Below are 69,774 nucleotides of genomic sequence, written 5' to 3'. Positions count from 1 at the left end.
GCTGCCAGGGCACACTGCTGGCTCACGTTCAGTTGGTGTGCGTGGAGATGCCAGGTCCTTTGCAGCAGAGCTGCTCCCCAGCCAGCCAGTCCCCAGCCTGCACCGTCTGCAGGGGGTCCTTCCTGCCCAGCTGCAGGACTTTGCCTTTGTCCTGGTGCAACTTCTCTCACTCGGGAGTCACTTTGCAAAGGTTCAGTGCGTTTCTGCCCAAGGAAGGGGAATTATGGAGGATCACCAGGCAGGGGAGGCCAGTGCGGATTGTCCCCTTCCAACAAGGGAGAGCAAAGGAGATGAGATACGGAGCTGCTCCCTGGGCTTCTCCCAGGATGCTGCACAGCAGGACTGTCTTGTGATCCCCCGTGGACAAATGCTCAGTCTCTTTCCAGAGGAGCATCTTGGCAGGTACTGCAGATGATGTGCAGTTTCCAGTGGCTCCTGAAAGTCTCTCCCCAGCTCTGCTGCAGAGTGTCTGGGTTGGTTAAAGAAGTAGCAGGGTCACTGTATGATGTGGCCAACAGCTCCAGATGGGCAGTGTCCAGGGTGAGTAGCAGGTATTTTTGTGGCCTTGAACTCCTCTCTTCCATCATCCATCAGATGGAGGCGTGTGCTGCTGGTTTTCCAGCTCTCAGGAGCAAGAAGGCTGAGTATGGAAATGAAGGAATTTGAGGAAATGAAGGTTTTGGGGGCCAAAGCGTAGATGTCTGAAAGAGGAGAAAAGCTTCAGCATGTCGATGCTTTATGTCCCTTGCAAATAAATCCACTCCCGTCAGCTCGGCCACATTGAAGATCCTGGCTCGGATGATGGAGGAAGATGAGATCTGTCAGTACTTAACACCGGACTGACCATCCCAGGTGTTCACAACCTGCCATAGGCTGGCGGGATCCAGGAGCAGTGACTGTACATGGAGATGTTGTGAAAAGAATTTGTCTGAGGTTAACACATCACTTCTCTGGAACCGGGAGACAGGGGCAGTGTCAGGGTGCAGTACTCTCCGACCAGGTTCCTTTAGCTATTGCACGCGTAGGGAGAGGGCAATGTTTAAGATCAAAGTTTATTCTGAGGGACTTGGATGTTACATGGCATTTTTGGTTCAGCAGAGTGATTCAGCAATATACTGGAATCACAACTCCAGTGTCTACACTTGACAAACTCTAGCAATTGCAATACACAGTTCAGTCACGATACCAATGTGATTGCCATTACCGGTCTCAAATGTGCTCACCGTCATGATGCTGGGCATCCCCAGTCGCCAGGAAGGAATCACGTGGGTTGATGCCAGCTCAAGCCCGTTGCTCTCTCCAGAATTCCTTAGTTAGTTGTTGAGGTTTTATGCTCTGTGTTGGGCTGAGCCACATACACACTTCCCCCATGCTGGTCTGGCTAATCTCGGGGAGACCTTCCCATTGCTTTGAACAACTGGAGAAACATTCACACCAGGCCCAACTAACGGATATGACTGCTTATCTAACACAAAGGTCACCCTCTGGCCCCCTTTGTGTTGAGATAAAGTCAGTCCTCTGTGCAACAGCAAGGATTAACGAGCCCATCCTACACTGTTGCTGAGCTTCCTGGGGCACCTGGCCCTCTGAGCCTTCTCCCATTGTAGGGGTTGTTGGTCAGTCACACCCCTTCCCACTGAAAGCAACCCTTTTCCTGCACCCCCACACACTCCCCTACCACTTCTGCCTCCCCTCCCTGCACTCATGCAGCCTTCCCAAAACCACCTCCCTCCTGCCTGCCGCAGCCACTCAGGCAGCAAGCTGCCGTGGGCTTGGCAGCTCCTCCGTGTGGGAGAGACACCCAGCAGTGCGCACTCCTCAAACACCTCCTGTATCCCACCAGCACCATCCCCTTTCTCTGCCTTCCAAATCCAGGCCCCCCAAATCAACCACAGCCCCTCCAGCACCAACGGGCGGTCTCCAACAGGAGGTGGCCCAGCTGAGACTTCAGCCAGCCCCTCCAGGCCCTTGTCCGGCTCTGTGCCTCCTCCTTAGCAGAGGAGGGAGGCCAGGGATAAAAGGCTGGCACCTGCCCTGGCTGGTGGCAAAGGCCAGAGAGGCATGCCTGCCTCTGCCTTGGCCAGCACCTGGGCCTTTGAGAGCCTGTGATCCATGCACCCTGGGGACACCATCAGCATAGTCCCTGTTCCTCTCATCTGGGGAGTGAGAAGAGATTCAGGGGAAGGCGTTCTGGAAGGTTGTAAAAGGGCAGGGACGTGCGTCGAGATCTTGGTGTGATGTACGTGCCATTAATGCAGCCTGCTGGAATGTAGGCGGGATGGCCTTTGCCTAAAGGCAGAGGTGGGATTCAGTTGTTTGGGCAGAGGTAGGGAACCTGAGGTGCCCTGGGGCACTTGCCCAGCAACCAGTCCAAAAGCATAAGGCTTTCCTGTAGGTCCCATGCGCTATCTGCTAGAAACATGTGATTCTGCTAAAAATCCCTCGCATCTGACAGGGCCCTGCCAGCCCATTTTTACATCATTAAATCAAGTGTCTGCACTGACTTCCATCAACTCTTTACAGCGTAGGGATCTGCTTGCTCCTCAGCTTCATGATGAGTGGGGCTGCAGCAGCATTAGGCATCTGGTGTCATTCCCGATGGCCAAGGAAATTGCCTACCTGAGCCCCAGACATGGCTCTCTCAGATACTCCATCCGAGCCAGCAGACACTGGCACGTGCCTTGGACCTCCTCTGCCTCTTCAGCTGTTACCAGGTGTTGGTGTGCGACCAACTGACTGCCACCCTCCATCTCTCTTGGTTACAGTGGGAGCGTAGGCAAGGAGCTCGCATGCAGACACCTCTGTTGTGCCCACTTCAGCTTGGGCAAGGGGCATCCCACCTCCGGTGTTTTGGGGGAGCTGGTGGGAGAGAGCTGAATCCCACCCCACCCCAGGGGCTTCTAAAGTGCCCTGCAATGCCCAGATTGACTCATGTGAAGCCAAACCTGAACCACAGAATCACAGAATCACAGAATCGTTTAGGTTGGAAGGGACCTCTGGAGATCATCTAGTCCAACCTCCCTGCTCAAGCAGGGTCACCTAGAGCACATTGCCCAGGATCACATCCAGACGGCTTTTGAATATCTCCAGCGAAGGAGACTCCACCACCTCTCTGGGCAACCCGTTCCAATGCTCTGTCACCCTCACAGTCAAGAAGTTTTTTCTCAGGTTCAGATGGAACTTCCTGTGGTTCAGTTTCTGCCCATTGCCTCTTGTCCTGTTGCTGGGCACCATGGAGAAGAGGCTGGCCTCATCCTCTTGACACTCCCCCTTCAGATACTTGTACACGTTGATGAGATCCCCTCTCAATCTTCTCTTCTCCAGGCTGAACAGGCCCAGATCTCTCAGACTTTCTTCCTAGGAGAGGTACTCCAGCCCTCTAATCATCTTGGTAGCCCTCCGCTGGACTCTCTCCAGGAGTGCCATGTCTCTCTTGTACCGGGGAGCCCAGAACTGGACACAGTCCTCCAGGTGAGGCCTCCCCAGGGCTGAGGAGAGGGGCAGGATCACCTCCCTCCACCTGCTGGCAACACTCTGCCTAATGCACCCTAGGATCCCATGGGCCTTCTTGGCCACAAGGGCACACTGCTGGCTCATGTTTAACTTGTTGTCCACCAGCACTCCCAGGTCCTTCTCGGCAGAGCTACTTTCCAACAGGTCAACCCCCAGCCTGTACTGGTGCATGGGATTATTCCTGCCTAGGTGCAGGACCTTGCACTTGCCTTTGTTGAACTTCATGAGGTTCCTCTCTGCCCAGCTCTCCAGCCTGTCCAGGTCCCTCTGAATGGCAGCACAGTCTTCTGGTGTGTTAGCCTCTCCCCACAGTTTAGTATCATCAGCAAACTTGCTGAGGGTGCACTCTGTCCCTTCCTCCAGGTCATTGATGAATATATTGAACAAGACTGGACCCAGGACTGAGCCCTGGGGGACACCACTAGCCACAGGCCTCCAACTTGACGCTGCACCATTCACCACAACCCTCTGAGCTCGGCCATCCAGCCAGTTCTCAATCCACCTCACCGTCCACTCATCTAGCCCACACTTCCTGAGCTTACCTAGGAGGATGTGATGGGAGACAGTGTCAAAAGCCTTGCTGAAGTCCAGGGAGACAACATCCACTGCTCTGCCCTCATCTACCCAGCCAGTCATTCCGTCATAGAAGGCTATCAGATTGGTCAAGCATGATTTCCCTTTGGTGAATCCATGCTGACTACTCCTGATCACCTTCTTGTCCTCCAGATGCTTAGTGATGACCTTCAGGAGGAGCTGTTCCATCACCTTTCCAGGGATGGAGGTGAGGCTGACAGGCCTGTAGTTTCCTGGCTCCTCGTTCTTGCCCTTTTTGAAGACTGGCGTGACATTGGCTTTCTTCCAGTCCTCAGGCACCTCTCCTGATCTCCAGGACCTTTCAAAGATGATGGAGAGTGGCCTAGCGATAACATCCGCCAGCTCCCGCAGCACTCGTGGATGCATCCCATCGGGGCCCATGGATTTGTGGATGTCAAGGTTGGACAAAAGATCTCTAACCTGATCCTCCTCCACCAAGGGAGAGTCTTCCTTTCTCCAGCCTTCCTCTCTTGCCTCCAAGGTCTGGAATTCCTGAGGACTGGCCTTAGCAGTGAAGACGGAAGCAAAGGCAGCATTCAATAACTCTGCCTTCTCTGTATCCTTTGTCACCAGGGCACCCGCCCCATTCAGCAGCGGGCCCACGTTTTCCCTAGTCTTCCTTTTGCTGTTGATGTATTTGAAGAAGGCCTTCTTGTTGTCCTTGACATCCCTTGCCAGATTTAATTCCAACTGGGCCTTAGCCTTCCTTGTCGCATCCCTGCACACTCTGACAACGTCCCTGTATTCCTTCCAAGTGGCCTGTCCCCTTTGCCACATTCTGTACACTTTCTTCTTCTGCTGGAGTTTTGCCAGGAGTTCCTTGCTCATCCATGCAGGTCTCCTGCCCGCTTTGCTGGACTTCTTCCTCAGAGGGATGCACTGATCCTGAGCCTGGAGGAAGTGACGCTTGAATATTAACCAGCTCTCTTGGACCCCTCTTCCTTCTAGGGCCCTACCCCAGGAGATTCCCCTAAGTAGGTCCCTGAAGAGGCCAAAGTCAGCTCTCCTCAAGTCCAGCGTTGCAATCCTACTCATTGCCCTGCTCCCTCCTCGCAGGATCCTGAACTCCACCATCTCATGGTCACTGCAGCCAAGGCTGCCCCCAACCTTCACCTCTCCAACTAGACCTTCTTTGTTTGTTAGTACAAGGTCTAGCATTGCACCTCTCCTTGTTGGCGTCTCCACCACCTGGGTCAAGAAATTATCATCAATGCTTTGCAGGAACCTCTTTGACTGTTTGTGCCTAGCTGTGCTGTCTTCCCAACAGATGTCAGGGTGGTTGAAGTCTCCCAGGAGAACCAGGGACTGTGATCGTGAGGCTTCTTCCAGCTGTCTGTAGAAGGCCTCATCGATGACTTCCTCCTGATCAGGTGGCCTGTAGTAGACCCCCACAACAGTGTCACCCATGTTAGCCTGCCCTTTAATCCTTACCCATAGGCTCTCAACTTGCTCTTCATCCACCCCGAGGCAGAGCTCCATACATTCTAGTTGCTCCCTCACATAAAGAGCAACTCCACCACCTCGCCTTCCTGGCCTGTCTTCCCTAAAAAGCACATAGCCATCCATGACAGCATCCCAGTCATGTGAACTATCCCACCATGTCTCTGTCACTGCAATGAGATCATGGCCCTGCGACCGCACACAGATCTCTAACTCTTCCTGCTTATTCCCCATGCTGCGTGCATTGCTATACAGGCATTTGAGAGAGCCAGTCAAGCATGCAGGCTTCCCAGGAGAGGTGCAAGAGGATCCTCCATAGCCATGTGCCATGCTGTCTCCCCTGGCTGCATGTACCTGCTGGAGGCATCCTGACTTGAGCGGTGTTTTACTGACTCCCCTGCCACTATACCACTCCCCTTCCCCCATCTTGCCTAGTTTAAAGCCCTCCGTACCAGGCTGGCCAATCTGTTGGCAAAGACCCGCGTGCCCCGCTTGGTAAGGTGGATCCCATCTCTCCCCATCAGCTGTTGATCTTCAAACAGGGTCCCATGATCATAGAAACCAAAGCCCTGTTGCCAACACCAGCGGCGCAGCCAGCTGTTAACTTGGAAAATTTGTCTACTCCTCCTCCTGTCCTTTCCCCTCACAGGCAAGATTGAGGAGAAAACCACCTGGGCTCCCAGACCCTTGACCACCATTCCCAGAGCTCTGAAGTCCCGTTTGATGGTTTCCAGTTTGCCTTTCGTGTCATTAGCACCCACATGGAAGATCAGCAGAGGGTAGTAGTCTGATGCATGGACAAGCCTTGGCAGTCTTTCCACGACATCTCTTATTCGAGCCCCTGGCAGGCAGCAAACCTCTCTGGACAAGAGATCAGGTCGGCAGATAGGTGCCTCTGTCCCCTGCAGCAGGGAGTCACCCACAACAATCACTCGCCGCTTCTTCCGGGGGTTCCTGCACTGCACAGGGTCTGCCAGGCCAGTTGCCTCCCCTGGAGCCATGCCCAGCTCCTCCTCGGCTTGGAGGGCGCTCAACTTGTTCTTCAAGGGTAAGTCTTGAGGAGGAGCAAGAGCCTTTCTCCTTCTACGAGAGGTCACCAGCTTCCAGACCTCTTCAACAGCGTTATGATGCACCTTTACACACGGTGCTGAGCCCTCTGACAACTCTGCTGCAGTGGGGGCAGGGGACTCCCGGAGCTGAACAGTCTCCGAGAACACCCTGTCAATCTCCCGCTCATCCTCTCGGATGCTACGCAGCCTACTAACCCCCTCCTGTAGCTCCTTTATCTGGTGACGCAACTGGTCAACCACAGCACACCTCACACAGGAGAGCTGACTGTCAGCCCAGGCCTCGCGGAGAGGCCCCAGGCACTGCCTGCAGCCTGACACCTGCAGAGCTGCATCTGCTGTCTGAGGGTCTGTCTGGGTTGAGGCCTCAGACACAGCCAATGCAGCACCTCCTGCAGCCACTGGGGAACGTGCTCTGCGGCGTGTCATGACCATGCCCCGGGGAAGGACACACCACTGTGCAAAATAGAGAGATGCCTTCTTTGCCTTCTGGCGCCCTTCTGCGCGAACTGCTGCGCAAACTGCTGCGTCTGTTCGCTGCCTCTGTTGGCTGCGCTCAAACCATGGTAAACGAGCTCTCCTCTGGCCCTTTTTCTAGGTGTCCTGTCTAGTTAAGGGATGGGAATGGGGGTCTTCCAGTGTGGGTCGTTTCCATCTCTCATAGATGACTGTCTTCTGATGAAACAAGTGGCAACGCTGAAATCAGTGTCTCTGCGTGGTTTAGAGAGGGACAAGAGGTCATTATTTTTGCCTACCTCAGTGAACATTTCCCAGGAGGAGGGAGCCCAGGGGAGAGAGAACATCAGGCCTTAAGCTGGGCCTCTGCTCCTGAGCGGGGCCAGGCTGCGGGGACCAAGGGAGCTGCTGGCAACCTGGCAGCACGGCCCAGAGACAGCTGTGGGCAGGAGCAGCTCCTCTGCCAAGAGCAGCGGGGCTCCGGGCACTGCCTGCTGCTGCTGACATTGGGTGAGAGGAGAGGGAGAAGTGAGAGTCAGTGTGGAGTGGGAGGACGGCTGAGTGCTCGTAGTGGGGGAAATCTTCACAGCCCTTGACACAGTCAGTCTCTGGCTGCCGGGCAACACTCCTGAGGTTCCTGGAGGGATCTTGTAAACCCATCCCATCCCATGACTAATAGGTGCAGTGGCCTCCGGCACGACAGGCTCATTCTCCCGTCCAGAGGGTGCTGCCATTGGTTAGGGGTGCTCACAGCTCTAGCTCATGCACAGGACATGTCTGAAGCGTCTTTTCAGGGGAAGGTCCAAAAAAAAAAAAAAAGTCTATCTGAAAGGGAGGGAGTTTTCCTTCTAGGAAAAAACTTGTTTGTGCTAATGAGACTAGAAAAAAATAGATGCTAACTGGGAAGGAGATAAAAGGAAAGAGTGTTGTGGTTTGGCCAGGAATTGGGATTCCCAAACCTTCCCTCTCAGAGATCAATAGGTCTGTGAGAAACCTCAGCAAACCCCTTCAACCCCACCTCAGCCTACAGACAGCCCCGGCAGCACCTTGATGGCCTCATATGGGTTTTTCTACCCTGCTCCTTAGCACCTTTCCCCAGTGGTTTCCTGTGGGGCAGAAGTGAGCACACACAGGGTGGGATGGGGTCGTTGAGCACTGGCAGGGAAAAGCCATTGGGAGAGAGAGAGAGAGAGCTCTCAGCAGAGGCTGCTCCAGGCATCAGAGATGGGCAGGGAATGCGAGAGAACTGCTAACAGAAACATCACAGGAGGATGGGTTTGAGTACATCTTAATCAGTCCCTGCAAGGCAGACAGCTTGCTCCGAGCCAGCCCGCCATGTCTCCTCTCCCACCCAGCAGAGCCTCTGCCCTCACAGCCGTGGAGTCCAGGGCATGAGCCACCTGCTCTGCAGGCAGACCTGCAGCAGAGGAGAGGGGCATCTCTCCTGCCATGAGCCTGTTTTGTGCTGCCCAGCAAAGGCAAAGGTTGACTTTATCCCTATGGGAGGCTGAGGGAGCTGCTGTAGGAAGAGTCTGGCCACTCAGGCAAGGGCAGTTCTTAACGCCCTCAACTCAGCACTGCTGTGCTCACACCTGGAATAGTGTGTGCCAGGGTGGGCTGCCCAGGGCTGGAGGAATGGGGAGGAAGCGGAGAGGGTGCAGAGGAGGTCTGCAGAGATGGTGTTTCTAGCCTGAAGCCCAAGGCCTGTATGGAGAGGCTGAGGGACGTGGCCTTCTTCAGCCTGGTGAAGTGTTACAGCTAAGGAGAAAAGAGGAGTAGGCAGTGACTGCTGGAAGGGTGGTTTCAGAGATGATGGCGCCTCTTTTGGTAGAGGGAAAGAGCATGAGAAGAGGAAACAGCCACAAAGTGCAGCTTGAAAGGCACAGACTGGACTTTGGGGAAAAGAAATGCACATTTCCTACCAGCAATCAGGGCCTCCAACTTTCTGCTCTCGTCAGCCCCCTGGGGAGGCTTTGTCGGTAATGGTCCTCAGTGGGACCCATTAACACTCCAAGACACTTTGGTGTTTTCTTCTGGCTGGAGCTTCTTGAGAGCTTTGTTCAGTCTCCTCTCAGCATCTGAGCTTCATGGGATCAGCACCAAATACCCCCAAGGGGTCATTCAAACGCAAAAAGCCCTCAGGAGCCATGGCTCTTGCCATCATTTCCTTCACTTCTTCCAGTCTTGTGGGGCTAAGTGGAAAGCTTGCAGGAGTGTATTGCAATTAGGAAGATTTCTGTGAGCACCTGAACAAGAAAGATGCCCGCTTTTTAAGCTTTCTTTATTCTTTGGTTTTCAGGATAAGGGATACCCACATTCTCCAATTCCTACTGACCCACAGTGTCTCCTAATGAGGTCTGGACATGTAGGAAAAGCAGTGTTTTTGGTAGGAGACATGCATGGGACCACATTCCTCCTCACCTCCCCAGCCCGGCCAGTTCTCCCATCAGCCGCTGGGGCCCTATGCCACTCTTGTTAACATCTAACCTTCTTCCGCTCGCCTCTGCAGCTGAGCGTTACCGCTCCTGTGCCCCAACTCCCACCTGCTTCCCTTAGAGCACTAGCTGCAAATAGACACAGAAGGATTTGTCTCAAGTGCAGGCAAAACCAAAGTAAATGGGAGACAGTTTAATAAAAGATAAAATACTCTCCTCAACTGTATGGCAAGTCCAAGCTGCTGCCAGCGATGTCCACTTTCCCAAGAAACAACCTTCCGTGAAATGTTTTTGACAGTTAGGTGGGAAAGGCTGGATAGAAACACAGCAAAGGAGCTGGCTAAAGAGACAAGGAGGCTCCAGAAAGATGAGGCAAGCTTGAGACTGCCAGAAGCTCCGAGCAGCAGCTGGACAGTTGAGCGGTGGCTGAATGGATAAAGAGCAAGGAGGAAAACTGGGCAACTAGGGCAAGTGCAGACATGCCGACAGTCTGAGGCAAAGTCGACTTCAGAAAGGATCAGTTTAATCAGGACATGTGGAAATATGTGAAACATGAGTGGGGTTAAAACCACAGCATAACAGCCAGAGCAGTGGTAGTGTGATTTAGTGGGCAGATCAACGTTTCTTCTCCTGAGTTTCATACCTTTCCTCAAAATGTCCATTGTTTCATCATGGGAAAACACTGACATTTGTATTCAAGTGAGTCAATCCTTTTGAACGATGAAAGGGTGCTCATATGTTTTGTAACGCTGAAAACCGTTCTTCACCTTTGCAGGCAGAGCTCCGGGGTCGAACCACAAGCAGCCAGTGGCACTTGGAGAGGCACCGATGTATCTCAGGTACCTGCCTGGGGCCAGCAGCTCTCCCAGAGGACCTGCGGGAAACGGGAGCCCCTGGGAGCTGCTGAGGGAGGCCGGGCAGAGGGGACCAGGGCACCTGCAAAGGCACCCCATGTCCACCACCCTGTGACTGCTTCCCGCCCCACTTCTGAAAGTTACTTTTCTTTTCAGATAACCACATAATGCATAATCTCCCCAGAAGACTAGCATGCTAAAACAGAACGTATCAGGAAAGACAGTAAGAACCTAAAACAAGTGAAGGCTGGAAAGTGTAACAAAACATTTCTTTGCTTTAAATCTTCTTCTTGATTTCTTTCTTGTTTCATTTTTAATGTCGGTTTCTAAACATTTCTGTTTTATTCAGGCCCACACCATCCAAAAACATATTTTGGTGTCTCACACAGAGCCCGGTGCTCAGAACACCACCCCCTGCCCACGGCTGTCTGTGCCGCCCCTCACTCTTTGCACAGAGCACGTCACACTCCGAGCCGTCGGGCTCTCTCGACTGAGGAGCAAAGCCAGGTGAGCAGCTTCAAGGAGATGCTCTCTTCTGGGATGACCAAATCTGCACAAATCTCAACATACCTGTGTCACCGTGACGTTTTCAAGGAGTCCCTAGAACATCTAGCCACACTCCCTAGTCATTCCCTGCCCCGTCAATGAAGTGCAACTTCATTGCAGGGCACAACAGGGAGGAGGCTGCTCTCACCCCATGCCAGACGCCATCCGTGCAGATGTCTCTGGCTGACCCAGCTGTCTGGACTTCCCTTTCCAGTCAATGGAAGGACACAGGTGTTCTCCCACCCCTGTAACCAGTCTTCAGGCCAATAGCATCTTGGGAGTGATGTATTTAGCCAAGGGAAGTTTCCCCATCTGAATTCAAGGGGGAGGGTGAAACAAACAGAGCCTCAGCTTGTGTTTAGGAGGCCAGGCCAAGAGCTGTGCCCTGAAAGGGGTCAGGCTCTCCAGGAGGGATTCCTTTCCTGTCCGGCTTTACTTCAAGTGGCAACTCTGCAGGTCCTTCATGTTGAAGGGAAAGCTCAAAGCAATACTTCTGAAGGATGCTTTACCTGGAGTTCACTCAAGACTACTCTTTCCTTTCCAAGGAGCGAAGGAAACTCAGACCTTTGAGCACAGAATCACAGAATGGTTTAGGTTGGAAGGGACCTCTGGAGATCATCTAGTCCTTTGAACCTAGACCTTTGAACACCTCTGACATCTGCCCTGCTTCATGTCCCCCCTTTCCCTGGGCTGCAACCTTCAAAGCACAATGAGATCGAGCCTGCTTCCCTTGCAATTAGCCCAGAGCAGATTAAGCATATGAGCCATGTAGTCTCTCTGGGATATTTGAAATGGGTCCAAATGACATAAATAACCAAAGTCCACCATCAGAAAAGCGGAGAAAAAACAAAAACAAAAACAAAAAACCCAAGAGATTCCAAGGGAAAAACATTTACTGGAAAATGCTGTGACTGTTGGCTTAGGGCTGGTGTTCTTTCAGGAGTGCCTTGGCTCCCTGCTGGTGTTACCCCAAGAGCTTCCCCGTGTGTCTGGGCTGAGGAGCCAAGGGAAGGCAGTGAGCGGAGCACTGCCAGGGGAGGGTGCGAGTGGCAAGTGTCCTGCGTCCATCTCTTCTTGCTGGCGCTTGGTTGCATCCAGCAGAACGGGCAGCTCTGTGGGGCAGAGATGGCGTGTTTGTAGACTAGCTGTCACAGCAGAGCTCTGGCATCAGGTCAACGCCTGGTGCAGCGCTGAGTTGATCTGACAGTGCCAGAAACCCTTTCCAGTGAAGCTGCTCCCTGGGCTGATCCCTTGACCTAAACACTAGGAAGGGCAGCGGCGTCCTGCTGTCCTTTTGTGGGCTCTGTAGAACAAGCACTCACAGCTAGGGCTTGGCGGTAAAACAGGGAAAGCAAGACCAATTGTTCCTTTTTGTGATTTGTCCCCACAGCAACAGAAGGGAGATGTCCCATGATAAGGGGAGAGACTTGCCAGGAGACGGTGGCCGTTGCAGAGGAGTGTCGTGAAGGGAGTGATAAAGTGGCATGAGGTGACATGAGAGCGTCCCAGGTGAGCGCCTCCTCTGTGAAGGGCATCAGAGAAGCCTGCCTCAACGCCTGTGTTTTTGCGCAATATGGACCGGCTGAGAGCTGTTTCGCATGCGTGATGAACTAGTGGATGTTCCCAGCTCCCGCAGTGGCAGATCCGTGGGCAGAGCACCTTCCTGTAGAGAAAAGACTGTGTCCTGCAAGGCTCTTAGGTGTATGCAGAACCCGGAGAGCTCCTGGGGGTGCTCCCCAAAGCAGTGCGTGTGTTCCCCAGCAGAGTGTGGGTTCCCATCTGGTGATGGAGCTGGGACAGGCAGGTGCACGCAGGATTTGTCTCCCAGCAAATCCTTCCTGAAGGGAAAGGCTTTGGGGACTTGTCCTTCCTATGGATTTGGTGTGGTCATCCAAAGAGCAGTGCAGGCAGGAGGACTCGCAGCTGTTTCTACGTGATGACCCATTGTATTTAAGTTATTGTTTATTTGTCCTGCCTTGAGGACGGACCCTGGGAAAGTGCCGGTCCCTCTTTCTGCTGCACAGACCTGTCCCAATGGCTCTGTGTCTGGAGACAGTTTGTTGCTGGCAGCTCGTGGGAGCTGCTCTGCTCCCAGCCTCCTGCTCTCTCCAAAGGGAGGGAGAGGAAGCCAGGGTGACAGGGCTGCAGGTGGGGGAAAGTCTCACTTGTCTGCCACGGGAGCGACCAGCGAGCTGCTCATCTTCCTCAAGGAGGACAAGTGGTGAGAGACGCGCCACCCAGGACACACAGTTATAAGCAGTGGATTTCATAGGCGAGACGGGAGTTGTCCCACTGTTGGCTGTGATGCAGAAATAAAGAGTTTAAGATACACAGTCACACCTGGCCAATTTGGTGTGTCCAAATGCCCTGAGTACCTCATAGGCTGGCTCTTTTACGGTTCCCCTCAAGATAGTGAACATCCGAAAGAATCCCGGTGGCAGCGCCGCCTTGGTGCAACGTCAGAAGTGGGATGTTCCCATATCAAGGGATTGATACCGCTGGACTCCTAGTGTAGCAGCTGGAGCCTGAGTAGACAGGTGCACATCTTGCTGATGGCATTTCGGGGTAAGGTGGCCCCTGGGTGCAGCCGCGCCTCCCATTTGAGAGAAGGCAAGGGTGCCCAGGACCGTCACCTCGGCTCCTCTATTTCTTTATATTTTTTTATACGAGCCATGCGAGCTGGCAAAGTGGGAGAAAGCAGCCGGAGGGAAGCTGAATTCACAGGCTGTGATGGAGCAACTCCTCTGGCGTCTCTTGACAAACTCACCAGAGAGGCTGTTGAGAGGGTTGGAGCCACCTTGGAATCCTTTGGAGCTTCTCAGTTTGAACATCACTTCCACTGTAAATTGTCTGAAATCCAGGAGCTGCCCCTTGAGACGCTTTCTCCAAGACAAGTGCAGCCATCCCGGACACCTCTCTCAAGCCAGGTGACAAAGGAAGTAGAAGCCTCCTCGAGAGCATGCCAGCACTGGACACCAAAAGCCACAAGGCTGCCCGTGTTGCAGCCATGCCACACTGCTGCTGCTGCTGCACCACGCGAGAGTGGCACGCTTGCAAGGGGGAGCATCGCAAATGCAATTTCCCAAGTGCAGCAACTCCACTCAGAGCTACAGGTGTATGCTGCAATGGTTGTCCATGATGTTCTGGCAACGCTGAAGAAGCAGACCAAGTTAAAAGAAATGAAGGCAAAGGCAAGATCCTTGGAGGACGCCCCACCAGAAAGCACTGTGGAGAGCGGGCTGGTGGAGTCACTGTCAGATGGGTGCGGTCAACCTCCGACTGCTGCTGCTTCAGGAGTGAAGTGCGGGAGGCGGGTGGCAGAAGAGCCCAGGCCAAGAGATGGGGATGAGAGCTACCTGGCACAGGACTTTCCAAGGCCAGGAGGAAAGAAAATTCCTGCAAGGAAATTAGAGAAGAGTCACCCAAGAACAAAGCTGCCACCTCTCTGCCTCCCTGGAATGGTGCTGCCTTCAGAGGCAGAAGCAGAGTTTGAAGAGGAGCTCTCGTGTAATCTCCTGCTGTCTGTTGTCCGAGGCTGTGAGCAAGATGCACCGAGCACGCCAGAAGGCCCTCACAAGCCCTTGTATTACCCCTCAGCATCCACATCAAGACCTGCTCCTCCTGAGTTGGGAAGCCTGCCTAAAGCGAGGCCAGGGAGCGTGCAAGACGCCTTGCCATGCATTGGCCAGCACTTCTCCAGGCAGCCCGTCCCTCCATTGGCTCCAAAGCCCCCTTCCCGCCGAGGAGCCTGGCGGAGAGCCACGCGTGTAAAGCTTGTGCTGGGTGAGCTGGAGCAATGGGAGTCAGGAGAGAGGGCGTTAGCTGGGCGGCTGGTGGAGGGTGTCCTAAGGAGGTGTGTGGCTCCAGGCTCCAGTTCTTCTGCTGACACCACTGCTGAGAACTAACAGTCAGGAAGAGATCAGAGGGAAGCGGCTAAGACTCTGGAGCAGTCGGTGGGGAAAAGAAGATGCAGGGAGCACGTGAGAGAGGGCTGTGCTCCACACCACTCCTGCTGCCTTTCCTGGGCAGGAGAAGGCTCAGCACCCTGTGCACTCACTCTCCTGCCCCACTGGCTCTCTCTCCCGCCTCATCGCGTGGCACAGCCCCTCTGGCTGCCTGCCCAAGGGTCTTCCAGCAGAGCTGCTGCCCAGAACCACAGAGTCCCTGCGATACTCCCCCCCACCCTCGCTTTTGAGAATAAAGAGTTTACTTCCAAGCGCTGCTTTTACGTCCTGATATTCTTTTGCTGCTCTTCACAGAATCACAGATTGGGTGAGGTTGGAAGGGACCTCTGGAGATCATCTAGTCCAAGCCCCCTGCTCAAGCAGGGTCGCCTAGAGCACGTTGCCCAGGATTGGGTCCAGGCAGGTTTTGAACATCTCCAGAGAAGGAGACTCCACAACCTCTACCTATCTACCCTCTCCCCTCATCTACCCAGCCAGTCATTCCATCCGAGAAGGCTATCAGATTGGTCAAGCATGATTTCCCTTTGGGGAATCCGTGCTGACTGCTCCTGATCACCTTCTTGTCCTCCACATGCTTAGTGATGCCCTCCAGGAGGAGCTGTTCCATCACCTTTCCAGGGGTGGAGGTGAGGCTGACAGGCCTGGAGTTTCCTGGCTCCTCCTTCTTGCCCTTTTTGAAAGACTGGGGTAACATGGGCTTTCTTCCAGTCCTCAGGCACCTCTCCTGATCTCCAGGACCCTTCCAAGATGATGGAGAGTGGCCTAGCAATAACATCCACCAGCTCCCTCAGCACTCGCAGGCGCATCCCATCAGGGCCCATAGACTTGTGGATGTCAAGTTTGGTTAAATGATCTCTAACCCAATCCTCCTCCACCAAGGGAGAGTCTTCCTTTCTCCAGACTTCCTCCCTTGTCCCCAGGGTCTGGGATTCCTGAGGACTGGCCTTAGCAGTAAAGACTGAAGCAAAGGCGGCATTCAGGATCTCTGCCTTCTCTGTGTCCTCTGTGGCCAGGGCCCCTGCCCCATTCAGCAGCGGGCCCACAAACCTCAATTTCACACTACCCACCTTTATTAACTCTCTAGTTACTCAATTCACCAGTCTGCTGAGTCGTTAACTGGATAATTTCTTAGTATGACATGCCTTTGTGCAAAGTAGTTCCCTAAGCAAGGATGCAAGTGCTCATCCTTCCTCTTCTGTCACTGTGCTGATGTCCCCCGCAAGCATGGGAGCCTCAGCAGTCCAGCAGGCTGTTTGGGTGAGCTGATGTAGTTGTACCTCCCAGCTCAGATGTTTGGTCTAGACCTTCCTTATTGGTTATTTCCACTACTGGGCAGAGATCTACTTAGTGTGATTTAGTGGGCAGATCAACGTTTCTTCTCCTGAGTTTCATACCTTTCCTCAAAATGTCCATTGTTTCATCATGGGAAAACACTGACATTTGTATTCAAGTGAGTCAATCCTTTTGAACGATGAAAAGCCCCGATGGGATGAAAACATGAAAACAGCCCCGAACGATGAAAACATGGGCCCCGATGGGATGCACCCACGAGTGCTGAGGGAGCTGGCGGATGTTATCGCTAGGCCTCTCTCCATCATCTTTGAAAGGTCCTGGAGATCAGGAGAGGTGCCTGAGGACTGGAAGAAAGCCAATGTCACGCCAGTCTTCAAAAAGGGCAAGAAGGAGGAGCCAGGAAACTACAGGCCTGTCAGCCTCACCTTCATCCCTGGAAAGGTGATGGAACAGCTCATCCTGGAGGTCATCACTAAGCATCTGGAGGACAAGAAGGTGATCAGGAGTAGTCAGCATGGATTCACCAAAGGGAAATCATGCTTGACCAATCTGATAGCCTTCTATGACAGAATGACTGGCTGGGTAGATGAGGGCAGAGCAGTGGATGTTGTCTCCCTGGACTTCAGCAAGGCTTTGGACACTGTCTCCCATCACATCCTCCTAGGTAAGCTCAGGAAGTGTGGGCTAGATGAGTGGACGGTGAGGTGGCTTGAGAACTGGCTGGATGGCCGAGCTCAGAGGGTTGTGGTGAATGGCGCAGAGTCAAGTTGGAGGCCTGTGGCTAGTGGTGTCCCCCAGGGGTCAGTCCTGGGCCCAGTCTTGTTCAATATATTCCTCAATGACCTGGAGGAAGGGACAGAGTGCACCCTCAGCAAGTTTGCTGATGATACTAAACTGGGGGGAGAGGCTAACACACCAGAAGACTGTGCTGCCATTCAGAGGGACCTGGACAGGCTGGAGAGGTGGGCAGAGAGGAACCTCATGAAGTTCAACAAGGGCAAGTGCAAGGTCCTGCACCTAGGCAGGAATAATCCCATGCACCAGTACAGGCTGGGGACTGACCTGTTGGAAAGTAGCTCTGCCGAAAAGGACCTGGGAGTGCTGGTGGACAACAAGTTAAACATGAGCCAGCAGTGTGCCCTTGTGGCCAAGAAGGCCAATGGGATCCTAGGGTGCATTAGGCAGAGTGTTGCCAGCAGGTCGAGGGAGGTGATCCTGCCCCTCTACTCAGCCCTGGTGAGGCCTCACCTGGAGTACTGTGTCCAGTTCTGGGCTCCCCAGTACAAGAGAGACATGGCGCTCCTGGAGAGAGTCCAGCGGAGGGCTACCAAGATGATTAGAGGGCTGGAGCATCTCTCCTATGAAGAAAGACTGCAAGAGCTGGGCCTGTTCAGCCTGGAGAAGAGAAGATTGAGAGGGGATCTCATCAACGTGTACAAGTATCTGAAGGGGGAGTGTCAAGAGGATGAGGCCAGCCTCTTCTCCGTGGTGCCCAGCAACAGGACAAGAGGCAATGGGCAGAAACTGAACCACAGGAAGTTCCATCTGAACCTGAGAAAAAACTTCTTCACTGTGAGGGTGACAGAGCATTGGAACAGGTTGCCCAGAGGGGTGGTGGAGTCTCCTTCGCTGGAGATATTCAAAACCCGTCTGGATGTGATCCTGGGCAATATGCTCTAGGTGACCCTGCTTGAGCAGGGAGGTTGGACGAGATGATCTCCAGAGGTCCCTTCCAACCTAAACGATTCTGTGATTCTGTGATTCTGTGAAAGGGTGCTCATATGTTTTGTAACGCTGAAAACCGTTCTTCACCTTTGCAGGCAGAGCTCTGGGGTCGAAGCACAAGCAGCCAGTGGCACTTGGAGAGGCACCGATGTATCTCAGGTACCTGCCTGGGGCCAGCAGCTCTCCCAGAGGACCTGCGGGAGACGGGAGCCCCTGGGAGCTGCTGAGGGAGGCCGGGCAGAGGGGACCAGGGCACCTGCAAAGGCACCCCATGTCCACCACCCTGTGACTGCTTCCCGCCCCACTTCTGAAAGTTACTTTTCTTTTCAGATAACCACATAATGCATAATCTCCCCAGAAGACTAGCATGCTAAAACAGAACGTATCAGGAAAGACAGTAAGAACCTAAAACAAGTGAAGGCTGGAAAGTGTAACAAAACATTTCTTTGCTTTAAATCTTCTTCTTGATTTCTTTCTTGTTTCATTTTTAATGTCGTTTTCTAAACATTTCTGTTTTATTCAGGCCCACACCATCCAAAAACATATTTTGGTGTCTCACACAGAGCCCGGTGCTCAGAACACCACCCCCTGCCCACGGCTGTCTGTGCCGCCCCTCACTCTTTGCACAGAGCACGTCACACTCCGAGGCATCGGGCTCTCTCGACTGAGGAGCAAAGCCAGGTGAGCAGCTTCAAGGAGATGCTCTCTTCTGAGATGACCAAATTTGCACAAATCTCAACATACCTGTGTCTCCGTGACGTTTTCAAGGAGTCCGTAGAACATCTAGCCACACTCCCTAGTCATTCCCTGCCCCGTCAATGAAGTGCAACTTCATTGCAGGGCACAACAGGGAGGAGGCTGCTCTCACCCCATGCCAGACGCCATCCGTGCAGATGTCTCTGGCTGACCCAGCTGTCTGGACTTCCCTTTCCAGTCAATGGAAGGACACAGGTGTTCTCCCACCCCTGTAACCAGTCTTCAGGCCAATAGCATCTTGGGAGTGATGCATTTAGCCAAGGGAAGTTTCCCCATCTGAATTCAAGGGGGAGGGTGAAACAAACAGAGCCTCAGCTTGTGTTTAGGAGGCCAGGCCAAGAGCTGTGCCCTGAAAGGGGTCAGGCTCTCCAGGAGGGATTCCTTTCCTGTCCGGCTTTACTTCAAGTGGCAACTCTGCAGGTCCTTCATGTTGAAGGGAAAGCTCAAAGCAATACTTCTGAAGGATGCTTTACCTGGAGTTCACTCAAGACTACTCTTTCCTTTCCAAGGAGCGAAGGAAACTCAGACCTTTGAGCACAGAATCACAGAATGGTTTAGGTTGGAAGGGACCTCTGGAGATCATCTAGTCCTTTGAACCTAGACCTTTGAACACCTCTGACATCTGCCCTGCTTCATGTCCCCCCTTTCCCTGGGCTGCAACCTTCAAAGCACAATGTGATCGAGCCTGCTTCCCTTGCAATTAGCCCAGAGCAGATTAAGCATATGAGCCATGTAGTCTCTCTGGGATATTTGAAATGGGTCCAAATGACATAAATAACCAAAGTCCACCATCAGAAAAGCGGAGAAAAAACAAAAACAAAAACAAAAAAACCCAAGAGATTCCAAGGGAAAAACATTTACTGGAAAATGCTGTGACTGTTGGCTTAGGGCTGGTGTTCTTTCAGGAGTGCCTTGGCTCCCTGCTGGTGTTACCCCAAGAGCTTCCCCGTGTGTCTGGGCTGAGGAGCCAAGGGAAGGCAGTGAGCAGAGCACTGCCAGGGGAGGGTGCGAGTGGCAAGTGTCCTGCGTCCATCTCTTCTTGCTGGCGCTTGGTTGCATCCAGCAGAACGAGCAGCTCTGTGGGGCAGAGATGGCGTGTTTGTAGACTAGCTGTCACAGCAGAGCTCTGGCATCAGGTCAACGCCTGGTGCAGCGCTGAGTTGATCTGACAGTGCCAGAAACCCTTTCCAGTGAAGCTGCTCCCTGGGCTGATCCCTTGACCTAAACACTAGGAAGGGCAGCGGCGTCCTGCTGTCCTTTTGTGGGCTCTGTAGAACAAGCACTCACAGCTAGGGCTTGGCGGTAAAACAGGGAAAGCAAGACCAATTGTTCCTTTTTGTGATTTGTCCCCACAGCAACAGAAGGGAGATGTCCCATGATAAGGGGAGAGACTTGCCAGGAGACGGTGGCCGTTGCAGAGGAGTGTCGTGAAGGGAGTGATAAAGTGGCATGAGGTGACATGAGAGCGTCCCAGGTGAGCGCCTCCTCTGTGAAGGGCATCAGAGAAGCCTGCCTCAACGCCTGTGTTTTTGCGCAATATGGACCGGCTGAGAGCTGTTTCGCATGCGTGATGAACTAGTGGATGTTCCCAGCTCCCGCAGTGGCAGATCCGTGGGCAGAGCACCTTCCTGTAGAGAAAAGACTGTGTCCTGCAAGGCTCTTAGGTGTATGCAGAACCCGGAGAGCTCCTGGGGGTGCTCCCCAAAGCAGTGCGTGTGTTCCCCAGCAGAGTGTGGGTTCCCATCTGGTGATGGAGCTGGGACAGGCAGGTGCACGCAGGATTTGTCTCCCAGCAAATCCTTCCTGAAGGGAAAGGCTTTGGGGACTTGTCCTTCCTATGGATTTGGTGTGGTGATCCAAAGAGCAGTGCAGGCAGGAGGACTCGCAGCTGTTTCTACGTGATGACCCATTGTATTTAAGTTATTGTTTATTTGTCCTGCCTTGAGGACGGACCCTGGGAAAGTGCCGGTCCCTCTTTCTGCTGCACAGACCTGTCCCAATGGCTCTGTGTCTGGAGACAGTTTGTTGCTGGCAGCTCGTGGGAGCTGCTCTGCTCCCAGCCTCCTGCTCTCTCCAAAGGGAGGGAGAGGAAGCCAGGGTGACAGGGCTGCAGGTGGGGGAAAGTCTCACTTGTCTGCCACGGGAGCGACCAGCGAGCTGCTCATCTTCCTCAAGGAGGACAAGTGGTGAGAGACGCGCCACCCAGGACACACAGTTATAAGCAGTGGATTTCATAGGCGAGACGGGAGTTGTCCCACTGTTGGCTGTGATGCAGAAATAAAGAGTTTAAGATACACAGTCACACTTGGCCAATTTGGTGTGTCCAAATGCCCTGAGTACCTCATAGGCTGGCTCTTTTACGGTTCCCCTCAAGATAGTGAACATCCGAAAGAATCCCGGTGGCAGCCTTGGTGCAACGTCAGAAGTGGGATGTTCCCGTATCAAGGGATTGATACCGCTGGACTCCTAGTGTAGCAGCTGGAGCCTGAGTAGACAGGTGCACATCTTGCTGATGGCATTTCGGGGTAAGGTGGCCCCTGGGTGCAGCCGCGCCTCCCATTTGAGAGAAGGCAAGGGTGCCCAGGACCGTCACCTCGGCTCCTCTATTTCTATCTCCACCTTTTAGATACGGTCCAAACCGACAAGAGGAGGAGGAACTCCCATAGCAACACTGCTTAACCCTTTGCATTGAGAATTACATCATACAGGATCAACCAAACACCTGCGGGCACTAATTTTTGAAAAAATAGCCATTCATACTAGTGACACCGCAAAAGCCCTTACTGCTGAAGTATCAGCAATACAGCAAATAGTCTTGCAAAACTGGATAGCGCTTGATTTCATCCTAGCTGAAAAAGGCAGTTTTGCATCCTGATTGGTAAAAAGTTTTGTACCTTTATACCCAGATTGACAGTGAAGTGTACTGCGATATTCAGGAAATACTTGATGCTGTCAACATATTGCATCAAAGCAACAATTGGTCCTTGTGGACGTGGTTTTCTGGAATATTTGTGCCTGTAGCTGCACATCAGACGCCTCTGAGCCCAGGCTGTGGGCCAGGTGGACGGAGCAGCTCGTAGCTGGACGAGCCACGCGAGCTGGCAAAGTGGGAGAAAGCAGCCGGAGGGAAGCTGAATTCACAGGCTATGACGGAGCAACTCCTCTGGCGTCTCTTGACAAACTCACCAGAGAGGCTGTTGAGAGGGTTGGAGCCACCTTGGAATCCTTTGTAGCTTCTCAGTTTGAACATCACTTCCACTGTAAATTGTCTGAAATCCAGGAGCTGCCCCTTGAGACGCTTTCTCCAAGACAAGTGCAGCCATCCCGGACACCTCTCTCAAGCCAGGTGACAAAGGAAGTAGAAGCCTCCTCGAGAGCATGCCAGCACTGGACACCAAAAGCCACAAGGCTGCCCGTGTTGCAGCCATGCCACACTGCTGCTGCTGCTGCACCACGCGAGAGTGGCACGCTTGCAAGGGGGAGCATCGCAAATGCAATTTCCCAAGTGCAGCAACTCCACTCAGAGCTACAGGTGTATGCTGCAATGGTTGTCCATGATGTTCTGGCAACGCTGAAGAAGCAGACCAAGTTAAAAGAAATGAAGGCAAAGGCAAGATCCTTGGAGGACGCCCCACCAGAAAGCACTGTGGAGAGCGGGCTGGTGGAGTCACTGTCAGATGGGTGCGGTCAACCTCCGACTGCTGCTGCTTCAGGAGTGAAGTGCGGGAGGCGGGTGGCAGAAGAGCCCAGGCCAAGAGATGGGGATGAGAGCTACCTGGCACAGGACTTTCCAAGGCCAGGAGGAAAGAAAATTCCTGCAAGGAAATTAGAGAAGAGTCACCCAAGAACAAAGCTGCCACCTCTCTGCCTCCCTGGAATGGTGCTGCCTTCAGAGGCAGAAGCAGAGTTTGAAGAGGAGCTCTCGTGTAATCTCCTGCTGTCTGTTGTCCGAGGCTCTGAGCTAGGTGCTCAGAGCACACCAGAAGGCCCTCACAAGCCCTTGTATTACCCCTCAGCATCCTCATCAAGACCTGCTCCTCCTGAGTTGGAAAGCCTGCCTAAAGCGAGGCCAGGGAGCGTGCAAGACGCCTTGCCATGCATTGGCCAGCACTTCTCCAGGCAGCCCGTCCCTCCATTGGCTCCAAAGCCCCCTTCCTGCCGAGGAGCCCGGCGGAGAGCCACGCGTGTAAAGCTTGTGCTGGGTGAGCTGGAGCAATGGGAGTCAGGAGAGAGGGCGTTAGCTGGGCGGCTGGTGGAGGGTGTCCTAAGGAGGTGTGTGGCTCCAGGCTCCAGTTCTTCTGCTGACACCACTGCTGAGAACTAACAGTCAGGAAGAGATCAGAGGGAAGCGGCTAAGACTCTGGAGCAGTCGGTGGGGAAAAGAAGATGCAGGGAGCACGTGAGAGAGGGCTGTGCTCCACACCACTCCTGCTGCCTTTCCTGGGCAGGAGAAGGCTCAGCACCCTGTGCACTCACTCTCCTGCCCCACTGGCTCTCTCTCCCGCCTCATCGCGTGGCACAGCCCCTCTGGCTGCCTGCCCAAGGGTCTTCCAGCAGAGCTGCTGCCCAGAACCAGAGAGTCCCCGTGATGCTCCCCCTCGACCCTCGCTTTTGAGAATAAAGAGTTTACTTCCAAGCGCTGCTTTTACGTCCTGATATTCTTTTGCTGCTCTTCACAGAATCACAGATTGGTTGAGGTTGGAAGGGACCTCTGGAGATCATCTAGTCCAAGCCCCCTGCTCAAGCAGGGTCGCCTAGAGCACGTTGCCCAGCATTGGGTCCAGGCAGGTTTTGAACATCTCCAGAGAAGGAGACTCCACAACCTCTACCTATCTACCCTCTCCCCTCCTCTACCCAGCCAGTCATTCCATCCGAGAAGGCTATCAGATTGGTCAAGCATGATTTCCCTTTGGGGAATCCGTGCTGACTGCTCCTGATCACCTTCTTGTCCTCCATATGTTTAGTGATGCCCTCCAGGAGGAGCTGTTCCATCACCTTTCCAGGGGTGGAGGGGAGGCTGACAGGCCTGTAGTTTCCTGGCTCCTCCTTCTTGCCCTTTTCGAAGACTGGCGTGACATTGGCTTTCTTCCAGTCCTCAGGCACCTCTCCTGTTCTCCAGGACCTTTCCAAGAGGATGGAGAGTGGCCTAGCGATAACATCCACCAGCTCCCTCAGCACTCGCAGGCGCATCCCATCAGGGCCCATAGACTTGTGGATGTCAAGTTTGGTTAAATGATCTCTAACCCAATCCTCCTCCACCAAGGGAGAGTCTTCCTTTCTCCAGACTTCCTCCCTGGTCTCCAGGGTCTGGGATTCCTGAGGGCTGGCCTTAGCAGTAAGGATAGAAGCAAAGGTGACATTCAGGATCTCTGCCTTCTCTGTGTCCTCTGTGGCCAGGGCCCCTGCCCCATTCAGCAGCGGGCCCGCAAAACTCAATTTCACGCTACCCACCATTATTAACTCTCTAGTTACTCAATTCACCAGTCTGCTGAGTCGTTAACTGGATAATTTCTTAGTATGACATGCCTTTGTGCAAAGTAGTTCCCTAAGCAAGGATGCAAGTGCTCATCCTTCCTCTTCTGTCACTGTGCTGGCGTCCCCCGAATGTCCCCCGCAAGCATGAGAGCCTCAGCAGTCCAGCAGGCTGTTTGGGTGAGCTGATGTAGTTGTACCTCCCAGCTCAGATGTTTGGTCTAGACCTTCCTTATTGGTTATTTCCACTACTGGGCAGAGATCTACTTAATTCCAAAGAGTTTTGGTCTTAGCAGGTCACCCCCACAGCATGGCTGAAGCTGGAGAGTGAGCCGGGGGCATCCCCAGAGCAGCTCGTGGAACTGGTCTCCAAGCTCCAGCTGGAAAAAGCAGGACTGGTGGCACGAAAGGCAGCGGGGGGTCTGGGGTGGATCTTGCTGACTGCGCTCCACACCCTGGGCGAGGTGTTGCTGATGGAGAACCAGTGAATTGGGCAGTAGGGAAATGCTCCCGAAGCCGCTAAGGAGATTCGCCAGCTGACCCGAGAGGTTGTGATTGCAACCGCAGATGGAGCTGAGAAGCTGCAGCACTGGTGTCCTGTGGCCGCCCACATTGCAAATCATCAGTGCTGACAGGGGTGGTAGTGAGATGTACATCCCCTGGCAGTGTGGACACTGGTGCAAAAAGTGGATTGGGATCTGGAAACTTGGGAGGGCAACATCTGGGACCCCGAGGAGCCACCTGGCAGACACCGAGCATGAGGGGGAGGCGGCTGCCCAGCCGGTGGCAGAGCAGCAGCTTACTGGACCGAATGCAGCCAGTCTGCAAGGGACCACAACGACTCGCATCATACTCCTGGTCTTCTGGGCTGATTAGTTCTGTGTGCAGACATGTCATGATTTACCATATACGTGTTTACTCTAATTTAGGAGCTCGTTGCTCATTAAGCCCATGCCTGAAAGGCAAGTGTGAACCTTGCCTGCACTCTGGTGGCACCAACACCATGTCTCTGTCTGCCGGGGGTGGACAGCACGTAGCGTGAACACCCACGGGAGAGCTGGTGAGGAGCCAGGCGCTGGCAGAGCACGTGATGGCAGCCCCAGAGCTGCTCTGTGCCCGCGGACCCCAACCCGTCGGGGCCGGACATGCATATTCTGTTCTGTCAGCCATGTCCGGGTGCTTCGCAGCCAGCAGCTCCCCAAGCTTCTTCACGCAGCCAAGAGAAGGAAATAGCTCGAGTAGCTCAAAGGGGCCCTGGGGAGACGCAGAGTGAGTCCCGCCTGGGCACCGGACCTGTGTGTCCAGCAGCCTCCCAGCAGCGACCCTCCACGTGGTGCCCAGGACTCACTGCACAGCTTGGGGTGAAAGTCCTTCCTTAAATCTACGCTGTTTGAACCCTCCAAGCATCTCTCTATGCCAGTACCCGACCCTCCCTTGTGGTCACATCCTGCTTAAAGAAACAGAAATCGGAGGCCATGCTTCTAGAGTAATTCTGCCTCTCACTGCCAAAAGTGACGTTCTGAAGTAGCTCCACCTTGCACCGATACTTCCCATATGCTGCTGGAGAGACTTTCTTTATTTCCACATTATGTCCTGGAAAGACAGATTTTGAATTTAGCACTGTGTAGGCTTGAAGGTGAGGAAGAAAAAGCAGCTGTTTCCTCATGGGCTCATTAGCATCATCACGCTTAGCAAAACCCTTCCTAGACACCAACCTCTCCTAGCAGCCCCCTGAGGCCAGACAGAGGGGGAGAGGCAAGAATCAGCTCGTTATGGTTGCTGCGCACTAACGAGCTCCCGGGGGACAGTCAGTGAGTGTGGAGGGCCATGTCAGGAACGCAGCTGCTGGGAGGTCTAATGGGGCCTGCTGAGGGCTGTTAGCGATGGAGCTGTTTCAGGGAATCAAAGTGTCCCTCCCTGGGGGCTGATTAGAGCAGGAAATCAGAGGCAGCGATTTCAGGGTGACAAAGCCAGGAGATAGAGAGGTCTTTGTCACGTCGCCCTTGGACGTGCCCTGTACAGGGCCTCTCAGGCCTCTGTCGTCCCCCATGCTGCCTCCGTTCCTCAGATATCCCTCAGCCTTGGCCGACACTCCCCTGGAGCCTGGCCCCAAAGACGTGGTCCCCAACACCTCCATCTGCAAGCACAGAGTGATTCCCCACCCCACCAGGCCCCAGCACTGTTGGAGCACTGCCTCCTCATCATGAATGGCTCCCAAAGCTCCCTCACACCTGCCCCTGCTCTCTTCCATCCTCCATTTACCAAAGAGCTTTTCTTTCGGCAACCCCCTTTCTGCCAGCCTCTCTCTCTCCCAGAAGGTTTCCTAACATGGACTCATGCTCTACATCCACAGAAAGCATCGATGCAGGTGTATTAGATTAAAAAAAAGCAACTGAGAACCATCCTGTTCTCAGGATGGCCTTCTCACCTGAAGGGATTCTCAATGAAACCATTACCCACACTTTAATGAAGGCATCATGGGTACTGCTGAAGCAAGAGGTGGATTTCTACAGATGCTTTGTGCCTCCATGTTGCCTCCTAAGCTCAGCTGCAGTTAATGATGTCTCTGTGTAGGGATTTTATTCCAGGAGAAGTGGAGATTTTGGAACCTGATTGGAAGAAAAAAGCAAAGGGGAAGGTGACTAGTACCAGGGAGAGGTTCTGCTTGCTCGACGTGGGCAATGGCAGGCAGCACCGGGCATGAGATGGGAAAGCAGCTTGGCTGGAAAAGGTCAAAGATGGAAAAAGAAATGGATGGCCATTCTCCTGTCACAGGGCAACACACCTGGCACCCACTCCGTGAGGTGATCCTGCCTCTCTCCTCAGCCCTGGGGAGGCCTCACCTGGAGGACTGTGTCCAGTTCTGGGCTCCCCAGTACAAGAGAGACATGGCACTCCTGGAGAGAGTCCAGCGGAGGGCTACCAAGATGATTAGAGGGCTGGAGCACCTCTCCTATGAAGAAAGACTGCAAGAGCTGGGCCTGTTCAGCCTGGAGAAGAGAAGACTGAGAGGGGATCTCATCAACGTGTACAAGTATCTGAAGGGGGGAGTGTCAAGAGGATGAGGCCAGCCTCTTCTCCGTGGTGCCCAGCAACAGGACAAGAGGCAATGGGCACAAACTGAAACACAGGAAGTTCCACCTAAACTTGAGAAAAATCTTCTTTCCTGTGAGGGTGACAGAGCATTGGAACAGGTTGCCCAGAGAGGTAGTGGAGTCTCCTTCGCTGGAGATATTCAAAACCCGTCTGGATGTGATCCTGGGAAATGTGCTCTAGAGGAACCTGCTTGAGCAGAGAGGTTGGACTAGATGATCTCCAGAGGTCCCGTCCAACCTAAACGATTCTGTGATTCTGTGTTTCTGACCATCAGACTTGTGCTGGGGATTCAACAGCATGACAAGAGACAGGGGAGGAACCAGCCCCTGGAGCAGGGGACAGCATCATCCTTCCTTCATAGTCTCCAAGGGAGGAGCAGGACATGCAGCCAGGATCTGGGGGGAGGGGCTATCTGGCTTGATGGGGGAAGGTGCTAACCGAATTCCTTTTCCAAAAAAGGCTCTTTTGTTTGTTTGATTGTTTGTTAATTGTTTTTCACCCAAGGCAAAAGGGCTCTGGCTGTGGGGCAAGACCTTCCTGCTTCAAGGGTGGGTGTTAGGTCAGATCACCTCCAAGCCTTTGCCTTGGAGGTTTACTGCACTGGTGGCTTCCCCTTCCAAAGGGCTTTAGGCCTTCAGCAGGTGTGAAAGGTCTCCTCCTCCCTGAAGGCAGGTGGGGGGCCGTTGGGGTGGAGCTCCAATGCAAAGAGGCAGCATGCTGGAGGTGGGAGCAGGGAGTGGTGTCAGGAGAGCCAGAGCTCCTGGTTGAGACTTTTAGAGGGGTTCAAGGACATGCCTGGACAGTAGTGAAAGGCTGAACAAGGCAAGAGTTGACCCCTTGCTGCTCAAGCAAAGAGTTGATGGAAGTCGCCAACATCCTTGTAAGGATCCTCACTGTTGTTCTTGTGCAGGGGTGGAGATGAGGGCAGGCATGCCCAAGGACTGGAGGAAAGTCACATTTGAAGCCCTCTTTAGAAGAGGCCAAACAAATGGTCCAAGGAACAACAGGCTGCTCAGCCTCACTTCAGTGCCTTGGCAAATCACAGCGTGAGGGAGTCCTCTTGAAACACATTTGTGAGCAAACAGATGGGAGTAAATGGAGCAGAACGTGACTGGAAACAGTCAGCACGGGTTTCCCAGCTCTTAATCCTGCCTCACTGACCCTATTACCTTCTAGGACAGACAACTGGATTGGTGGGAGAGGGCAGAGCAGTGGATGTCACGCACCTTGTCTTTAGCAAGGCTTTTGACAGGGTGTCCCAAGTCAGGATGCCATGGTGTGGATGGGTGGACAGCCAGGAGACTGAAGCACTGCTTGGCTGACTGGGCTCACAGAGTGTCTGATGGATCATCCTCTGCCTGGGGGCCATTAACAAGGGAAATCCCTCAGGGATCTACGCTGCTATCTGTCCATCTTTATCAGTCCCCTGGAGGAGGTCTGCAGAGGAGACTAGAGTGGAGGAATACAAGTCACTGTGCTCACAGCTGGGGCAGCCATGCAGAGGGACCTTGAAAGTCTGGAGGAGGACATAGCATGCACTCTCATGAAATGCAGCCAAGACAAATGCCAACTCTTGCCCCTAGGGAGCAAGAACCCCTTGCAACAACACAGGCTGTGGGCAGCTTTCAGGGAGCAGCAAGGGCCGGCTGCTCCCAAAGGGACGGGCAGCTGGGAGACAAACATGATAACAAGGGCAAAAAGGCAGGGGCCTCCCCAGGCAGGGCCAACCCCACCCTACCCAAGCAAAGCGAGTAGGGCACACCTGGAGATGGTAGCTGGGTTCAGCAAAGACTCCAGATCATGAGGAGAGTTCTTGGTGACGAGGCAGGTCCAAGGTCAAGCCAGGAACACAAGTCAGCAAACCAGGATCAGGCCCAATGACAGTAACCAGGGTCAGACAAGGCCCTGTAATTGCAGGGCATGTCCAGAGAGATGAGGTATGTCCAAGGCCAAGCCAGACAGTCAGGCCTCAAGTCAGAGTCTGGATCGTCAAGGTCCATGGTCAGGAATGGGCACAGCTGTAATGCCGTTGCAGACAGGCACACCTGCAGTGTAGGTCGAGATGGGACTTTAGGCCCAGACCTGACCAAGTGGGCTCCAGTGCCATGTGCAGGGGGTTTGTGGAGGCCCCTGGTGTGGCTGATCAGGGCCTTGAAGGCCTGGTTAGTTCCCCCAGGGCCCTGACAACAGACTGGCCAGGAGCAGCTCTGTGGAAAAGGCCCTGAGGGTCCTGGTGCACGGCCAAGTGAACCTGAGCCAGCAGTGTGCACTGGCAGTGAAGAAGGCCAACAACCTCCGGGGATGTGTGTGCAGAAGTACGGCCAGGAGATGGAGGGAAGTGATCTCCCCCCATTACTCAGTGCTCCTTACACCACATGTAGAGCGCCACATCCAGTGCTGGGTCCCCAATTAAGGCAAAACAATGACAAACTGCAGTCAGTTCAGTAGGAGGCCATCAGGAAGCTCAGGCAGCCGCCGCACAAACTTCTGCATCCATGGGACCAGCAGCTCCTGCTCCTCCAGCCAGGGCAGAGGCCGAGGAGATTGCACCTCACGCCATGCCACTCCAACAGCACCAAGAGGAATCATGCCCAGTGGAACCCACTGGTGCCACAACAGGAGCAACACCTCTGGGCCTCTGGGCACCTGCCAGGGAGGAGAGGTGGACACAAACCACAAGGACATATCAAGAGCTCTGCTCTCTTCAGCCCCTGACACACCAGTCGCTCGTGCCTCAGGGAGAGTTTGGGGGCCCTCTCACCTCAGGGGACAGAGCCTGGCACCCAAGAGAGGGACTCACCCATCGCCCAGGGGAAGTCTCCATGGCAGGGAGGAAATGCCTGGGGCTCGAGCTTTCCCTCCCCACTGACCATGGTGGGGAGCTGGAGGGACCAGCTCAGGCCACCAGGGCTCTCTCAACCTGAGCGAGGCAGTGAACAGACAGGTGTCTGCAGGCAGGTGAGGGGAATCCCATTCACAGCATCTCTCCTGACTTTGTGTTGTGAATTTGGAGAAGTCCTGAGGACTTCTCTGCCTCACTTTCCCTTTCAAAGGAGCATGTCCCAGACTTTGAGTGAGCAGAGTTATGGCACAAGCTGTATGCCAGAAGTGTTCACAAAGTTTCCAGCAGCTCAGAGGTTTCAGTCTCCTTGGAGAACCAATTAGGCATTGCTGCCTCTCTGCAGTGCCTGGGGAGAGACCAGCTGCAGCAGGAGCCTTCAGAGACTCCTGAAGTGCTTTCAACCCCAGGACAGTGCAGAGAGCAGGGGGGGGTTCAACTGCTGCTGGACACAACCGCAGGAGGGGCTGAAAGAAGACGGCAAGGGTAGAGCAATGCCTGAGAGCTGGGTTGTGGTTTGCTGAGAGCTCAGGGAAGAGAAGGATGTGGTGGGCAGGAAGCAGAGGGTGAGACCCCGACCTCCATCATCATTGCCCAACACCATCAGTGCAGAGGTCACCACCTCATCCGGAGGCCTGCAGCTTTGTGTTGTGTCTTCTGAGTCAGGTCTGTTCCTTTCTGGCTGGGGAGGCTTTGCACGGTGGCATCTATGGGTGAGGAAAGTGATGGGCAAGTCCTTTGCTGGGTGTCTTCTACTCCAGCTCCCCCTTCCCTCCACACGTTTCTCCTGATGCCCTTGTTAGCAGAGGAGAGTGCTGGGGAGCTTGTTGGTTGGTGCAGAGTTAGTTTGTGCCTTTGCTGCCCCTGAGCCAGCCCAGAGCCCCGCGAGCACAGCTGGCAGTGCTGAGGTCCAGCTGCTGGGCTGTGCCACCAGGCAGCCCCAAGCCCCTCCCAAACCATTGCTTGGAGGGGCACCTACACCAAGGGAATGATCTCCCCTGGCCTCTTCCCTCCTGCCCTGCTCCCAATCCCTCCTCCTCACAATCAGTGATTAGCTCAGCTGTCCATCTTCTCTCAGGTCCAGCTCCCTTTTCTCTCTGAAGGCCACACAAAGCTCTCTCTGAGAGCTCTCTGAGGAAGTCCTGCTGCACAGTGCCGGGGATGTCCACTCCTGAGCCATGCACTGTCGAAGGAAGCACACGCCCTGTCCCTTCCAAATACAACTGCTTTGGAGAGCTGAGGTCAGCCGTTTGGTGCAGGGCCCATGCTCCTGCCCTGAGGAAAAGGGCACCTGGCATGATGTGCTTGCAGAAAGGGGTCTCCTGGCCTGCTAGGAACGGTGGCTGCTATTCAGAACAACTTTGGGTGCCAGAAAGACACTGTCACAGTCGGAGTGAATGCTTTCTCTCCTCTGCCTCTACTCCAAGCAGGAAAGGAGCACCTCCGAGGGGCAGCTCACAGATGCATGGCTTAACTCCCTGGAAACCCCTAGTTCCCTCCTTTCAGTAGTCATGGGGGCCCTAAAGGGAACACCAATGCGGTCAGGAAAGTGCCAGGCTCCGTGTTTTCTCTGACAGCCACTTCCTTCCTGATCCTTCTGCACTAGAAAGAAGGAAAGAAACAGATGTTTTTTCTTGTAGGTTGCCTCGTTGAGAAAGAGGAATGCGGGACCTGTGGCGCTCTGTGGAGAAAGGGGAATGGGAGAATTGCACATCGCCAAAGGAGTTTCTCCTGCTGGGAATGGGGAATGTTGTCTCCTCGCTCCAGGCACCACTCTTCCTCCTCTCACTCATCATCTACTCAGTAACAATGGTCGCAAACATGCTCATTGTTGTGCTGGTGGTGGCAGACCGGCACCTGCACACCCCCATGTACTTCTTCCTGGGCAATCTGTCCTCCTTGGAGACCTGCTACAGCTCCACCATCCTGCCCCGGCTGCTGGCCAGCTTCCTGACTGGAGACAGCATCATCTCTGCTCATGGCTGTATGGCTCAGTTCTATTTCTTTGTTGCCTTTGCAGTTAGTGAGTGTTACCTGCTGGCCATGATGTCCTACGATCGGTACTTGGCCATATGCCAGCCCCTGCTCTATGCAAGCCGCATGACCTGGAAGGTCTCTCTGCAGCTGGCAGCAGCCTCTTGGCTAGTGGGACTCCTTATCTCTACAGTAGTCACTTCTTTCTTGTCCCACTTAAGGTTTTGTGGCCCCAATGTTATTGACCACTTCTTCTGTGATTTCACACCATTGCTGGAGCTCACCTGCAGTGACACCAGGCTGGTCACACTACTAGCTTCCATAATAGCTGTCCTGGATACAGTTTTCCCCTTCGTGTTCACACTGGTCTCCTACGTATGCATCATAGCTGCCATCCTGAGGATCCCGTCCAGTGTGGGCAGGCAGAAGGCCTTCTCCACCTGCTCCTCTCACCTCATCGTTGTCTCTGTTTTCTACGGCACCCTCATCATTGTCTACCTGATGCCCAGAGCCCCCCAGCTGAGGCAGCTCTACAAAGTGTTCTCCTTTTTCTACACCGTCCTCACACCCCTGGTCAACCCCCTCATCTACAGCCTGCACAACAGGGAGGTCAGGGCGGCCCTGAGGAAAGGGCTCAGCAGAGCTTTGGCCAACTCCAAGAGCTCCGAGTATTGCTGTGGCAGGGTGGTAAAACCCCCTCGGGTGCATACGTGACCTGCCAAGGAGACAATGGGGGAAGGTGTGTGCTCCCCACCAGGAACCCCTCAAGGAGCATGTGTTTTGTGAGGTTGAAATGGAAAGGGAGCGAAGAGGTCATAAGAACAAAAACCAAATATTTCTCCAGGTCATCTAATAAAAGTCTGATGAAAAAGATGTGTGTATATGTGTGTTTCTAGATGGTTAAGGTGACTTGAGACAAATCCCACACCTAGAGCTATGACCCTTTAATAAGCCCTGATAGTGAAACCCTTGTCATGTCCTGCAATTTCACATCTTGGCTAATATCCCGCTATTTACTGCCGCTACTATTTCCCAGCCCCTGAGCTTCCTTTCCCATCTCTGCAAGGGCAAGTGGTCTTTTCTCCTTCCTTTAGACAAGATTAACTGACGCAGTGCTGATCTGCCGGAAGGAAGGGGAATGGGAGAGAAGGGTGGGAAGGGACCTCAGGAGGTCTCCAGCCCAACCTCCAGGTCACAGCTGGTGACCTATGAGGTCAGATGAGGTTACTCAGGGGTTTATCCAGCTGGGTCTTGAGGAGCTCCACGGATGGAGACTGCACCACTGGTCTCGGTTGCCTCTGTCTTTCTGTCCTCATTGTAAAAAGTTTCTCCCCCTCTCCAGCCAGAACCTCTTTTGTTTCAGCTTATGCTTGTGGTCTCTCATCCTCACACCGTGCACTGCTCAGAAGAGCCAGAGGTTACCCTCAGGTCCCCCTGAAACCCTCTCTTCCCCAGGATGAACAAGGCCAGCTCCCTCATCCTCCCCTCCCACGACAAGGGCTCCAGCCCCTGAGCCCCTTGGGGGACCTCCACTGAGCTTGCTCGAGTTGGTCTATGTTGTTCCTGAAGTGGGCGGAGGGGGGGCCCAACTCTGGACACAGCCTCTAAATGGAGGTCCAACGAGTGGTGAGCAAAGGCAGATGTTCACTTCCCTTGAGCTACTGGCCGTGCTCCTGCACATACAGGCCAGGGTGCTGTTGGCCTTCCTGGCTGCCAGGGCACACTGCTGGCTCCTGTTCAGCTTTCTCAGAACCAGGACCCTCAGGGCCTTGGCCACAGAGCTGCTCCCGGCCAGTCTGTCTCCTTCGTGGGTCACTGCAAGGGGTTCTTCCCTCCTGGGGCAGGAGTGGGCATTTTTCTCTCTTGAATTCCCTAAGGTTCCTGAGCCCCAGGAGTTCCATGTCTTTCTTGTACTGGGGAGCCCAGAAGTGGACACAATCCTCCAGGTGAGGCCTCCCCAGGGCTGAGGAGAGGGGCAGGATCACCTCCCTCGACCATGCTGGCAACACTTTGCCTAATGCACCCTAGGATCCCATTGGCCTTCTTGGCCACAAGGGCACATTCCTGCCTCAGGCTTAACTTGTTGTCCACTAGGACTCCCAGGTCCTTCTCTGCAGAGCTACTTTCCAGCATCTCAGCCCCCAGCCTGTACTGCTGCCTGGGGTTATTTCTCCCAAGGTGCAGGACCCCGCACTTGCCTTTGTTGAACTTCATGAGGTTCCTCTCCGCCCACCTCTCCAGCCTGTCCAGGTCCCTCTGAATGGCAGCACAGTCTTCTGGTGTCTTCGCCTCTCCCCCCAGTTTAGTAGCATCAGCAAACTTGCTGAGGGTGCACTCTGTCCCTTCCTCCAGGTCATTGAGGAATACATGGAACAAGACTGGACCCAGGACTGACCCCTGGGGGACACCGCTAGCTACCGGCCTCCAACTTGACTCTGCGTCGCTGGTCACAACCCTCTGCGCTCGGCCATCCAGCCAGTTCACAATCCACCTTCATTATCCACTCATCCAAACCACTCTTCCTGAGCTTCCCTAGGAGGATGTGATGGGAGACAGTGTCCAAAGCCTTGCTGAAGTCCAGGCAGACAAATCCCACTGCTCTCCCTTCAACTACCCAGCCAGTCATTCCATCTTAAAGGGCTATCAGATTGGTCAAGCATGAGTTCCCTTTGGTGAATCCATGCTGACTACTCCTGATCACCTTCTTGTCCTCCACATGCTTAGTGATGCCCTCCAGGATCACCTTTGCAGGGGTGGAGGTGAGGCTGAGAGGCCTGTAGATTCCTGGCCTCCTCCCTCTTGCCCTTTTTGGAGACTGGAGTGACATGGGCTTTCTTCCATTCGTCAGGCACCTCTCCTGTTCTCCAGGACCCTTCAAAAATGATGAAGAGTGGCCTAGCAATAACATCCACTTCTCTAAGGGAAGCAGGTGGGACTTGGGGCACAGGAGCTGTAACCCTCAGCTACAGAGGCGAGGGGAAAAGGGTTCGATGTTAACAAGAGCCAAGTAGGTCCCCAGGGGCTGATGGGAGAAGTGGCCGGGCTGGGGAGGGGAGGAGGAAGGTTGTCCACACATGTCCCATACCAGAAATCCTGCCTTTCCTACACATCCAGGTGTCATCAGGAGACCCTCTGAATCAGGAGGAATCCAGGAATGTGGATAACAGGGATTCTCCAAGCTGAAACAAGAAGAAAACTGTGAAAGCCAGCATGTGATTTTTTTTGTTGTTGCTGATGGAAATGTTCCTCTTGTAAGTGCCCTCCTGAGAGCTCTCCACTTAGCCTCACCAGAACTGAGAGCTGACGAAAATGCTGGGGAGTGGCCTGGCTTGTGAGGGCTTCTGGCCTTTGAATCCCTCCTTGAGTGTATGTGGTGCTGAGTCCCTGAACCTCAGACACTGAGAGGGAACTGAGAAGAAACACTCAAGAAGGTCAAGTCGGAATTAAGTCCCAAGTTTTGGGGAGTGTTAATGGGTCCCCCTGAGGACCATTCCCAAGAAAGCCTCCCCAGGGGCGGATGAGAGCAGAAAGGTGGAGGCACTTGTTGCAGGTTGGCAAAGGAAATGTGCAGGTGGCTGTGACACCAAGTCACCCTTGCTGTGTGTTACCCTACAACATGGGCCAGCACTGACACCCAGCCCCTGGGTGGGGTGGTGCTTTCGCTCCGACTTGGCTCAGGGCTCTTTGTGGGGGCAGGGTGAGGGTGGGGGTGTGCAAGGCTGCCTGCAGGATGGGACAGCACCCAACCTGCTCCCCCACTTTATTCTCCCCCAGGCATCTGACCACCCTTACTGATGACTCTTTACCTTCATTGGCTTTTCATCTAAACACAAAACCAGGGGCTCACTACCGACTCCGTCTGGGTGTCCTGTCCAAAAATTCAGTCTGAACTTCTTAAGCTGCATTTATTTTTTAGCTCTTTCTTCTTCCTTTTCTTCCTCTCCATAAAGGCCTTGTGCATCAGGACCCTTCTCCCATCTTGGGAGACCTCCCCTGGACTCTCTCCAGGTCCTCCCCATTCCTCCAGCACTGGGAAGCCCACACGGGGACACACTCTTCCAGATGTGGCCACACCAGTGCTGAGTCAAGGGGGATGAGAGCTGCCCTTGTCTGGGCTGCTAGGGTCTTCCTAATGCAACCCCATATGCAGCTGGCCTCATTATTGCAAGCATGCACTGCTGGCTCCTCTGGCATCCCTCGTCATGTCCAGGCCCTTCTCCTCAGGGTCACTCCTCTGATGGTCAGCTCTCAGCCTGTCCTGAGAAAACCTGCAGGGTTTTTTGCTCCCACAATGCAGGACTGGCCACTTTTCCTTGCACAACTCCATGAGGTTTGTGTTGGACAAAACCCCAAGTTTCTCAAGGCCCCTCTGGACTCGAGCTCCTTTGTGTCAGCTCTTAATATGCGTGTACAGATGGCTCGTCCTGTCTTCCTGTGCCTCTGACAGGATAACAGCATGAGGCATTGCAGGACACTGCGGATAATAAAAGGAGGTGCTAGTTTAACGGAGCTGCTGGCAAATGTAGAAATCACCACAGACACCATCTCAGAGAGGCCCAATGAATGTACAAAGAACGTATAACCAGGGCCAGTGGAGATCGGGAAACAGGTGTGTGCTGACTGCATGGGCGGGGATCAGGATGGTAAAAGAGAAGACCTTGTCAGGTGGAAAAGAGGGCATAATGCAATAAAAGGTGAAGCAAAAGAAAAAAAAAATCAGTGCTCACTGCGGGTACCTGCAAAGCACTCCTGAATGGGAATGACACTAACCAGAGCAGGACAAGAAACATGCTGTTGATCTGCTCCTACTTCTGTCTGACACACTGCCATGGTCACAGGGAAGCTGAAGAGTTTCTCTGATTCCACGTCCACAAAGGAAGATGTGGGGTGGAAGAAAATGCAGAATCCTTCATGCTGGGAGGGGCCTCTGGAGGTCTCTAGCCCAACCTCCTTCCCAAGGCAGGGTCAACTATCAGATCCTACCAGGTTGCTCAGGGCTTCATTCATTTAGGACTTGAAAACCTCTGAGGATGGAGATGGCACAGCGTCTCTGGGCAACCTGCCCCAGTGCTTGGCGTGACTTTACCCAGTCCATGGGTAAAATGTGTTTTCTTATCCCCAGCCTGATCTGCTCTTGTTTCAGCTAGTGCCCATTGGGCCTCTTCCTCCTGTCGTGTACAACAGTGAAGGGCCTGCCTCCATCTTCATGATGACCTCCTGGTGGCTATGGGCAGGCTGTTATTTGATCTCCCCAAAGCCTCCTCTTCTCCAGGATGAACCAACCCAGCTCCCTCGGCCTCCCACAGGGACAAAGTCAACATTACCTATGCCTGCCTCAGATATGTAAGGCTCTTCCAGTCCTTCTGGATTTTACTGCATCCAGTAAGGTCCTTAGGCAAATTAGAGTGCAGTCACCCTCATGCCATGACTTTCTGTATGCGTCACACTCATTGGGCACTGTGTTGTAATGTGCAGGTGTTGTAGACGGTGAGGAGGGCCCATTCTGAACAAGCAGTCACCCACAATAAACCTTGAACTGAGAACCTTCCAGGCCCCAGATTGATTTTTCTCCCTTAAATCCAATTTTAGCTGCACTTGTGGCAGCTTTATTGCTTCTCGTTGTCCTGCCATGACTCTCTGCACATACCAGGTTCTTTATTGGTGGTAAGCTTGAGTTGGGATGCTGCAATGGGTACCCTCAGAAACCTTTCCTTCTCCAGGCTGAACAAGACCTGTTCCCTCAGCCTCTCCTCCCAGGACAAGTGCTCCGGCCCCCAAACACATTGGCCGCCTGACACTGAACTCTGAGTGATCAACAGCGTTCTTCTCTAGGCTGCCTGAAAGGATGATGTATCTAGATGTGCTCGGATGAGTGCTGAGTAGAGGGGCATCATCACTTCCCTCCATCTCCTGGCTGTGCTCCTGGTCATGCAACCCACAATGCTGTGGTCTCCGTTGCAGCCTCACGTCCAGCTCGCTGCCCACAAAGATCGCCACGTCCTTTTGTGCAGAGCTGCTGCCCACCCAGAACTCCCCAGCCCGTGTCACTGCAGGATGTTGGTCTTTCCCAGGTGAAGATAGGGCATTTGTCCTTGTTGCATTTCACAGAGTTCCTGACAGCCCATTCTTCCCACCTGCCAAGCTCCCTCTGAAAGGCAGCCCTCAGGCACATGACTGTTCTGCCCCATTCGCTGTCATCTGCAACTGGGATAAGACAGATGTCCTCCAGGCCGCTGATGAGCCTGTCAGACAGGTCAGGTTGCAGTGTAGACCCCTGCATCCTCCACTTGCCACTGGCTTCTTGGTGAAGCCTGACCCACTCACAAAAACCCTCTGAGCTCCACCATCCAACCAGCTTTTCACCCATCTGAATGTCGACCCAGCCTGCTGTAAGGCCTCCCTTGGATACAAGAATGTTGTGGGAGACAGTGCCAAAAGTCTGGCTAAAACTGTGGTGAATGACATCTCCTACTCTTTCTTCTGCCACAAGTACAGGTCTTTTATCACAGAAGGCAATCATGTTGGTTCGGAATGATTTATGTTCAGTAAATCCGTGCTGACTCTTCCCAGGCACCTTCTTCTCCTTCATGTAGCCAGAGATGTGATCCAAGATGAATAGCTCCAGGACACACTCCTCACTCAAGTCAGGCTGAACGGCCTGCAGCTCCCCGGCTTGTCCTGGTGGCCTCTGTTAAAGATGAGCACAACATATTCCTTTTTTCTGCTCATTCGGACCTGCCATTATCTCCACAACCTTTCCAAGACGATATAGAGTCACTTTGCTTTGATAGTGGCCAGCCCTCTCAGGGTCCTTGGATGCAGCCCATCCAATCTCATAGAGTTGTATGGGTTGAGTTCTTGCAAGTCATCCTTCACTCAACCCTCGGGCAACGTGGGTTGGTATTCTCGTCTGGACTCCTGACTCTACTACGCACACCAGTCCAGGAGACTTTGGGGGTGAAGACTGAAGTCAAGAAGGCAAAGATTTGTCACAGGGAGACCTGCTACCAAGGACCTCGTGCATGCAAAGGCTTGGATTTAGAGCAGAGTCATGCTGTCATAGATAGCAGATGGCAATGTAATGGGGAAATGTGGTTCCCACAATTGACTCCCACCTCCATCTCCAGTGGTTACAATGGCAGCGTAGACAAGGGGCTCGCTTGCAGGCATCCATGCTGTGCACACTCCAGGTTGGGCAAGGGGAATCCCACCTCCTGTGTGTTTGTGGAGCTCATAGGAGAGAGCTGAATCCAATCCCATCCCAGAAGCTTCTCAAACTGTCATGCGATGCCCAGATTGACTCATCGGAATCAATACCTGAACCATGGGAAAATGACCTCCCTCCTTGTCCTAGGTTCCTGCCTAGTTAAGAGATGGGAAGAGGATCTTCCAGAGTGGGACAGGTCCAGCTCTTGCAGATAACCACCCTCTGATGGGACAAATTGCCATGCAGGAAGGGGTGTTTAGAAACTTCAGTGTTCAGAAAGGGACCCTAGGTGATGATTTCAGTCGACTGCAGTGAACATTTCCCAGGAGGAGGGAGCCCAGGGGAGAGAGAACATCAGGCCTTAAGCTGGGCCTCTGCTCCTGAGTGGGGCCAGGCTGCAGGGACCGAGGGAGCTGCTGGCAACGGGGTGCCTCCAGCAGTGAACCCCCTCATCTACAGCCTGAGGAACAAGGAGCTCCAAGATGCCCTGAGGAAAGTGATTGCATGGACATTTTTCAGCAGTGCTAAAATTGCCTTTCCTCTCCACCACTGAATCCCAGTGTATCCCAAACCAGGACTCAGTTTTGGTTGTTCACTTTAATTTTATTATTACTACTGTTACTATGATGATGATGATGATGATGAAGTTCATTTGTTATCATTTTGCTATATAAATGCTTGCAATTCACCCAGGTTTTAATGCAATGTCTCACCTGGTGGCCACACAACATTGTGTCTAACGCTAAGTCAGAGCTGGCTCCCTCACAGTGTCTCAGTAATAAAGGCAGTTCTAGCCAGTGCCGTGTCTGAACCCTGGGTGCTTCTTCCAGAGCTGGTGTCAAATATAGGCCCAAGGAGTGCAGCCCACAAGGGCTTGCTGGGCAGCCTTGTCCATGGGGTCAGGAGCCAAAAGCTCATCATCCTGTTATGATCTCTTAGACACCAAGGGATTTAGGATTGAGGATTCCCCCCTCAGTGTCCAGTGCCAGTGGAGATGAGGGATTGTCACTGTTGTACATAGCCGGGGCTGTCGCACAGGTTCAGGCACAGTGTCAGATGTCCCTCCTTCTGGAGCAGAAGCTGGAGGTGCCAGGAGAGCACAGGGGCTCTCCTGGGACAGCGTGTGCCTGGGGTGGGAAGCAAGTGGAGCCTCCCAAAATGAGAAGTCCTCCAAGGTGGAGTCCCTTAAAGGGAAACCACAAAACGCAGGTATCCACAGGCACAGGAGGACTCTGCAATCACGAGAGAGAGGCAGTGGGGACCCAGCTTCCCAGCTGGCCCGGGGAAGGGAGAGTGGAGAGTGATTCATGCCATCGTTAATGAAATACCATGTGCTGGATCCCTGGAGGGGTTACAGGCCATGATCCCCATTCGGTTGGGTCTGCTTCCCACCCGCACCAGCATGGCCAGTGCAGAGTCACCCCCGTGGCCCTGTGGCCCCACCGTCTGCTCACTCTCCAGAGCAGTACTGCCAGCTCGAGACCCTGCGGGAGAGCAGGGGACGGGGTGCAGGAACAGTTGGTGAGATCAGAGGAGGGGTGGGGACACATCAGAAGGAAGTGGAACTGGGCTTGCAATGGTCTTGGAGAGAAAGATGCTGACATTTAATCCAAGACAATGGTCACACTGTGGCTACACTAAAGTGTGTTCACGCTGCAGAGCCAGAAGTCCTTGCTGTCCTGGCCTCCCACATGGCCTAGGAAGTGACTGAAGAAGGAATAATTCTCCCCAGCTTCCCTGGTCATAGTGTCATCATCACTTCTGACAGGTGACACCAAAAGGGAGGCTGGGACCCTGTGTCAGAGCTTGCGTTGACGGAAGCAGGACCCAGCAGCCAGATCAGTTTGCTGCTGACCCTCAGGCCCTATCTCCAGCCCATGGTCTTGAGACAATCTACCCCAGGCCGCATGCTGGCCTTTACCCCAAAAGTCACCTCCAGACAGGGCTCTGCACCCAGCTGGAGGACTGGGCATCCAGCTGTGACCCCCCACCCCCGGGAGGACGAGCCCTCTGCTGGATTCTCTGCAGGGTTGGCAGGGAGCATGCAGAGGAGGTCCTGGGGCTGTCTACTGGGCTTTCAGACCATCCTCTTGCCCACGGGGGCCCTCAAGCAGGGTGCCTCGGGGCAGAGATCCAGCCCAGCTTGTTGTTGTGTGAACAGAGAGGAGAAACTGCCCCAGGAAACTCCTCACAGACCCCTTGTAGCAGCCATTTCCAGCACTGGGTGTTCCCCACGGTCCTGGTGAGGGGTGATCTCTGGATGTGACGAGCTCCATCTTCCTGTTGGGCTCAGCACCTGTCTGGTGGGATGGCCAACCCTACCTGGCCTCGCTCCAGGCCCAGAGCCCAGGAAGGAGAGAAGGAAGGAGGGGGAGAGGGATGGAAGGAGGGAGGGAGGAAGGAGGGGAGGGAAGGAAGGAGGGAGGGAAGGCAGGAGGGAGAGAGGGACGGAAGGAGGGAGGGAGGGAAGGAGGAGGGAGGCAGGAGGGAGGGAGGCAGGAGGAGGGAGGTCGGGAGGGAGGGAAAACAGGAGGAGGGAGGAAGGAGGAGGGAGGCAGGAGGGAGGGAAGGCAGGAGGAGGGAGGCAGGAGGAGGGAGGCAGGAGGGAGGCAGGAGGGAGGGAGGGAGGAGGCAGGAGGGAGGAGGCAGGAGGGAAGGCAGGAGGGAGGCAGGAGGAGGAAGGAAGCCAGGAGGGAGGGAGGCAGGAGGGAGGGAGGGCAGGAGGAGGGAGGCAGGAGGAGGGAAGGCAGGAGGAGGGAGGCAGGAGGAGGGAGGCAGGAGGGAGGGAAGGCAGGAGGAGGGAGGGCGGGAGGGGAGGCCCAGCCAGGCCGGGGCAGCCCTGGGGGCCCAAGGGCCGCTGTTGCTAGGCAGCACCGGGGTGGGGGGGGCGGGGCAGGAGGAGGCCACGTGACCTGCAGCTGGTGGGGTTGCCGGGCAACGCCGGGCGGGGCTGCAGCGGCCCTGGGGGAGGGGTGCCGGCCCTGAGGCGGGGGGGCGGGGGTGGGGCGGGGGGCGGGGGGAGCCGGGCCCTCCGCAGCCCCCGGCCCCGCTGCCCCGGCCGTCGGGGGGCTGGGGGCCGCCGGGGCCGTGTCCGGGGCCCGCGGCTGCCGGGAGCTGCAGTGCCCGGCGGCGCTGGGGGGTGTCCGTGGCTGGCGGTGGGCGCACGAGGAGGCCGGTCGCCCTCCTGCTCCTGCGGAGCCGCCTGCTGCTGCGGGAGCCGGCGCACCGCTGCGCAGCCCCAGCAGGAGAGCAGCCCGCTCCGGGCTCCAGCCCGCTGCCCCCGGGGTCTCGCCCGGCGCTGCTGCCCCCCGGCGCCGAGGGCCAGAGCCAGCCCCGGCCTCCAGCCAGCCCCGACCCCGACCCCGACCCCGACCCCGGCCCCGGCCCTGCGGCTGTGCCGACCGCGCGAGAGCAGCGCCGCCGCCGGCTCACACGGCCGCACGTATTGATGGGCTGACGCGGGGGTTTAGGAAACACGGACGGGGGGCACTGCCCTCTGCGGAGATCCCTGGCCAGGGGGTCCTGGGAGCGCTCCGGCACTTCTTGGGGGACTTCCTGCAGCGCTGCCAGCTCCTCTCGACCTGCACAGGGCGCTCGTCACGTCTGCGCGGCGGCGGCAGCCCTACGGACGCTGTATCTGGGTATGGTTTGTCCCACGGAGGGTCCCTGCTAGGCCCTTGGAGCCCAAGGGCCCCGGCCTGTCCCCTGCGGCCAAAGACAGGGCCCACCCTTGGACCATGGGGGAAAGGGCCTTCCCTCAGCAGTGCCGCAAGCTGGACTGGCCCTGGAGGAGCTGACGGCTGCGGCAGCTCGCTGGCACTGGAGAGAGGTGGTGGCAGATGCCTGTCCTATGGATGACAGGACGCGCGGAGGAGACTTGCCAAAGGGTCTCTCTGCTTCCTTCCTTTGCAGAGTTGTCTTGGAGGAAGCCGAGGGCCCTCACGCTTCCTGGAGGCAGAGCTGCACTTGTCAGAGACCCGGCCCCTCTCCCGGGTCTCTCTCGAGGTGCTCCCCATGCGCACCGCGGGCAGCCTGGCTCAGGAATGAAGCTCCGGGTGGGCTGAAGAACATGAACATGAGCTGCCCCATGGTTTCCTGCTCTTTTTATTGCCGCTCAGAGAAGCTCTCTTGTCTCCTGGCTCAGGTGGGAGTTGTGCCTTGCCAGCACCCCGTGAACCTGCACTCGGTAAATACAGGTGTACTCGGGGTTGCCCCAGTTGCTCTGCACCTGGAACTTGATATACTGGAAGGGTCTGGGAAGCTGCTTCTGGAAAGGAGACGGGGGGAGCCATCCTCACTCGGCTGCAAAGAGCAGCAGCCCAGCAAGGTGGCTTCCTTGGCCAGCGCTAGCCCTGCTGGGGAACCCGAGGCGGCAGCCCTGGCAGAGGCGGCAGCCATGGTTCCCACGCCAGAGCCACGAGGCGCAGGATGCTTGGGGTCATCCTCCGCCCTCTGTCGCCCAAGGGCTGGCAGGCAAAGCTCCGTTCGTCCCTCCCATCGCGCCCACACGCACTGCCAGTACCTCCAGGCGGAAGGTCTGAACAGCCTCTTTGTCCACGTCAAATAGGAAGAGCCCCAGGGGAGTTTCTGCTGCTGCTTCCTCACCCACGCCCTCCAAGGCAACAGACAGTGGGGGCAGGTCAGGCTCCAGCAGAGCCTAAGGAAAAGCGCCCGCGGCGTCCCAATCGGGGATGCCTGCCTCCTGCCCCGCTCCTCTCGCAGCGGTCTGGAGGAGGTGAGTGTGGCTGTGGGTCAGGCTGTGTTGAGCAAGTGCTCCCAGACCCTTGGGCCAGGAAGCACACAACAAGCCGGAGTGGCACAACGGCACCGTGAGCCCCCACAGACCCCAGGCAGGGACGCGCTGCTCTGCAGCCACCAGCCACCAAGCTGCCAGGAGCAACGAGTCTCCCTTGCAGCTTTCGGCCATGGCCAGATTGCCTCCCCGCCCCCTGCCCCGGAGGTGCAAGGCAGAGAGACTTACAGAGACAGCAAAAGCTTTGGGGGCGCTGCTGACTTGCCCAGAAGGAGAGACTGCCTTGGAGATGTGCTCCACGGTGACAGCCCTTGGCCAGATGTGCTCAGGCAGCCGGATGACCACTTGGCCCTCAGCTCCTTGGAAAGCCCAGCACTGTCCAGGCGAAGTGTGCGGCTGCAAGCAGAAAGCAAACACCTCCAATGGCAAGGCGCTCCAGGAGCCCACAGGACGGGCGGCTTTGCAAGAAGCACAGGCCTGCCTTTGTCTCTCGCCTGCCATTCTGCCTGGAAAGGTGCACAAGTGGCTGGAAGGGACAGGAGGGGGCACTTTCACACTTGTTCTCAGAATACGCAAGTCTTCCTTACGAAACATCTAGGCTCAACTGCCTCTCCAGAATCCTGCTCTGATTTTGCACGGCGTTCAGAGACAGGGCGGCTCTGCCTAGCGCATGTCACCCCATGAGCCTTTGAAGGCTGTGCGGGAGAGACGAGGCCCAGTCCAGCTGCCACACTTCCTCCCACTGGGCAGATCCCGTCAGGCTCGGGGGCCTGCAGGAGGCTCTGTCCTTGCCTCAGGGGCTTGGCAGGTCCCCCCACAGCTTCCCCTCTCTCTGGAAAGCAACCACTGGAGTGGAGGTGGGCAAACGCAGCTGCCAGGAGGACAAAGGTGCTCAGCAAACGGCGACCAAGGGTTGTGGGACGGTTGCTGCCGCTGGGTTCAGCTCCGTTCCCCTCCAGCTGGGAGGGCAGCGCTGTCGGGAAGCACGGGGGATCGTCAGGAAGACAAGGAGCGTGGTAAGGTTGAGCGATACTGCTGCTGTGACGGGAGGCGTTTGGGACTTGCTGCCCCAACTGGAAAGCAAGGAAGGGCCTCAGAAGTCATGCTGTCTCTGCTATTACCTGCAGAATGGTGTCGGGAGGGTTGGCAACTGAGAAGAACCATAGGCCAAGCCAGCGAGCCCCACCGCCTCGCCCACCATAGGTGCTGGATGTTCTCTCTGTGTCGATTGTGGCCCCTGAAAGACACATGGAAAGAGGCCAGGAGAAGCAGCGAGTTAGCAGGTATTTCTCAAGGTTGCAAGCGCAGCTGGGCAGACTTTCTGGGGGGGCCATAGAGCAGCCGAGTGCCAGGAGACTCTCCCTAGGCATACCTGTGGTTTTCAGAGCCCAGTCCACCATCTCAAGGTAGTTTGCTGCTGTCTTCTCCAGTGCTGCCCGGGTCGAGTCAAGAAGGTGCTGGGAAAAACATTGGGAAAGAAGAGAGAGACGGGAGTGAACGTGGAGAATGACACAAACGCCTCAGCGGGCACTCGTGCGTGAGTGCTGAGTGCTTGCCCAGAGCAAAGGGGAGACTCGGGGTCAGTCCCCCACGGGCAAGACTTGTGGGAAAAGGTGCCACACTGGGCAGCAAGAGGACAGAGCTGGCTCTGAGAAGAGCCAGGAGGAAGCGGCAGGAGGGAGCCTCCAAAGGACAGCAAGGTCTCTCCTCCACTCCCAGCCTCTTTACCCCTCTCTTCTCCTCGGCCATCTCGCTCTCCTCCAAGACTTCTTCCACGGAGTGCAGGAGGGCCTCCTTTGCGGCACCCATCTCTGCCTGCAGGCGAGCCACCTGCTCTTCCAGAAGCTCCCGCTCACGGATTTTCTCCCTCAGCAAGGCCAGCGAGCTGCTGAAGACAAAGGGAAAGCATGTGTTGTCCAAGGGCCACCCAGCCCCTGCAGGCAGGCTCCAAACGCAGGCAGGATTCCTGCAGGGTGCCATGTCCTTGCCCCCCTCCTCGTTCCTCCTTCGCCTTCACAAAGGCTCCCCCTTCACCTCCACGTTTAGCAGGTGGGAAAGACTGGAGCCCTGCATGTTTTGCCCATGGTAAGATGGGGCCCATGGTAAGGAAGCGCTCTTACCCGAGAGTCGTGAGCTCTGCTTCCAGCGGCTCCCCTGCCTTCTCCTGGAACACAAAGGCCCTCCGTGAGAGCAAGCACAAGGAGCGCTGTGGGGGCTTCGCAGAGGAGACTTCCCTGGGAGCAGCAGGCAGCAGCTGCTGCTGCTCTCCATCAGTCTGGAGCAAGGCAGAGGGCTGCAGGCCTTTCTGCAGCCACTGTCTCTGGGAAGAGCAAAGCCACCTGCTGCCCCACTTCTCCTTTCTTCAGCCTGCCAGCCTGCAGAGCTCCCTCAGGGACATCTCTGTGTCAAAGCTCATTCAGCAGCTACGGCGGCTGATGGACAGGCACAAGCGTCCCCACCCCCTCCCACGTCTCTGTGAGGATGAGCCCTGGCACTGTGGAGCAGCTTCCCACCTTTGGCAGGGGAGGCAGGAGCTCAGAGCTAGGGCCTCGGCCGCACTTTGCCTTCCCCCAGCAAGAGGCACGTACCTGCAGCGCTTCCTTCTGCCCCTTGCTCTCGCTGAGCAGCAAGCCCCAGCAGTAAAGCCCAGCTGGAAGTCACCACGTCAAGAGACAGTTGTATTAGGAGGCTTTCCCGTGTTCCCTGTAGGCACATTGTGGCCTCCCACCCGTTGGGGGCAAGTGCTTGGCTGGGACAGCTGGAACTGGAGCCAGTGCAGAGAGAGGCTGTGGCTCCAACCCCTGGGGCACCCCCTAGGCCCCGGAGCTTGGACAATAGCTACACCCAACGGCCACAGAGCCACAGGCTAGTGAAGGCATGTGGTCCTGAGCCAAGACAAAATGCACCCGGCCACGCAAGGTTCTGCACAGACATTCAAAGCCCAAAGCTCTGAAGCAGGGAGGGACCTCTCGCCAAAACGATCCTATGCGCTCCGCTCCCTAACACTGCCTGAGCCCAGGGAAGGCGGGAGGCAGGCCGCAGGCCACCTGTGCAGACCATCTCTGGCCTTCACTCTCACAGAGATGTGAAGCTGGAAGGTGGGATCTACTGCCTCTCCCTCCCGCTGACAGCTGGCATCCAGTAGGCCTGGGCTGCCCCGCAAGGTGTTTGGGCAGCACTGCTCACCAGCAAAGATTGGGGCCAGCAGGAAAAGGCCCCTCAGGAACCTGCTGCCATTCTGCCAGGCGATGCTTCGTCTACAAGAGAGGGAACACTGTTGTTATCCGAGCCTACAGCTTGGGCTTTGATCTTGTGGTGATGCATTTAGGGGCTACCTTGCCACCAGGTTGCTCAGCTCAGCAGAGCGGAGAAGCGCAGGGCCCAGGGGTGTTTAGGAAGCTCTGCGCTGGAGCCCACCACCCTGGGGGCACTAAGGCAGTTGAAGACGTCTGGCCTGACACACGGGCAGCAGCCTGGTGCCCCTGGGCTCTCCCAAGGAGAAAGGGCAGGGTCTTGCCCACCACAAGGCTCTGCTGGGCTGCCTGGCTCGCCAGGCTGGAGGGTAGTGCTGCATGCATCCCCGGTGCTCTGGGGCTGCCTGTCCGTGCCAAGGAAGCTGGGCGGCACACAGGGCTCCTTGCCTTTCCCCTCCCTGCTCTTTGGGCCCTGTTGCACCCACCTGCCCAGCTCGGTTGGCATCTTGCCTAGTCCAGCCCAGTCTCCAGCAAGAGGGAAAAGGTCGCAGTGCTGCAACTACCCAAACGCCTCTTGCCAAAGCGCCCGCTGGCTCCTGCAAGCCTTCCTGTTTGCAGAGCTGCCCATCTGGGCCGGCGGGGCTTTTATGTAGGGCAGCTGTTTATGACGTCACAAGAGCCAACTGCCCTAGAGGCAAGGTGCTGCCCATGATGACCTCAGTAGGGGGGGTTGGGGGTTTCCCAGGAGGGGGTTGTCGTACAGCCTGGGAGAGAGAACCCCTGTGGCTTAGCCCCCACCCCAAGCCTGAACCCTCCCAGCACACCCGCGCAGGAGCACTGGTGAGCCCAGAGAGCCAGCTCACTTGGTCACCCGGGCAAGCTGCTGTGGCGTTACCCACCTCCTCCTCTACCAGGCTCTTGCATGTCGTGTCGCAGCCTTGGAGCTTGTCACTCGGGCCAGTGTGCACACAGCTGGTGGTGCCTCTGCCCAGTGCAGGTCTTGCCAGCTCGTCAGCCCCTTGGCTCTTGGCTCCCAGCTGCTCAGGCCAGCATCTTCTCAGGCGCTCTTTGTCCGGCTGGTGCTTGGGCTCTTCCTTGTCACTTGGGTCCTCCTCAGGGCAGTGGGGTCTCCAGGGAGAGCAGGGCTGCCGTGACTGCCTCGGTCCCCATGCTGCCTTTGCCCTGTCCCCCACTTAAAGATGGTAAATGTTATACCCTTCAGAAATGAGGGCATACTTTGGAGAAAGCACAGCAACATGACCAGGGAGGGTCTGGGCACTCCAGGGGTGAGTCCAGGTCACAAGGTCAGGCCAGCTTACTCAGGGTTTTATCCAGCCTGGTCTTGAAGGCCTCCAAGGATGGAGATGGCACTACCTCACTGCACCACCTGATCCAATGCTTGAGTGACCTCCTGCTGAAAAAGTTCCTCTCTCCTAGGCCCACTGGCTCTTGCCTTCCCACCATGCACCACTGTGTGGGAGCCTGACTTTGTCTCCTTGACAACCTCCCTGTGGTTACTGGAAGGCTGCTGTTAGGTCCTCCCAAAGCCGTCTCTTCTTCAGGCTGAAAAAAACACATTTCCCTCAGCCTCTCCTCCACAGGGCCTGGGCCTCAGCCCATGGCCACCTTGGTGGTCCTCAGCTGAACTCCTCACAGTTTTCTAATGCTTTCTTTTATTGGGGGCGGGGGCACGGCCCAAATCTGAATGCAGTCTTCTAGCTAGGGTCGAATGAGAGCTGAGTGGAGGGGGACAATCACTTCCCTGGATCTCCTGGCTGCGCTACTGTGTTCAGGCAGCCCAGGATGCTGTTGCCTTTCATCGCTGCCAATACTGGAAGATTCTGATGCATTGAGTGACTCCTGGCAGGACAGAAGTCTCCCATCCTTCTCCCATCGAGAGGGCCCTATGGGGGTCCCGGGTGCTAAGAGCTCTAGCTCATGCAGAGGACATGTCCAAAAGGTCTTTTCAGAGGCAGGTGAAAGAAAGGCTGATTGAAAGGGAAGGAGCTTTCCTTCTAGTAAAAGCTAGTTAGTCCCAATAAAACTAGAAAACTCAGATCCTAATTTTGGCATGGAGTGAAAAAGGAAACGTTCTTCTGGTTTGTCAAGGAACTTGGACTCCCAAACCTTCACTCTCGGAGATCGCTATGTCTGTGAGAAACTTCAGCAAACCCTTTTGATCCCACCTCAGCCTGCAGGCAGCACCACCAGCACCTTTATTGCCTCATGAGGGTTTTTCTGACCTGCTCCTTGGGACCTGTGAGCACAGAGCTACCGCTGCCCAGTGCCCTGTCCTGGCAGGTTTCTGTAGGGCAGAAGTGAGTGTGCAGAGGGTGGGATGGGGTCTGTGAGCACCATCAAGGAAAAGACATTGGGAGAGAGAGCAAGAGCTCTCAGCAGAGACAGCTCCGGGCATCAGAGACGGGTAGGGAATAAGAGGGAACTGCAAACAGAGTCGTCATGGGAGGATGGATTTGAGTACATCTTAATCAGTCCCTGCAAGGCAGACAGCTTGCTCCGAGCCAGCCCGCCATGTCTCCTCTCCCACCCAGCAGAGCCTCTGCCCTCACAGCTGTGGAGTCCAGGGCATGAGCCACCTGCTCTGCAGGCAGACCTGCAGCAGAGGAGAGGGGCATCTCTCCTGCCACGGGCCCGTTTTGTGCTGCCCGACAAAGGGGCTGAGAGTGCTTGTCCTGCAATGTCACTGTCTTTGGGGTAGCATGCCCAGCTGGGGAGGTGAAGGCTTTCCCGAGTACCCATCTACCCCTCTCTCCTTGCCTCCCGTGGCAGCAGGATTGTGGTGTTACTCCTTGTTTCCCCTCCTCTCCGTGCTGCCCTTGTTCTTCTCTCGGGCTCCCTGGGGGTGGTGGGTTTTCAGCTGCAGCTCAGACACCTGCCCGGAGAGTTGTGCCACGGAGGTCTCTGCTTGGGAGTGAGGTGTCCGCAGCCCCCTTCTGACCGGTGCAGCTCCAGGACATGCAGTGGGTGGGGAGGGGAGTGGAGCTGACTGTCCCAGAAGGAGAGCCCATCTGCAGTCCTAACAGTCCTTGCACCATTTCCCTGTGGTGTCGTGGCAGGCTTGGGGCTGCCCTCCAGAAGGGCACCGCTGCCTCATACCACCATCTCTGTGCTGTGTGAGGGAGGGGTGAAGAGTCTTCAGAGATGCTGGGCGTATGGAGATGGTGTTGGGAAGCTGTATGTGGGCAGCTGAAAAGAGCCGTGTGTGTGCTTGGCTAGAAGGGAGAGCGTGGAGACGTCGCTCTGGTGCCCTGAGGAAGGGAGAGAAGGTTGGAGATGTGCACTTGGGACCTGGGCTCGTCTGCTCTCAGCAGGGGCTGGATACTTTCTCCGGCAACAGATGAGAGTGACCATCCTGCAGCTCAAAGGGCTGTGAGCACAGGACAGGAGGGACCAAGACTAATAGAGAGACAAGCTGTCCTCCCTCTGCATGAGGGGACAGGGAATTGGTCTTTCTCAGGAGTCCCAGCAGAAACGCTGAGAATTTCTGCCTTTTGAGGAAGACTGCCCAGGGGGCACAGGGGCATCTCACAGACAATAAACATTAGGAAGAAATCCCTAAAGCTCTGTTCCTCAACCCTCATTCTTCAGAAGTGGTGGTGAAGATGCTGAAATATTCCTTCCACCTGCCCAGTGGCTTTCACCTGACAGACCTTGTGACTGTCAGAGCTAGTCAGCCCCACTCCCATGTCCCCACTGCCCTACAGCAGGATGGACAGACTGCCCTGGAGCCCATGGGCAGAGGCCCGTGCTCCTCACAGCACACTCCGCCAGTGTGCAGTAGACCTCAGGCAAGGGTGATGCGCCCAGATGCTCTCCGTAAAGAGAGAAGCAGTACAAGGGCTTGGATGATGAATTGGAACATTTGGGGTTTTTTTGAAAAGTCTCTCCTAATTTCTTCATGTCTCTTCCTCTTTGGACAGTCCCCCAAACACGGAGAGAGCATGATGTCCAACAGCAGCTCCCTCTCTGAATTTCTCCTCCTGGCATTCGCAGACACCTGGCAGCTGCAGCTCTTGCACTTCGCACTCTTCCTGGGCATCTACCTGGCTGCCCTCCTGGCCAACGGCCTCATCATCACCACCATAGCCTGCCACCACCGCCTCCACACCCACATGTACTTCTTCCTCTTTAATCTCTCCCTCCTCGACGTAGGCTCCATCTCCACCACTGTCCCCACATCCATGGCCAATTCCCTCACAAACACCACGACCATCTCCTACTCGGGATGCACTGCCCAGGTCTTCCTGATTGCTTTCTTGTTTGGAGGAGAGTTTTCTCTTCTCACTGTCATGGCCTATGACCGCTACGTTGCCATCTGCAGACCCCTGCACTACGGGACCCTCCTGAGCAGCAGAGCTTGTGTCCAAATGGCAGCAGCTGCCTGGGGCAGCAGCTTTCTCAATGCTCTCCTGCACACTGCCAGCACCTTTTCCATACCTCTCTGCCAAGGCAATGCTGTGGGGCACTTCTTCTGTGAGATCCCCCACATCCTCAAGCTCTCCTGCTCACACTCCTACCTCCAGGAAGTTGGGGTTGTTGTGATTACAACCTGTTTAATCTTGGGGTGTTTCATGTTCATTGTGCTGTCCTACGTGCAGATCTTCAGAGCTGTGCTGAGGATCCCCTCAGAGCAGGGCCGACACAAAGCCTTCTCCATGTGCCTCCCTCACCTGGCCGTGGTCTCCCTCTTTGTCAGCACTGGCATGTTTGCCTACCTGAAGCCTCCCTCCCTCTCCTCCCCCTCCCTGGATCTGGTGGTGGCTGTTCTGTATGCGGTGGTGCCTCCAACAGTGAACCCCCTCATCTACAGCCTGAGGAACAAGGAGCTCAAGGATGCCCTGAGGAAAGTGATTCAGTGGGTACAATGTGGGCACCAATAACCATCCCATGTGCACCCACTCATCATTCACAGGACGTTTGGCATCAGGGCTCTCTGTTGTTCTTTTCTTCTTTTCTTACTTTTCTGATACATTCTCATTAAAAGAAAAAAAATTTGATTTGTGCCACTTCTCAGGAATCTCATTTGAATCTGAGCCAGAGACCGTGGTGAAGCAGGAAGCCAGGTGTCTCCCTTCCTCCGCAGAGATGGGGGAACCTCAGAGCCCGCTAGTCTGAGCTCCCTCAGGTGCCCCCAGTGCAATGAGGGGAGTTTCCCTTTGCAGGGTCTCTTTTGGCACTGACACCAAGGGTGCTCAGGGGCACACAGCCAGGCTCGGACAAGTACAGACAGGGTGAGACCATGGGTCCCGCGTCCCTTAGGAGAGCTCAGCTCTTGGAAAAGGAGAAGGAGCATCAGGTTCCTGGGCCACCAGCTCGGGGCAGGCGGCTCTGTCGCTGGGGCAGCAGGAGCTGCGGAGGGGCTGCAGGCTGTCGTGCTGTGCTGGGCAGCGGGGTGGGCATGGAGGGGCTGCAGCCGAACCATACAGCGCTCTGCCCAGCACCCAGGAGACCCATAGACACTTTCTGCAGAGGTTTCTTAAGAGACATGGCAGGGTCTCAGATTTGCAAATGTTTCCATTTTTGCTAATTTCCAGGAGTTTTTACACTCTTGCCTGCCCTCCTGGATGGAGGAGGGAAGGCAGGAGGGAGAGAAGCAGCGGTAGAGAGAGGGCGGGAGGGAGGGAAGGCAGGAGGGAGGGGAGGCAGGAGGAGGGAGGCAGCGGCGGAGGGCGGGTGGGAGGGGAGGCTGCCCATGATGACCTCAGAGGGCAGTTTGGGGGGGTTTCCCAGGAGGGGGTTGCCATGCAGCAGGGCTAAAGACATCAGCCAGGTGACCTTGCTGGCCTTGGAAGACATCCACCCGCCTCTGCCCCTGACCATCCGGCCACAGCCTGTGCTGCTGCTGCTGCTGCTTGCGATGCGGCCGTGCCAGGGACAGACCTTTCCATTGGTTGTTGATAAGGCTCAAGCAGTTCTGGGCGGCACAGCCTGCGGAGGTCTTGCTAGTGGTGGCTCCTCCTTCAGCAGAGCTAGCTCTGCTCAGACTTGCTGAGGGCGCAGTCCATGCCCATGCCCAGGTGGCTTAGGAAGGTATTGAGCAGTGTCAGAGCCAGGAGGGCCCCCCGAGGAAGGCTGCTTGTGAGCTACTGCTCGTTGGAGTTTGAGGCATGAAGCAGCAGCCTTGGAGCTTGGCACGCTGGCCAGTGTGCACACAGCTGGTGGTGCCTCTGCCCAGTGCAGGTCTTGCCAGCTCGTCAGCCCCTTGGCTCTTGGCTCCCAGCTGCTCAGGCCAGCATCTTCTCAGGCGCTCTGTGTCCAGCTGGTGCTTGGGCTCTTCCTTGTCACTTGGGTCCTCCTCAGGGCAGTGGGGTCTCCAGGGAGGGCAGGGCTGCCGTGACTGCCTCGGTCCCCATGCTGCCTTTGCCCTGTCCCCCATGCCACACAGTCACAGAATCACAGTGTGGTTGAGGTGGGAAGGGACCTCTGGAGATCCTCTAGTGCAACCCCCCTGCTCAAGAAGGGTCACCTAGCGCATGTTGCCCAGAATCATGTCCTGGCAGCCTCTGAATAGCTCTAAGGGTGGAGAGTCCACAGCCTCTGTGGGCAATTTGTTCCAGTGCTCAGTCTCCATCACAATAAAGCCGTTTTTCCTCCTGTTGAGACAGAGCTTCCTGTGTTTCAGTTTGTGCCCGTTGCCTCTCATCTTCTCACTGGGCACCACGGAGAAGTCGGGCCTCATCCTCTTGACATCCTCCCTTCAGATACTTCTACACGTTGACAAGCTCCCCTCAGTCTTCTCTTCTCCAGGCTGAAGAGTTCTAGCTGCCTCAGCCTTTTGTCGTAGGAGAGCTGTGCCAGTCCCTTCATGATCTTTGTAGCCCTCTGGTGGACTCGCTCCAGGAGCTCCCTGTCTCTCTGGTAGTGGGGAGCCCAGAAGTGGACACAGTGCTCCAGATGTGGCCTCGCCAGGGCTGAGGAGAGGGGCAGAATCACCTCCCTCCACCTGCTGGCCACACTCTGCCTAATGCAGCCCAGGATCCCCTGGGCCCTCCTGGCCACAAGGCCGCATTGCTGCCTCATGGTCCACCCGTTGTCCCCCAGCACTCCCAGGTCCTTCTCCACAGAGCTGCTTTCCAGCAGCTGCAGACTGAGTCAGGGGTTTTGGGTTGCCTCCAGCCTCACAGGCCCAGCACACCTGGGCCCTGCTGCTCACCTTCACTCCTTGCGCTGCCACCACAAGGATCGCAGGGCAGGCTGTGTGGCCCAGCGTTGCCCCTTGTGACTCAGCTCCATCTTGTCCCCACTCCCAGCCTAGTGCTGCTGGCCCTGGTGGCTGCCCATGTCTACGTGGAGAGAGGCCTTACAAGAGAAGCCCCACACATGGCCAAGCCTGGCCCCCCCCAGTAGTGGGCCCTTGGGTGGGGGTGCAGGTGCCTGGGCCTTCTGAGGGAGATTGTGTGATGAAGTACAGGAAGCCTGGAGGCCCTGGTGCCCGGGGACACAGAGGTCAGTGGGTGATGCAGGGCGGAGTGGGGGGTCCCTCTGCCTGGCTTCCCTGCCCTCTGGGGTGTTACAGGAGTGCCTGGATGCTGGAGTTCCCTGCAGGGTGATGAGGCCTAGGGGTTGGAGGGTGTGTTGGGGGGCAGTGGGGCAGCTGCTTGCTTGCTAGGTTGTGTGAGGTCACGGGGCTGCGCGGACTCCAGGGCTCCTGACGCTGCGTCCCAGCAGCTGGATTAGGGAAGCCTTTGTGGCCCTTAGTGGATGACACCGTTGTCCCCTTCTAGCCCTTGCTGCTTGCTGTGTCTCAGGCTCTGAGGAGGGAGCAGGGGGAGGCTCGCAGCACAGATGGGCAGGGCCACTCTAAGGTGCTTGTTGCCTCAGGCCCAGGGCCTGTGCCTGCCCAAAGGCAGTAGGAACCTTCTGGTCATCTCAGCCAAGAGCGGTTTTTCCTGCCCTGGCTGCCTCGACAGTCTTGTTTGCAGGAGCTACCAGGAGCACGTAGCTCACGTCATAGCACATCCCCACCCAGCAACCTCAGACCTGCGTGTGGCGATCCCACACCAGAAATGACACTCATCTGCCAGGATGTAAACCCTGCATCTCCATGTCTGGTGTGTCTGTGGAATTAGCAACAACACTAGCAGGACGAAGCAGAAAGACAGAGGTGTTTGGGGGGACAAGAGGGTTTCCAGATCAGTGTTCCAGAAAGCGGCTGTAAGGTTGCAGCTACTCTAAAGATGGTCAACGATATAGCCTTCAGAAAGGAGGGCATCCTTTGGAGAAAGCGCAGCAACATGACCAGGGACAGTGTGGGCACTCCAGGGCTGAGTCCAGGTCACAAGGCCAGGCCAGGTTACTCAGGGTTTTATCCAGGCTGTTGCCTTTCATTGCTGCCAGGGCACACTGCTGGCTCACGTTCAGTTGGTGTGCATGGAGACGCCAGGTCCTTTGCAGCAGAGCTGCTCCCCAGCCAGCCAGTCCCCAGCCTGCACCGTCTGCAGGGGGTCCTTCCTGCCCAGCTGCAGGACTTTGCCTTTGTCCTGGTGCAACTTCTCTCACTCGGGAGTCACTTTGCAAAGGTCTAGTGCGTTTCTGCCCAAGGAAGGGGAATTATGGAGGATCATTCCCAGGCAGGGGAGGCCAGTGCGGATTGTCCCCTTCCAACAAGGGAGAGCAAAGGAGATGAGATACGGAGCTGCTCCCTGGGCATCTCCCAGGATGCTGCACAGCAGGACTGTCTTGTGATCCCCCGTGGACAAATGCTCAGTCTCTTTCCAGAGGAGCATCTTGGCAGGTACTGCAGATGATGTGCAGTTTCCAGTGGCTCCTGAAAGTCTCTCGCCAGCTCTGCTGCAGAGTGTCTGGGTTGGTTAAAGAAGTAGCAGGGTCACTGTATGATGTGGCCAACAGCTCCAGATGGGCAGTGTCCAGGGTGAGTAGCAGGTATTTTTGTGGCCTTGAACTCCTCTCTTCCATCATCCATCAGATGGAGGCGTGTGCTGCTGGTTTTCCAGCTCTCAGGAGCAAGAAGGCTGAGTATGGAAATGAAGGAATTTGAGGAAATGAAGGTTTTGGGGGCCAAAGCGTAGATGTGTGAAAGAGGAGAAAAGCTTCAGCATGTCGATGTTTTATGTCCCTTGCAAATAAATCCACTCCCGTCAGCTCAGCCACATTGAAGATCCTGGCTCGGATGATGGAGGAAGATGAGATCTGTCAGTACTTAACACCGGACTGACCATCCCAGATGTTCACAACCTGCCATAGGCTGGCGGGATCCAGGAGCAGTGACTGTACATGGAGATGTTGTGAAAAGAATTTGTCTGAGGTTAACACATCACTTCTCTGGAACCGGGAGACAGGGGCAGTGTCAGGGTGCAGTACTCTCCGACCAGTTTCCTTTAGCTATTCCACGCGTAGGGAGAGGGCAATGTTTAAGATCAAAGTTTATTCTGAGGGACTTGGATGTTACATGGGATTTTTGGTTCAGCAGAGTGATTCAGCAATATACTGGAATCACAACTCCAGTGTCTACACTTGACAAACTCTAGCAATTGCAATACACAGTTCAGTCACGATACCAATGTGATTGCCAATACCGGTCTCAAATGTGCTCACCGTCATGATGCTGGGCATCCCCAGTCGCCAGGAAGGAATCACGTGGGTTGATGCCAGCTCAAGCCCGTTGCTCTCTCCAGAATTCCTTAGTTAGTTGTTGAGGTGTTATGCTCTGTGTTGGGCTGAGCCACATACACACTTCCCCCATGCTGGTCTGGCTAATCTCAGGGAGACCTTCCCATTCCTTTGAACAACTGGAGAAACATTCACACCAGGCCCAACTAAGAGATATGGCTGTTTATCTAACACAAAGGTCACCCTCTGGCCCTCTTTGTGTGGAGATAAAGTCAGTCCTCTGTGCGACAGCAAGGATTAACGAGCCGCATCCTACACTGTTGCTGAGCTTCCTGGGGCACCTGGCCCTCTGAGCCTTCTCCCATTGTAGGGGTTGTTGGTCAGTCACACACCCCTTCCCACTGAAAGCAACCCTTTTCCTGCACCCCCACACACCCCCCTACCACTTCTGCCTCCCCTCCCTGCACTCATGCAGCCTTCCCAAAACCACCTCCCTCCTGCCTGCCACAGCCACTCAGGCAGCAAGCTGCCGTGGGCTTGGCAGCTCCTCCGTGCGGGAGAGACACCCAGCAGTGCGCACTCCTCAAACACCTCCTGTATCCCACCAGCACCATCCCCTTTCTCTGCCTTCCAAATCCAGGCCCCCCAAATCAACCACAGCCCCTCCAGCACCAACAGGCAGCCTCCAACAGGAGGTGGCCCAGCTGGGACTTCAGCCAGCCCCTCCAGGCCCTTGTCCGGCTCTCCGCCTCCTCCTTAGCAGAGGAGGAAGGCCAGGGATAAAAGGCTGGCACCTGCCCTGGCTGGTGGCAAAGGCCAGAGAGGCATGCCTGCCTCTGCCTTGGCCAGCACCTGGGCCTTTGAGAGCCTGTGATCCATGCACCCTGGGGACACCATCAGCATAGTCCCTGTTCCTGTCATCTGGGGAGTGAGAAGAGATTCAGGGGAAGGAGTTCTGGAAGGCTGTAAAAGGGCAGGGACGTGCGTCGAGATCTTGGTGTGATGTACGTGCCATTAATGCAGCCTGCTGGAATGTAGGCGGGATGGCCTTTGCCTAAAGGCAGAGGTGGGATTCAGTTGTTTGGGCAGAGGTAGGGAACCTGAGGTGCTCTGGGGCACTTGCCCAGCAACCAGTCGAAAAGCATAAGGCTTTCCTGTAGGTCCCATGCGCTATCTGCTAGAAACATGTGATTCTGCTAAAAATCCCACGCATCTGACAGGGCCCTGCCAGCCCACTTTTACATCATTAAATCAAGTGTCTGCACTGAATTCCATCAACTCTTTACAGCGTAGGGATCTGCTTGCTCCTCAGCTTCATGATGAGTGGGGCTGCAGCAGCATTAGGCATCTGGTGTCATTCCCGAGGGCCAAGGAAATTGCCTACCTGAGCCCCAGACATGGCTCTCTCAGTTACTCCATCCGAGCCAGCAGACACTGGCACATGCCTTGGACCTCCTCTGCCTCTTCAGCTGTTACCAGGTGTTGGTGTGCGACCAACTGACTGCCACCCTCCATCTCTCTTGGTTACAGTGGGAGCGTAGGCAAGGAGCTCGCATGCAGACACCTCTGTTGTGCCCACTTCAGCTTGGGCAAGGGGCATCCCACCTCCGGTGTTTTGGGGGAGTTGGTGGGAGAGAGCTGAATCCCACCCCACCCCAGGGGCTTCTAAAGTGCCCTGCAATGCCCAGATGGACTCATGTGAAGCCAAACCTGAACCATGGGTAAACAAGCTCTCCTCTGGCCCTTTTTCTAGGTGTCCTGTCTAGTTAAGGGATGGGAATGGGGTCTTCCAGGGTGTGTCATTTCCATCTCTCATAGATGACTGTCTTCTGATGAAACAAGTGGCAACACTGAAATCAGTGTCTCTGCGTGGTTTAGAGAGGGACAAGAGGTCATTATTTTTGCCTACCTCAGTGAACATTTCCCAGGAGAGAGGGAGAGAGAACATCAGGCCTTCAGCTGGGCCTCTGCTCCTGAGCGGGGCCAGGCTGCGGGGACCGAGGGAGCTGCTGGCAACTGGGCAGCACGGCCCCGAGACAGCTGTGGGCAGGAGCAGCTCCTCTGCCAAGAGCAGCGGGGCTCCGGGCACTGCCTGCTGCTGCTGACGGGAGATGAGGCAAGAGGGAGAGAAGTGAGAGGCAGTGTGGAGTGGGAGGAGAGAGGAGAGCTCCTTGTGGGGGAAATCTGCACAGCCCTTTGCATGCTAAGTCTCTGGCTGCAGGGCAATGCTGCCGAGGTTCCTGGAGGGGTCTTCTGCACCCACCCCATCCCATGCCTGGAAGATTCTGATGCATTCAGTGACTCCTGGCAGGACAGAAGTCTCCCATCCTTCTCCCATCGAGAGGGCCCTATGGGGGTCCCGGGTGCTAAGAGCTCTAGCTCATGCAGAGGACATGTCCAAAAGGTCTTTTCAGAGGCAGGTGAAAGAAAGGCTGATTGAAAGGGAAGGAGCTTTCCTTCTAGTAAAAGCTAGTTAGTCGCAATAAAACTAGAAAACTCAGATCCTAATTTTGGCATGGAGTGAAAAAGGAAACATTCTTCTGGTTTGTCAAGGAACTTGGACTCCCAAACCTTCACTCTCGGAGATCGCTATGTCTGTGAGAAACTTCAGCAAACCCTTTTGATCCCACCTCAGCCTGCAGGCAGCACCAGCAGCACCTTTATTGCTTCATGAGGGTTTTTCTGACCTGCTCCTTGGGACCTGTGAGCACAGAGCTACCGCTGCCCAGTGCCCTGTCCTGGCAGGTTTCTGTAGGGCAGAAGTGAGTGTGCAGAGGGTGGGATGGGGTCTGTGAGCACCATCAAGGAAAAGACATTGGGAGAGAGAGCAAGAGCTCTCAGCAGAGACAGCTCCGGGCATCAGAGACGGGTAGGGAATAAGAGGGAACTGCAAACAGAGTCGTCATGGGAGGATGGATTTGAGTACATCTTAATCAGTCCCTGCAAGGCAGACAGCTTGCTCCGAGCCAGCCCGCCATGTCTCCTCTCCCACCGAGCAGAGCCTCGGCCCTCACAGCTGTGGAGTCCAGGGCATGAGCCACCTGCTCTGCAGCCAGACCTGCAGCAGAGGAGAGGGGCGTCTCTCCTGCCACGGGCCCGTTTTGTGCTGCCCAACAAAGGGGCTGAGAGCGCTTGTCCTGCAATGTCACTGTCTTTGGGGTAGCATGCCCACCTGAGGAGGTGAAGGCTTTCCCGAGTGCCCATCTGCCCCTCTCTCCTTGCCTCCCGTGGCAGCAGGATTGTGGTGTTACTCCTTGTTTCCCCTCCTCTCCGTGCTGCCCTTGTTCTTCTCTCGGGCTCCCTGGGGGTGGTGGGTTTTCAGCTGCAGCTCAGACACCTGCCCGGAGAGTTGTGCCACGGAGGTCTCTGCTTGGGAGTGAGGTGTCCGCAGCCCCCTTCTGACCGGTGCAGCTCCAGGACATGCAGTGGGTGGGGAGGGGAGTGGAGCTGACTGTCCCAGAAGGAGAGCCCATCTGCAGTCCTAACAGTCCTTGCACCATTTCCCTGTAGTGTCGTGGCAGGCTTGGGGCTGCCCTCCAGAAGGGCACCGCTGCCTCCTACCACCATCTCTGTGCTGTGTGAGGGAGGGGTGAAGAGTCTTCAGAGATGCTGGGCGTATGGAGATGGTGTTGGGAAGCTGTATGTGGGCAGCTGAAAAGAGCCCTGTGTGTGCTTGGCTGGAAGGGGACTGTGGAGACGTCGCTCTGGTGCCCTGAGGAAGGGAGAGAAGGTTGGAGACGTGCACTTGGGACCTGGGCTCGTCTGCTCTCAGCAGGGGCTGGATACTTTCTCCGGCAACAGATGAGAGTGACCATCCTGCAGCTCAAAGGGCTGTGAGCACAGGACAGCTGAGAACAAGACGAGTAGACAGACAAGCTGTCCTCCCTCTGCACAAGGGGACAGGGAATTGGTCTTTCTCAGGAGTCCCAGCAGAAACGCTGAGAATTTCTGCCTTTTGAGGAAGACTGCCCAGGGGGCACAGGGGCATCTCACAGACAATAAACATTAGGAAGAAATCCCTAAAGCTCTGTTCCTCAACCCTCATTCTTCAGAAGTGGTGGTGAAGATGCTGAAATATTCCTTCCACCTGCCCAGTGGCTTTCACCTGACAGACCTTGTGACTGTCAGAGCTAGTCAGCCCCACTCCCATGTCCCCACTGCCCTACAGCAGGACGGACGGACTGCCCTGGAGCCCATGGGCAGAGCTCCCTGCTCCTCACAGCACACTCCGCCAGTGTGCAGTAGACCTCAGGCAAGGGTGATGCGCCCAGATGCTCTCCGTAAAGAGAGAAGCAGTACAAGGGCTTGGATGATGAATTGGAACATTTGGGGTTTTTTTGAAAAGTCTCTCCTAATTTCTTCATGTCTCTTCCTCTTTGGACAGTCCCCCAAACACGGAGGGAGCCTGATGTCCAACAGCAGCTCCCTCAACGAGTTCCTCCTCCTGGCATTCACAGACACACGGGAGCTGCAGCTCTTGCACTTCGCACTCTTCCTGGGCATCTACATGGCTGCCCTCCTGGCCAACGGCCTCATCATCACCACCATAGCCTGCCACCACCGCCTCCACACCCCCATGGACTTCTTCCTCTTTAATCTCTCCCTCCTCGACGTAGGCTCCATCTCCACCACTGTCCCCACATCCATGGCCAATTCCCTCACAAACACCACGACCATCTCCTACTCGGGATGCACTGCCCAGGTCTTCCTGATTGCTTTCTTGTTTGGAGGAGAGTTTTCTCTTCTCACTGTCATGGCCTATGACCGCTTCGTTGCCATCTGCAGACCCCTGCACTACGGGACCCTCCTGAGCAGCAGAGCTTGTGTCCAAATGGCAGCAGCTGCCTGGGGCAGCGGTTTTCTCAATGCTCTCCTGCACACTGCCAACACCTTTTCCATACCTCTCTGCCAAGGCAATGCTGTGGGGCACTTCTTCTGTGAGATCCCCCACATCCTCAAGCTCTCCTGCTCACACTCCCACCTCCGGGAAGTTGGGGTGGTTGTGGTTAGTGTTTCTTTACTGTTTGGGTGTTTCATGTTCATTGTGCTGTCCTACGTGCAGATCTTCAGAGCTGTGCTGAGGATCCCCTCCGAGCAGGGTCGGCACAAAGCCTTCTCCATGTGCCTCCCTCACCCGGCCGTGGTCGCCCTGTTTATCAGCACCTCATTTTTTGCCTACCTGAAACCTCCTTCCCTCTCCTCCCCCTCCCTGGATCTGGTGGTGGCTGTTCTGTACGCGGTGGTGCCTCCAGCAGTGAACCCCCTCAACTACAGCCTGAGGAACAAGGAGCTCAAGGATGCCCTGAGGAAAGTGATTGCATGGACATTTTTCAGCAGTTTTAAAATTGCCTTTGCTCTCCACCACTGAATCCCGGTGTATCCCAACCAGGACACAGGGCACATTTGCTACACAAATGCATGCATTTATCCCGGTCTTCATGAGACAGCTGTGTCTCCCCTGGTGTCCACATAAAAGCTGGGTCGGAGCTGACTCCCTCACAATATCTTTGCATTAAAGTCAGTTCTAGCCAGTGCCATGCCTGAAAACTGGGCGCTTCTTCCAGAGCTGGCGTCAAGAATAAGCCCCAGGAATTGCACCCCAAAAGGGCCTGCTGGGCAGGCTTGTCCATGGATTTAGAAGCAAAAACTTCATCATCACGTTATGATCTCTTAGAGATCAAGGGCTGGCTTTAGGATTCACCCATTGGTGTCCAGTGTCAGTGGACACGAGCGATTGTCACTGTTGTACATAGCCGGGGCTGTCGCACAGGTTCAGGCACAGTGTAAGATGTGCCTCCTTCTGGAGGGGAAGCTGGAGGTGCCAGGTGATCACAGGGGCTCTCCTGGGACAGCGTGTGCCTGGGGTGGGCAGCGAGAGGAGCCTCACAAAGTGGGAAATGCCCCAAGGTGGCGTCCCTTAAAGGGAAAGCACGAAATGCAGGTATCCACATGCACAGGAGGACTCTGCAATCACGAGAGAGAGGCAGTGGGGACCCAGCTGGCCCGGGGAAGGGAGAGTGGAGAGTGATTCATGTCATTGTCAGTGAAATACCATGATCTGGATGTAGAGGTGCTCCTGGACACAGCTAGTACCTTTGGAAATGCTCCATGGTCCCTCCAAGCACCTTCCACACCTGCAGACCCCAGGAGGGATTAGAGGCCATGACCTCCGTGTGGTTGGGTCTGCTTCCCACCCGCACCAGCATGGCCAGTGCAGAGTCACCCCCGTGGCCCTGTGGCCCCACAGCACACTCACTCTCCAGAGCAGCACCACCAGGTCGAGACCCCGTAGGAGAACAGGGGAGGGGGTGCAGGAGCGGCCAGCAAGATCAGAGGAGCAGTTGGGGGGACATCAGAAGGAAGTGGAGCTGGGCTTGCAATGGTGTTGGAGAGAAAAATGCTGACATTTAATCCAAGACAATGGTCACACTGTGGCTACACTAAAGTGTGTTCATGCTGCAGAGCCAGAAGTCCTTGCTGTCCTGGCCTCCCACATGGCTAAGGAAGAGGCTGAAGAAGGATTAATACTCCCCTTGTACCCTGGTCATAGTGCCGTCATCACTCCTGACGGGTGGCACCAAAAGGAAGGCTGGGACCCTATGTCAGAGCTTGCGTTGACGGAAGCAGGACCCAGCAGCCAGATGAGTGTGCTGCTGTCCCTCAGACCCTGTCCCCAGCACAAGCCCTGGAGACAGTCTCCCCTTCACCCTGTGTGCTGGCCATTACCCCCAAAGTGACCGCCTCCCCCCAAAAAAGGGCTCTGCCCCCAGCTGGAGGACTGGGCATCCAGCTGTGACTCCCCCCCGGGAGGATGAGCCCTCTGCTGGATTCTCTGCAGGGTTGGCAGGGAGCATGCAGAGGAGGTCCTGGAGCCATCTACTGGGCTTCCAGACCACCCTCTTGCCCACGGGGGCCCTCAAGCAGGGTGCCTTAGGGCAAAGATCCAACCCAGCTTGTTGTTGCCTGAACGGAGAGGAGAAACTTCCCCAGGAAACTCTTCCCAGATGCAGCCCCTTGTAGCAGCCATTTCCAGCACTGGCCGTTCCCCACGGTCCTGGTGAGGGGTGATCTCCGGATGTGACCAGCTCCTTCTGCCTGCTGGGCTCAGCAGCTGTATGGGGGGGGGGGAAGTCCAGCCCTGCCTGGCCTCTCTCCAGGCCCACACCCCAGCAGCAGCAGTGAGCCCACATTTCACTTTTCATTCTTTCACTGCTCCTCTGTTCCTCGGAGCACAGGCCAGGGTCTGTGCTCTGCTGCTATCCCTCCTCACTCCCTTCAGCATCCAGAATGCTACTTTTCATGGTCACTGCAGGCAAGGCGGACACTGACTATCCCGTCCCCGAGCAGTTCCTCCCTCCTGGAAATTCCCACATACAAAGAAGCATCACGAGTCTTGTCCTGCTATGCAAAGAAGTTGTCCTTGATGCCCTCCAGAAACCTCCTGGCCTGCTTGCACTCTGCTCTTTGCCCTTCCATTCAATGTCAGTGGGATTAAAGTCCCCTCCCTAGGAACAAGGACCTAGGATCCTGAGAGGTGCTCACATTGCTTAAAGGAGACTGCAGCCACCTCCTCACCCTGACTGGGTGGTCCGTAGCTCCCATTGGGATGTCACCCTGGTCACCCACAAGCTCTCACCCAAACCCTTGCCTTGATGGGTGAGGAGCTCCACACACCCAAGCTGCCCCTTCACACAGAGGGCATCCCCCTTCCTCATCTTCCCCCTTGGTCTCTCCTGAAGAGCTTGTCCCCTAACATCAGGGCTCTCCTATCATGCAAGAGATCCCACCACATCTCTGTTATTCGGACAATGTTTCAGTCAGATTAGGCATGGTGAAACCTGTTCCCAAGGGCCAAGGACACTGTGTGCGTGATGGCCCCACTTCAGAGCAGAGACGTGCTGGTAGACACTGCAGGGGGCAATGTAATAGTGAAAGGAGGTTCCCACTGGGAGAGCAAACGCTGCAGTGCCCAAGGCCAGGGAGAAACAGAGCTGGGCCGTGCAGGAGTGGCAGGAGAGGGGTTTGCTGCCTGAGTTGAGTCTGGAGCACACGGGGGCCTGTGACAGAGGTGAACGGATCTCCAGGAAGCACAAGGTGCCACTGAAGAAGTCCCTGGGCCTGGACAGCCGGCGATCCAGCCACCCTGGGGACATCATCAGCACAGGCCCTGTTCATATCACCTGGGGGTGAGCAGAGGGCCAGGGAGAAGAGACCTAGAAGGTGTTAAGAGCGCAGGGCCATGAGTGGAGACCTTGCTGTGATGTGCCTCCCACTAATGCAGCATGCTTGGACTGTGGACTGTGGACTATGCCCGAAGGGGACTCCAAAGCACCTTGGGGCCTGTGTCAGAGGTGAAGAGGGTGTCCAAGAAGGACAAGCTGCTGCTGAGAAGGTGCCTGGGGTAGGACAGCCTTTGATCTATCCACAGTGGGAACATCATTAGCGTGGTCACTGTTCAGAGCATTGGGTGCGAAGGTTCAGGAAGAGGAGACCCACCAGGGTTGGAGGGCATAGGCACATGAGTGGAGGTTCTTGCTGTGATGTGCCTCCCAATCGTGCAGCATCCCTGGGTGTAGCTGGGATGGACCTTCCCTGCATGCCCTGGGCTTGGTGTTCAGTTGCTGGCACACAGGACCCAAACCCCTTTCAACAACCCTGTGGTGTCCCCCCTGAAACCCCTCCACTAACACAGGGCTTCCCTGGATGTCCTGTATGGTCTCTGCCAGACATGCGGTTGTGCTGGGCACCCCAGGCACCTGGCACGGCACTAGAGGCCTCTTTTATTCCCTGAAAATGAGCACCCTGAATTAACTGAAGTGTTTGCAATGCTGGGAGGTGCATGGGCCTTAGCTCTGAAGTGCCTTGAGCTGCAGTATGTACAGCCGGTGGAGCCTAGAGAGCACCCCAACTCTCCTGATGGTGAACTCCTCCTCTGGCTCAGCCGAACAGCTCTGCAGGCTCCATGGAAAGGTTCAGATGGCCCAAAAATATGATGTAGGTTCAGGTGGTGAAGGGAACCTGCCCCACCACCCCTCTGGCCCACAGCTGAGGCTCAGGCAGGATGTGGGGAGGGTCTCAGAATTGCTCCATCACAGCTGGCAGACACCCACACACATGACTTGGACCAAGCCTGGAAACTCAGCCATCACCAGGGGTTTGGGTGTGAGCCGCTGACTCCCCCCTCCATCCCTAGTGCTTGTCGTGGCAGCTCAGGCAAGGCCTTGCATGCAGGCAGCTCTTCTGGGCACCCCAAAACTGAGGCCAGAGGAAGCCCACCTCCGGTGGGTTTGGGGCATGCCTGGGAGGGAGCTGAATCCCCCTCCTGACCAAGGCCTCCTGAGCAGTGACCAAACACCTGCATTTCCTCCTCTGAATCACTGCCCCACGCAGGGGAAATGACCCCCTCTCGGCCACTCTCTGTGTCTCCTGGCCAGCAATGGGACAGGAAGAGCAGGAGTCAAAGGGGAGCAGGTCCAGCCCTCTCCACCTCTGTCGCCTGAGGGGATCAAGCACCCTGCTGAAATCAGTGTCTCTCCACAGCGCCGAGAGGGACTGCAGGGGATTATTGCAGCTGCCAGAGCCTTTCCCAGAAGGGAGCCTGCTGCCCCTCAGGAGCTGCCAGCCTTGGAGCCCCAGGACAATCTCCAGGGAGCCCAGGGGACAGAGAAAGTCACGCCTTTGGCTGGGCCTCTGTTCCTGAGTGGGGCCAGGCTGCGGGGACCGAGGGAGCTGCTGGCACCGTGGCAGCAGTGCCCATGTGCCCAGCTGTGTGCAGGAGCAGCTCCTCTGCCAACAGCAGCGGGGCTCCGGGCACTGCCTGCTGCTGCTGACGGGAGATGAGGCGAGAGGGAGAGAAGTGAGAGGCAGTGTGGAGTGGGAGGAGAGAGGAGAGCTCCTTGTGGGGGAAATCTGCACAGCCCTTTGCATGGTAAGTCTCTGGCTGCAGGGCAACGCTGCCGAGGTTCCTGGAGGGGTCTTCTGCACCCACCCCATCCCATGACTGATAGGGATTTTAAGGATTGCTCTTGCAGCTTCTGCATTGTGGAGGAGGAGGAGGAGGAGATGCTTCAGAGCAGGATGTCCTGCCACACCATCAGAGGCAGAGGGCATCCTGCTGCCTTCTCCCAGGGACGCAGCTGGGGTGTGAAGCTGGGCTGTGCTCCCAGGTCTGCCCAGGTTCGTCTGTCAGAGTGGTGTCCCTGCACCCCAGGGTGCTGTGTGCCTGGGGCAGTGACTCTGCTGCCTACGTGGGTCAGCACGCAGCCTGCCCGGGGAGCTCCCCACGGCGCTGCAGGGAGAAGCTCTGGGTGAGAGGGGATTCCCCCAGCAGGGCAGGTTCATCCTCCCATCGAGAGGGTGCTGCGTGGAGCAGGGCTGCCCACAGCTCCAGCTCTCCAGGAGGACCTTTTGAGAGTGGGGTTTTCAAGAGGGCTCGCCTCTGCATGGTGGGAGTGGAAATGCAGCAGTCATTGAGGTTGAGGCAAGAAACTAAGCCTGGTCACCACCACGCTGAGGGGTGACTAGGTTTGCAAGGAACCAGAGCAATTGCCCACACAAGCCCTCAGCCTGCAGACAGCACCCACTTCACCTTGCCATCACTGTTCTCGGCCAGCCCCAGCATGCAGACGCTTTCCCCCCAGCAAGCCCCCTGCAGCTTTCCTCTCCCACCCAGCAGAGGAAGGGGGAATGAGCTGACTCAGGAGATGCCACCTTTAAGACCCTTCACCCTCCAGGGGGGGTGTGCTGCTGAGCTGTGTGCTGCCCTCCAGAAGGGCTTAGCTCTTGTGTGGGACATCTGTGATACCTGAATGTCCCACGCAGAAGCCACAGAGGGGTGCTAAGGAGATGGAAGTGCTGCTGGGGGTGGCTGTGTGTGGGCAGATGAAAAAGCATAGTGGAGATGTGGAGACCAGTGTGCTGGCTGTGTCCTAGGGCACAGGGAGAGCTGGTGCCTCTCAGGGCTCACTAGTCTTCACCCTGGGAGCCACGGAAAGGCTGCCTAGTCCAGCCCTGCAGAGCAGACAAAGAAGCAAACAATCCCCCCAGCACGGAAGCTGTTGCTTTTGTGCTCCAAATGCCTCCAAACTGCATGTGAAGATGCTCAACAGACTTCCTACACTCCAGCAGCACTGACCCCTCTGCAGCCTGCAGGCACACGTCCCAGGTCCTCATGGCTCACGCAGCCAGCCCAAGCTGGAGCTGCAGACAGGGAGCTGAGTGAAGGTCCTGCCGAGGAGAAAAGCAGTCTCTGTGTGTGGGGGGGGTGTGTGTGAGAAAGGGAAAGAGCTGTGAACAGAGGAGTCTCTCCTGACTTGTCCCTGTCTTTTCCTCCTTGCACAGTCCCACGGGCCTGCAGGGAACAACATGTCCAACAGCAGCTCCCTCAACGAGTTCCTCCTCCTGGCATTCGCGGACACGCGGCAGCTGCAGCTCTTGCACTTCGTGCTCTTCCTGGGCATCTACCTGCCTGCCCTCCTGGCCAACGGCCTCATCATCACCACCATAGCCTGCCACCACCGCCTCCACACCCCCATGGACTTCTTCCTCTTTAATCTCTCCCTCCTCAACGTGGCCTCCATCTCCACCTCTGTCCCCACATCCATGGCCAATTCCCTCACAAACACCACGACCATCTCCTACTCGGGATGTGCTGCCCAGGTCTTAAGTTTTGCCATTTTCATTTTGGCTGAGTATTCCCTTCTCACTGTCATGGCCTATGACCGCTACGTTGCCATCTGCAGACCCCTGCACTACGGGACCCTCCTGAGCAGCAGAGCTTGTGTCCAAATGGCAGCAGGTGCCTGGGGCAGCAGCTTTCTCAATGCTCTCCTGCACACTGCCAACACCTTTTCCATACCTCTCTGCCAAGGCAATGCTGTGGGGCACTTCTTCTGTGAGATCCCCCACATCCTCAAGCTCTCCTGCTCACACTCCCACCTCTGGGAAGTTGGGGTGGTTGTGATTACGACCTGTTTAATCTTGGGGTGTTTCGTTTTCATTGTGCTGTCCTACGTGCAGATCTTCAGAGCTGTGCTGAGGATCCCCTCAGAGCAGGACCAACACAAAGCCTTCTCCATGTGCCTCCCTCACCTGGCCGTGGTCTCCCTCTTTGTCAGCACTGTCCTGTTTGCCTACTTGAAGCTCCCTTCCATCTCCTCCCCATCCCTGGATGTGGTGGTGGCTGTTCTGTATGCGGTGGTGCCTCCAGCAGTGAACCCCCTCATCTACAGCCTGAGGAACAAGGAGCTCAAGGATGCCCTGAGGAAAGTGATTCAGTGGGTACAATGTGGGCACCAATAACCATCCCATGTGCACCCACTCATCATTCACAGGGCATTTAACATCAGGGCTCTGTGTTGTTCTTTTCTTGTTTTTCTTACTTTTCTGATACATTCCCATTAAAAGAAAAAATTTTTGGTTTGTGCCACTTCTCAGGAATCTCATTTGAATCTGAGCCAGAGACCGTGGTGAAGCAGGAAGCCAGGTGTCTCTCTTCCTCTGCAGAGATGGGGGAACCTCAGAGTCTGAGCTCCCTCGGATGCCCCCAGTGCAATGAGGGGAGTTTCCCTTTGCAGGGTCTCTTTTGGCACTGACACCAAGGGCGCTCAGGGGCACAGAGTCAGGCTCGGACAAGTACAGACAGGGTGAGACTGTGGGTCCTGTGTCCCTTAGGAGAGCTCAGCTCCCCTGGCCACAGGCAGGGTGGGATCTCACAGCCCTCTCCTGCAAGGGTGGCAGCCAGCTGTCCCCGCGGGCTCCTCCCTTCCCTCTGCAGCGCTCCAATGCTCGCAGGGGAGCAGGAGTGGAGGGGAAGAGGGTCTGGATGCTGGCTGTGGGGACAGACCCTGTGCTCCTCACAACCTTCCCATCACAGCCACAGTGGGCATTTCCTGGCTGCAGCCTTGCATGGCAGCTGCAGCTTTCCTGGAGACACATCCACCACCAGCAGCAGGACTTTAGTATTTCCCTAATAAAAGGGGATCTCCTGTGTGACACACCTGAAG

General features: G+C 55.7%; 1 protein-coding gene across 1 annotated transcript; it reads left to right on the top strand.

Annotated features, from left to right (window-relative positions):
- The first annotated feature begins 31,713 nt into the window (after positions 1 to 31,713).
- On the top strand, positions 31,714 to 32,739 carry LOC138065199 (olfactory receptor 10A4-like). The gene has a single exon (XM_068929412.1). It carries the CDS (start codon positions 31,714 to 31,716, stop codon positions 32,737 to 32,739), a length of 1,026 nt encoding a protein of 341 aa, XP_068785513.1.
- The last annotated feature ends 37,035 nt before the right edge of the window (positions 32,740 to 69,774 follow it).

This window comes from Struthio camelus, unplaced genomic scaffold (assembly GCF_040807025.1).
Source record: "Struthio camelus isolate bStrCam1 unplaced genomic scaffold, bStrCam1.hap1 HAP1_SCAFFOLD_48, whole genome shotgun sequence".
NCBI classification, from domain to species: Eukaryota; Metazoa; Chordata; class Aves; order Struthioniformes; family Struthionidae; genus Struthio; species Struthio camelus.
The sequence above is the reverse complement of the archived record's forward strand: the minus strand, read 5'-3'. Positions and strand labels throughout refer to the sequence as shown.

Excerpts from the sequence above, each read along its gene's own strand:
- LOC138065199 (XM_068929412.1), top strand. The coding sequence starts at position 31,714 with ATGCGGGACCTGTGGCGCTCTGTGGAGAAAGGGGAATGGGAGAATTGC.